General features: G+C 59.5%; 1 protein-coding gene across 1 annotated transcript; it reads right to left on the bottom strand.

Moving 5' to 3' along the window:
• Positions 1 to 14858: 14858 nt before the first annotated feature.
• TACC1 (transforming acidic coiled-coil containing protein 1) lies at positions 14859 to 37883 on the bottom strand. Its single transcript, XM_059831565.1, has 14 exons — positions 37738 to 37883; positions 36943 to 37058; positions 28036 to 29116; positions 26381 to 26416; positions 23495 to 23555; positions 22790 to 22910; positions 20718 to 20773; positions 18194 to 18328; positions 17909 to 17985; positions 17418 to 17461; positions 17148 to 17308; positions 16410 to 16516; positions 15671 to 15791; positions 14859 to 15070 (listed from the first exon to the last, which is right to left on the bottom strand). Exons 1-14 carry the CDS (start codon positions 37881 to 37883, stop codon positions 15002 to 15004), a joined length of 2331 nt encoding a protein of 776 aa, XP_059687548.1. The 3' UTR covers positions 14859 to 15001.
• Between the last annotated feature and the right edge of the window lie 23065 nt (positions 37884 to 60948).

Genomic DNA, 60948 nt, shown 5'->3' with positions numbered 1-60948 from the left:
TGGGGCGCAAGGCAACCGCCCCCATTTCACAAGGGCTCCAAGCTGCGATGCCCGCTGCCCCCACGCAGCTCCGCGACAGCCCCGGCCGCGCGGGGCGATGGCTGCGAGCCACAGCGGTTGCAGCACTACTTCCTTTTACCTGGCCTTGCAAAGGAGTTTCCAGAGTTTGCCTTGCCGACGTCTATCCGGCGGCCGACACACGAGACAGACGGTGTAGGCAGAGCCCAGCAGCCAACTCCTGCTAATTCCAGACGTTTGCCTTAATGAAATAATTAACCTGTTGAAAGGCAGGCTGGGAGCAGCGAGGATACCTTTCTTCATCTCAGCACAGAAAACCAGCCAGGGGAACACACTCTGAATAGCTGCGGACCCCAATTCATCCCCGCACGCTGCTACCGAGCCCGCAGACCCGGCGAGCAAAGCGCGCAGCCCCCCAAACCCGCCGCGGGGTCGCCGGTCCCCAGTCCGCGGGCCGTCCCGGCAGGAGCAGCCCTCGCCACCTCCAGCCCCCTCCGTCCCCACGCTGCCGCTCGCGGCAAGCGAGAAGGTGCAGAAGCCTCTCGCACCGCTGCGCAGCCCGGGCGGCAGGGAGGCCTCCCCCCCTCCAGCCGCTGGCCCAGGAGCTTCTGCCGCAGCCCCGCACCGGCGGACCGGCCCCCCGACGGCTGCTCCCCCTCGGGGCCGCGCCGCCGCGGGCGGCTGCCCGCGGGCACCGCCGCCCCCCAGCCCGCTCCCGGCGCCGGGGAGGGGGGGGGGGGGGCTACCGACGCCTCCGGCCGCCCGGCCCCGCGGCGGGGGCAGAGTCCTGCCGGGCAGCCCCCGCGGGCGGGCGCGGAGGGAGGACGGGGCAGCGAGGGGTCCCCGGCCCGCCCCGCGGGGTCCTCGAAGGAGCGCCCGAGGGGCAGCGCCGCCCGCGGGCGGGACGGCGGCCCCGCGGACACGCGTGGCCCCCGCGACCCCGGCACTCACCCCGCGGCGTCCCTGGGCTGCGCGCCCCGCGCATGGCCGGCGGAGCGGGCTGGGGGCTGCGGGCGCGGCGCGCACGCCGAGCGGCGGAGGCGGGCCGGGCGGAGGGGGTGTGCCGCTGGCGCCGCCGTCGCTTTTTTCCGGGTTAATTACGTCTCCCATCAGCGAAGGCGGCCCCGGATGTGAGTGCGGGGCGCCGGGCGGCTCCGCGGGGCCGGGGGTGTCCCCCCCCGCCCCGCGCACCGGCGGCGGCACCGGGCCCGGCGCGGGCCGCGCCCCCGGGGGGGGCCCCCGCGGCGGAGCGGGGCCGGGGCCCGCCCTCAGCCTGGCGGCCTCGCCGCGGGCTGGGAGAGCCCCTCCGAGAGCCGCCGGCCCGCGCTGGGCTGGGGTCTTCCCGGCACAGCCCCCCCCGCCCCGAGCGAAAACCGCGCAGCACAGCGGCAGCCGCCAGCCAGCCCCTGCGCGGTCCCCGCGGCGGAGAGCCCCGGGCCCGCGGGGACGGCTGCAGCCCCCCAGGGGCGACGGGCTCCCCTGGGACCAGCGACCCTGCCCGGGGCAGGAGCCCGGCCGCGGCCAGCAGCGCCTGCGGCGCTGGCTGAGGTGCCCGGAGTAGCAAGTGGGTTCTGATGCGAGAGACGGCTCCGAGGGCAGGCACGCCTCAGCGCTCCCGCTGGCAGCTGGTCCTCGCGTTGACACGAAGTCCCAGGGCTCCCGAACCGCGTGGGGCACCGCTGCTGCTCTGCCAAACCTTTCCCCACTCCCATGGCCTTCTTGCGGTGCGTCACGTCATCTACAGCAGCACCTGAGCGAACGCAAGCAAGCGGGCGAGAGCAACATGCATCTCGGGTGAAGTGCCCCGGCTTCTGCATCGGCCTCGGAGGGATCCCCACCATTCCGGATGGTGGTTCAGATCCAGGCCCTGTCAGCCCAGCTACGCCTGCCAGTCTTCCCCGAGTGGCAGTTTGTGAGCGCTTACACGTTTTCACAGCAGCCTGAGGATGCACCCGGATCTCTGCCTGGGCACGCGCACAGAGTTGCGGAGCTCAGAGCCAGCACTGCAGGCAGGCTGGAGGGGATGAGCTCCAGTCCGGACCCTACAAAAGCACCGCGGCACTAACAGCGGCGCTGCTGGGAAGGGACAAGCACCTGGTGGCCTTGGCACTCCAGCCTTGCAGGGCGAGAGGGGTAAACCCTGCCGTGTAACACAGCTGTTACCTTGGTGTCCAAATCCTGGGGCACCGCTCCCCAAAATACTGCAGACACCCTCACCGCAGGTGAGGTCTCTGGTGAGCCAGCAGTGAAATCTGTAAGCAGCTCTTCATGTGCCACAGCACCCATGCTCGCACAGCCCTGCGGGTCCTCCTCGCCCGAGAAAGGTGCAGAAAAGAAGCCTGGAGTTAGTAATGGAAGTTCTGAGTGGGCAGTGCAAGTCACTGTCCCCCTTTGTGGTACGGTCTCAGGGTCCTTGTCACCTTCCTGAACCTCCCGCATGGTGCCCAGAGGGAAGCTGCTCCTCATTTTAAAGCCAAGGGCAATCAGGCATGTACAGGGCTTACAGGCGCTGCCTGGTCACCCAAAAAACCTCACGGTTGCATCGATCAGTCATTTGTTAGTCAATCGGCTGAGCCTGCCACCCACACCCGAAAGGTCCCTGCCTGGCTCGGCCCGTTTCGCCACAGAGGGTCAGTGGTGCCCCCAGCGCCCCTTGGGGACCCGCTCTGCAGAGTCCCTGTCTAGAGACTGTCACCAGCTTTGCTCGCATCCGGACAGTGCAAATGCCCCCAACCTCCAGCCCCGTGCCCCTCGCTGCTGGTGTATCGGGGGGCTCTTTCCTTTTCTCATTTTAAGGCAAGACTCCGGTTCCAAGGATCCAGTGCTATGCCTTTGAAGATTTATTTTTTTCCCCGAGCAACTGCACACCATTCAGCGCCTGCTGTACGACGTGTTGTGAAGTAAACACATTGCCTCAACCCCCAGCATTTCCTATGGCCTGGGTCGTTTTTAGAAATAAGGTTTTTTTCCCCTTCCATGTTGCAGAAGATTGCCCAAACGCTGTTACTGAAACCATGTGTGTTCATTTCTGTGTGACTCTGCCCCGGGCCTGTGTCACCGCCCCAGGAGCAGCCGAAACCACAGTCTGTCACAGCAGAGAGTGGCCTCCAGCCCATTGCAGCTACAGCACGCTGGAGCACGGCGGGCGAGGGGAGGGCCCGCTCTCAGCAGGCTTTTAAGCATGTGCTGGAGCGTGGCCTTGAATGGAGATGGGCTGCCCAGTTTGGGTCACAGTTCCTGCAGGAGCATCGCTTGCGAAAGCTGCTGCCAAAGCTCAGGGTGGGTTTGGGGAGTAGGAAACACTCGCTCCCCTCCCACCATGCTGCACAGGACAGCGTGGGCTCCCTGCGGCTGCACCCTCGGAAAGTCCCTGCTTTCTCGCTGGAGCTGCATCTGGCCCCAAAGCACTTTCTCCCAGCGCGGGTGAAACCGATCCTGGCGCTGCCGGCAGCTCCGAGGGTGCACGGGGAGCCTTGATCTCACAGACACCGTGCAAGTGGTGCTTTCCCAGCATTTTGCACAAGAGGGTTTTTCTTTCCCAGAAGTTTCCTGTTGGACCCTGACAGGGCTGTTCCCCCCCCTCTCCTCACTGAAAGCACAGCGTTCAATGCCATTAAATAAATGCACCACCCAGCTTTGCAGTTGCGGCCGCTCCCCTCGCTGCTGCTAGCCCACCATGGCCATGTGTCAGAGGAGCAGCTTCCCTCCCTGCTCTCATCCCTCCACGGTTTCCCTGTTTGGGGGACAGTCCAGCCACACGCCCTGCCAGAAGCTGCAGCCCAAAACACATCATTTAATAATTACATCAGGAGAAAAGAAGCGATGACCTCCCTCCAGATCTCCTGCCAATGCTCCCGGAGAGCCCTGACAGGACCCTGTATAATTGCAAGCCGTAGACCCAGGATGACTCTAGCCTGGAGGCCTGTTTTGCTGTGCACGACTGAGAGCAGGAATTTGGCATTGCCCCTCATGTACCTTTTAAGGGAAGGGTCATCCCTCAGTGCAGCTGGTGCGTTATTCCTTGCACTGCCCACCTCCCCACGCACACAGGCGGCCACGGACCCTAAAGCCCATCCTCGCCCAGCTGCAAGCACGGATGGAGCTGGAGTCTGAAAGTGCCAAGCACTGACTGTAGAGCTTTTGAAGGTGCTTAAGGGAACCAAAACCTGAAGCATGAAAAACCACCAGTTATGGAAATGCAGGCCACAGCAACTGGGTTGTACTTAGAATAATAAATAAAAAGCAAACAAAGAGGAAACGAGGAGGTTGGAAAAGCAACTTTCCTGCCTCAAAGCAGGGCTGGCCGCTCCATTGGGTGAGGACAGGGCCATGTCCAGGCAAGCTCTGCAAGTCTCGGCGGTGGATACCCGCCAGCCTGCTGCAGCGCTTGCCCACTTAAACCCGCGTTTGCGCCTGTGCTGAACAGGCTCCGTGTTAACCACACACACGCTGAGATGTGGGTGTAACAGCAGAGGTGAGATGCAGAGCTTCAGTGCTGGGATTTCAGCACTGCCCCACCCACACCCACCCGCAACCCTCGTCCGTCCCGCGCGTGTCCTCCGTGTCCCACTGCTCGCTGCACCGCCTGCCTCCCGGCATTTCTCGCTGGAGCTCTCTCTAGCCTTGCCCTGCAAACCGCTGTCTTTCCCCCCCCCTCCCCATCCCTGCCTGCTTTGCAAAGACTAAACTGTTCCGTAGAGTATTTTTATACTGGGGCATCTCTTGCAGACCTTGTGACTTGCACCAGAGCCTGGATCTGAAGCAGCTCTGTTTTCTACAGGCACAGTCACACGGCAGCTAGTCACACTGCTGCTCTTCCTTTATTTGGAGAGCCTTTCAGTTCTCCTCCGATATTTTTCAATGCATTTTGCTGCTGTAGCCTGGCTGGGGGTGTGAGCAGCCCCTTGAACTCACAGAGACACCCCATTAGCAGATGTAGGGCTGCGAGGGGATTCCCAGGGATGGGGCACGTCTCTGCCCCAGGGCCTTTGGAGGTCCCACCGGCATCCAGGGTCCCCCACAGGAAAACATCCTTCCTGTACCCCAGGGAAGGAGCAGGGCCCACAGCAGACACAGAATAACCTGCTTTTCGGACATCTCCCCTGTAGTGGCAGCAGCCAAGCATCCCTCTTGGTTGGTGTTAACCCTCACAAGACTCGATATCCATGTTCTCCAGGACTTTTGACCCTCTTATCCTCCAGCATGCACCGAGGTCTCTGTTCCAGTAGCATCCTGCAGCAGGGAGTTCCACGGCTGGATCCGAGCATGCCAAATTATTTCTTCTGTTCACACTGGTTCTTTTCGGTTTCGGTACCTGTTCCCTTTTTTCTTGCATTATGACTAAGGGAAACTCCCAGCAGATTGCTTTGCTGGAGGAGCAGCGGCTGGGCTGTCAGTCAGCAGTTTGCTGGCTTGCCCTGCATGACGTTTCTTGCAGTCAAATTCCCACTCTCCTTTCCACACTCCCGGCCATCCTTCTCCCTCCTCCCTTCAGCATTCCCCTTTCTTTTCTCCTCATTCTTGTTCACTCGTTTTTACCATTCTCCCTCACAAAACAAAGCAGCACCGAGCACTCCTGGGGGGTGTTTCTAGCAGAGCTTTAAGCTGTGCAGACATCAGCCGCCCCAGACCACAGAGCAAGCCCCAAGTCAACGCTCCCCTCTGCAACCCACAGGACTGGCAGGATCCACCCGGGACCTCGCTGCCCCGAGGAGCCCCCGTGCACAGGACAGGCTCAAACCGCTGCTGGGCAGTGAGTGCTGAGCTGCGCGGGGGGAGAGGAGCCCCCCCACGCCTGGCCGATCGCTCCTTGGACGACTTTCCCCCAGATGCTATCGGCCACTGCAGTGAGCAGAGCACTGGTGTTTGCCTGGCTCCGTGCGGACGCTTTCACATTTGTTGAGCATCGTGTATTGAAAATAACTGGGAAAGCGGTTTGCTCGCCTGCTGCCTGGCCCTGGATGCCGCAGTGCCACCAGAGTGCCGTCCGCTCTCCGCAAGCCTCGGGAGCTTTGTCCTTATCCCAACATGCAGCTGAGTTTCCCACGGGGCAGCTCAGCAGCTCCGCCGGAGTCCCCGGCGTCCTGCAGCCTCCCCAGCCACCCCACACATTTCATCTCCTCCTTACGCCAACCAGGATGGCTTTTCTTGTCCTTAGCCTACAAAACCTCCTGGGCCGGGCCCCATCCCTGCACTAGACCAGCCCCAGGGGGTCTCTGGGCTGCAGGAGGACGTCTACATCTAATCACACTTTAGCAGGTAGTAACCATGGGCACCTGCAGGACACACCCCGTCATGAGGGGTTCAAAGGGAAAGCCTGGTGCAAAGAGGAAAAGTGAGATCTCCCGGAGGTGGCAGCGACAGCCAGAGGATGAATTAGTCACCCGAAAGTTTGACCTCTCTGCGATTCATACATGCAGCGCTGCTCGTCTGTGGGCAAACCCACCCCACCGTGCAGCGTGTCTGGGGCTCGCTGCAGAGGCGAGGGGGTCCCGATGGATGGTTTCCTCCAGCCGAGCAGCGCAAAGAGCTGCACTGAACAGGCTCAGCCGGTATTTCACACCAAATAGTCCGTCCAGGCCCATATCTTTGCAGCCACAGGAGGAGAGAAACCACTCCCCACAGCCGCGAATATCAAGCACAAAGCAGCCCAAAAACATCTCTGTTGGGGCAGCGTGCTGGGAGGGGGGCTCTGCCCCAGGCCCCCCGGACTCTGCCTGGCAAAGCCTCCCAGAGTGGCTGTGCTCAGATGAGCGCACATTCCCATAGGGAGCACCGGGAAGCCAAATCAGTCTGGTTCGGGCCATTCTCTCGCGAGGTTATGGTTTTCCTCTAAATGAGAAGCAGTGGCTGGGAACGCGGTTTTCAACTGCAGCGTTTATTTGACTGATGGCAGCTCGGCCGCTCGCGCGCTTTAAGCAAGAGCAAACCCGCCGGCCGCCGACCTGCGCGCGTCCCTAGGCTATTGCAGCAAGCAGCTACGCCGGGCCGGCCGCCCCTCGCCCGGGACCCTCACAGCCAGCTCAGCAGCAGCTTCCCCGCCAGCGCGGCGGCCAGCAGGCTGGGGAGGTGCAGCGGCGTGGCCCCCCCGCCGTTCCTGGAGCCCCGCGGCGGCCCGTTGCAGTCGTCGCTGAAGCAGCATTGCAGGGTGGCCCCGCCGGAGCCGCCGCGTCGCGCCTGGTCGCAGAAGGACTTGTAGGAGCAAGACTTAATGACGCTGTCTGCAAGGAAAGGCACACGCAACATGGGGGGGTCAGGCACTCCTGGGCATCAGGGGCTTCACTCCTCCCCTGCTAAGCTGGGGGAGGAAAGAGAGAAAGCAGAGCCATGTCCCAGCACGTTGCATTACAGATGTGGAATACAAGGGTGTCCCTCCTGCACATGGGACTGCCGGGAGAGCCGAGCAGCAGTCCAGTGGCCAAGGGATGTCCCCGTGGTCACACCACTCCAAGTCACCACAGAGCACATCGCACAGCCCCGCTGTGAACTAGTGACCACATATTTATAGCTACATGTGAAAATACGTCTGGCCCAGGCGATGGAGTGAACCTGGTGGGGGGCGGTTGGTTTCGGGCACTCTCTCTGCCTTGCCGGCCGTGCTGCTGCCCTGCAGCCGCGCGGTTGCGCTGAGGGTGGCGAAGCATTTCTGGAGGATGGGAGTAGCATGCCTCAAAGAAGGACTTTCCTTATGCCAGGAAAGGGCTGTGAGTTTTCTCAGACCAAAAGCATGTTTCTGAGGACTGAAAACTTGGAAATAAACCAGGTGGCTCATCCCTGCTTCACGGGGACAAGAGGAAGCCACCTCCTGGTCTGCCCCACCAGGTCCTCTGCTTCTCCTCGCCCTCTGGTCCCTCCAGCCCCTCCGGTCCCCACCCCAGCACCCCCGGTCCCTCCAGCCAAGGAACTTACTTGGCGCAGTGATCGTGGAGCAGGCGTCGGCGTACTGGGGGCAGCTGTGGGAGCCCTGCTTGTTGCAGTCGTTCTCATTGGACGCAACGCATTTGTGGCATTTCAGCGCTTTACCTGCGCAAAGATGGGGAGGAGGGGGAGTGAGCACAGTGGCAACACGCTGTCCCGGAGCCCCACGCGCCGTTTGCAGTCTATGGGTCTCCACGGCCGCTGGTGACCCCCAGCACAGAGGCAGGGAGTCACGGGCGAGGGTTAGCACCGGTCAGAGCCGAGCAGCTTTGCCAGCTGGGAATCGGCAAGGCCTCGGCACGCAGCAGGCTTCGGGATGGGGGTCTCTCCTGTCCATGAAATCCATGCAAAACTCTTCCAAGTGTGACTCAAAACGAGGAGAGCTAAACTGGCTCTTCCAAGTCCTTGCTCTGCAAAAACTTCCTGCAACTGAGATCCTGAAATTCCCTTTACAGTAAAAATAGGTAGACATAATATTTAAAAAAGCACCCTAGATCTTTGTCTTCTTTTGCCAAATTTCATTTTAATGAGCATTTTGGGGGAGAAGGGAGGATTCATCTAACCTGTGGCAGCAGGTTTTGTGCATTTGTGTGTCTTTAAACCACAGCAGCTCCCCGTGCAACATTTTGCACAGAAAGCGTACCCCAAAGGCACTGCCCAGGGGGCCACTGCAGTGACAGGCAGCAAAGTGCAGGGCAGGCATGTGTGTCAAGAGGGACGAGTCATCTCCAAATTGCCCTCAAAGGATGCCACAGGCACGTCAAATAATAACCAGCCCCTCGCCTCCACCAGTACCCCGTGCGTCAAAGCTGATAATAGGTGTAAGAGCTGTTTGACCCTTTAGGAGAGGAAAATGTGCAACTGCCAGAGGTTCCTGCTCAGTTTAGGAACCAGCTGAGCAAATGTGAAAGCGTTGGTATCATTTTATGACAGTAAGAGACTTTAAATAACAGCGCTGTTTTAAATATCTGCAGACGAAGCACCCCCCCAAAAAATACCCCCAAACCTGAAGATCCTGCTCCTGCCTGAAATGACGAATATGTGATTTGATGGTGATGGTTAAGTTACCACTGATGTTGGGACTAAAATTTCTATCTGCTTTGCTGGCTGAGCAGAGCCCTCTCGTGGCAAGCGGGGCCCAGCTCCTGGTCAGCAGGGTGGGTCTTGCAGGAGGCCAGAGCTCCCACCTTCATCTCATGGGAAGGGAGAAAACCGACATCTCGGCGAAACTGGGATTTCATGGGGCCAAATGCCAGTAAACGCCTGCCATTAACCCACACTGAGCCCAGCTTCCACAGCGGGATTGCTTGTCTCGTGCTTCGCCTTGGTGGTTCTTTGCAGCACGGTACAACCTTTCATTTACCATCAGCTAAAAACAGTTTGTGGTTCATTTTCTCCTTGTGCAAAGATCCTGAAACCGTCCCGACCTGACCACGCTTCATGGCATCGCTCGGAGCACCACGACCACCTTCCTGCCTTTTAAGACTGCTTTTTGTGATTCTGCCTTTGAGGAACCAAGTTTTAGTTGGGAAACACCACTCTAGTGACGAGAAACTGCTTTTTTTTGGCTGAGGTTACCTCCTCGGCTCCATCAGAGACAGGGACCGGGAGGCTCAGCGGTCCCTCTTGGGCACCGCACGCCTGTGCTTTGTGCAAGCAGCAGAGGAGAGGGCAAGGGGCAGGGTGCTCCTAGGAGGAGAAAGCCACTGTCCCCCCAAAACACCATTTTCCTGCAGGGAGGGGAGCAGCGTCGGGCAGGGGCACAACGGGCACACGCAAGCCTGCGGGCAGGGGGCTGGGAGAGGGGCAGCCAGCAAGCAGAAAAGCAGCTACAGCGATTTATCCTGCCTAGCACTGCCTTGAGCTACGGGACACTTACTTTCTCCAGCCAGGGATGTGACGATGGCCAGGGCCAGGAGGGTCTTCAGGGTGGACATTTTCAGCAGTGTGCAGCACGGGGCGCGTAGCCGCTGTTTTGTCTTAAGGTCTTACAGCTAATCTGCTTGGGTGATTGGATCACTGGGCTGGGGATAACACACTTACTGCAGCCCCGGACTAATGCCATCTCAGCAGGGGAGGACAGGACGCAGCTCCCCAAGGGCACGGGCCAGTCCGGGGCAAGTGAGCAGGGCAGGGCACTGGCCCAGTGCCGCTGGAGGCGGCCAGACCTGCCCACGCTCACCAGGCTGGGCTCTGCTCCATGTCCCGCCGGTGCCTGCTTTGGGAACCCTCACCATCTCCAGACACGTTACCGTGGTTGGCCTTCAAAAATCTTGTCCAAGCCCATCTCCTCCATCCAGAGAATAACCCCTTTCTTGCCATTTGCAGCAGTCAAGTTGGGGAAGAACCCTCCAAAGTTTCCAACCCACCAAAAGAGAAGTGCAGGAGAACAACCGAAAACCCGTACTGGGCTGGGAGCCCAGCGGAGCCGTCCCTGAGCTCACCTACTCCCCAACCCTCAGCTGGGCAGGGCGGTCTCCATCCTTACAGAGGGATTTACCCAAGGCCACAAAAGGTATCAGGGTCAGTGCGGGGATTAAGCCAAGTCCCACTGCCCAACGTCCCCCCGCTGCCCTCGGCTCTTCCTGGCCGAGCTCACCGGCGGCTGCACCACGGTTCAGCAGAATCTGCCGGGAACATCACTGCAGCGTGGTAGGAGTCAACAGGGCATCAAAGTCAGGTCCGAATTTCATAGTTTATGAACATGGATTGCAGGAACAGATGATAACCATGCTTATTTGAAACCAATCACATTATCAACCACATTAATAAAACCGTGGCAGAACATGGCCCTTCCTGGAAGATAAAGCCAGCTTCTCCAAAAACCCTTCACCAACCTTACAAACACCAAGAAAGTTTTCAAGAGTGATAAACACAATTTTTATTCAGGCAATGAAACATGGAAAAAAAATATATTAGTAATCATTATAATAATCTCATTTGTGTGAGTATAACTCTTACAAATATTTACCTGACATATAAAAGGGAAATTATTGTACATATAAAATTGGCGGTGATGGCAGTTACATACATGGTACGAAGCGATCGGGGTAGTAGTCAATGCAGAGAAAGTTCCTGCCTCTGGTGGGGGGCACGCTGGAGGGATGGGGGGGAGCGATTTGCAGGCAGGGTGGTCGCTCATTGGCACTTCATTGTAGACAGAGATCTGCTGGCAAATGCACACTTGCAAACAGCAACACTAGCGGCTTACGGGCAGGCACCCGCCACCGTCAGAAAGGGATATTTAAATTCTACTGCAAGAAAAAGATGACAAACACAACCGGGCTGTGACCCCGACGCACAGGTATCTGCAGAATTTCCCTGCGCTGGTGACACACCTTGGCTGGAACAGCGGGGCGGCGTTTGAATGCCCGTCTCTTCGCAAGACGCGTGAGGGGAGTCGCTGTGCAGCCCTCCTGCCACCGGCTCCCACTCTGCCCCCGTGCCATCGGTTAGCAAGCACCGGCGTCGCACCTCTGCAGCCTTGCCAAGTGGGAGCTCCGGGGCTGAGCCAGCCCTGGCCACAGCATTGCTGCCAGCTCTGCACGTCGGAAAGCGGCACGCGAGATGCAACAGTCCTGCCGGTTTACAAAGACACGCCTTCTATTATATATAACCATTATATATATATTTTTTTATATATGTCACTATAACCATATTATAGTTAATCAATCATTCCTTAGGAATCTTCTTTGCCCAGACTGGAAGTGCATGCTGACAGGCACAGGAATGCAACAGCACTGGGGTGAGAGAGGCAGCGAAAGTGGGACCGGGAGACGCCAGGAGCAGAGCCAGGGAGGATACTGCCAGAGCGGATTATTGCCATGGGAGCCGCTCTCCGCAGGCAGCCTGGCCTTCCAGGCAGCTCCTCTCTGCCGAAGAGGGAAGGCTGCAGCACTGACTGCGGTGTATGCAGGCTGGGACTCTGGGTCAGTGCTGAGCGCAATGAAATGAAAACTTCTGCAATTATCTGCCACCTCCGGGGCCAGCACAACGCCCCTGAAGAGAGACCAAGCTCAGACAGGCTCAGGTCGGGCTCCCAGCGAGCCCAACACCCCAAGCCAGTCGCTGTGCTCGGAGCTGAGCCCCTGAACGAGCAAACCTGGCCCAGGCTGGCCGCAGCAAAGACAGAAACCGAATTTCATCCCTTCAGGTAGAGCGGGAAGTGAACGATTGCACAGACGGACTGGGGCATTTATACCTCCTGTAAAGGCAGCACTCTGGGCACTGTGCCCCCCTGCACAGCACGAGGCTGAGGGCTGCTGTGACCTGCGGTCCCTCCCGGGGACCTGCCTCCTGCGCTTCGGCTCCATCAGCCTCGTGCCAGCACCTCGACCACTGCTACCAATGTGACAGCGAGCCTGTGTGCCAAACCAGAAACTAGCCCCAAATCAACTGTTCAGCTCTGAGAGCTCGTGCCACGCTGCTCTTTGAACTCTGAACCCCTTCGATTTCTGAAGAGTTGCAAAGGGAAAAACCCAACTCGCTAAGAAATCCCTCCGTCTCAAGGGTTTTAATTTACCGGTACAGACCCCCAGAAGGTCCGAAGGGGCAGCACCTTCCCGGGGTCACTCCCTGCTGTCACCACCACCCTGCCGAAGCCCAGCTAACCGCAGCCTAGAAAGGGTCACTCGCATCCAGGCATGAAAGCTCTTTTGGAGCTGGACACAGATGAGGGGAGCGGTGCCAGTCTGCAAACCCCAACCGCTGATGAAATGGAGGGGAGTCACGCTCCAGTGGGCTGGGGCTGGCATTTTGACTCCCCAAAAAGAAATAGTCCTCGTAGATCATCTGACAGAGGCTTTTCTACCAGCCCATTAGAGGGACGTGGGGGGAGGACGAAGGAAAAATAAAAAAAGAGGGAAAAAAATGTTTTTTCTTTTCTGGCAGCTGTGCAAAGGGGTGAATATTCAGTATACAGCCGCAGGTGCACAGCTCCAAGTGGTATCAGCCGTCGGCTTCCCCACCACACAGCTACCAGCCCGTTCACTGGTCTAACTGGGGGCACGGTGAGCAGGCCTGGGCTCTGCGTGCTAGGACAGGCTGTCGGCATCTTTGTCTCTTAAATGTACAATAAATTCTCTCTATACATAATATAACTAATAAAATATATATCAAGTGTATGGCTCTGATTTAAACAGATGTTTGCACTGCACGCTCAACACAGGGAATTAGAAAATAGAAGGAAAACAGCTCGATTCTTTTACAAAACGGTAGCAGCAAAAAGGTTTGCGAAAGTCTTAGATAGGCTGGGTAGGAAACAGTCCAAACAGCAAGTATTTCCCTTATTTGACGCTTTACGACTATCGTTAAAGGTGATAGTAAAGAATCTTCCAGCTGTTGCCTGATCCCATCGATCTGCTTCCTGCAGGACGGGATGGTTCTGCACTGACCCCGGCGGGCAGCGCCCACGGCTCGCCCCTGCCCACGGCACAGGCACCCACCGGTTACCGCTGGCGGATGCCGAGCAGGACACCGCAGCCAGGAAAACGCGGAGCTGCACAGCGGCAAAACTCACTGGGCAAGGCTGGCTTGTGCAATGGCGCTCACCAGGAGGGCACGCACGGGACCTACACACAGATTTAAACACATCGCATCACCCCAGAGCCTCCCGGTTCCCAGCACGGTGCAAAGGCAACCTCAGCAATTCTGCTGGAGCTTGGCATGTCCAGAAAAGTAAACACCTCTGAAATAGAGCAGGCAGCCTGCCTGCATGGAAAGTCAGATTTTGGGCTGCATCCAGACAAATTTCAAAGCGTATTTTACTGCTGTCTGGATCTGCCTTTGCCCATAAAGGCTGGCTTTTGTTTGGTTCTCTTAATATTCAGTGCTGTAAGGGCATTTTTGACAGCAGCACAAGACCCAGGGCAGTACTGCACTCCTCCTTGCCTTTCTGTACTGACTGGGGAAAAGAGCCTTAAGTCAGCAGAATCTTGAAGCAGTTGAGGGTTTGGATGTTGCAGGAGGAAGGAAGCAAAGTGGGGAACTAATCTCACTACGGCGTGGGGAGTCAACAGCAAGGGGCTTGGCTTTGTGTATTTTAAAGCAGACTAGAAAGCCCATGTTAACGAGCCTCAGGAGATGCCAGGGCTGAGGGCAGGGTGGCCCCAGGGAGGACAGATGGTCCCAGCTCTGCAGAACCATCTCCCCCATTTCTCAAACACCTCTTCGTGCAGAAGCCTCCTGCACTCCCCTGGGCTGGGCTCTCCTTTGAGAGGACTTAGGTTACCACTGCTAAGTGGCTGTATCCATGCTCCTGGGGGAACGAGACGTGTAGCAGAACTGTGCCCAACGGGAAGAAGTGAGCAGAGAGCCCGAGTGCTCATAAATGCTAATAAAGTGCACAAATGCAGAGATGTCAGCTTCCTCCCTCCGAGGCTGGCATGGCCAGAGACGAGGATGTGCTATGCTGTGCATCACCCATGTACCAGAGACCGGGACCAGCCCCTTGAATACCACCTCCCCCAAAAATCGATCTATTGGGAGGCTGCTTCAGCCAGGGCATCCATGCTGGTGGCCACAAACCACCTGCAGCGGGTGCCCGGGGTCCCCGAGCCCCTGCGCTGCCTCCCCACCCATGCACCCACGTGCCAGGTCCCCTTCCCCAGTGCAAGAGCTGGCGGCTCCAACCTTGGCATCACCCACGTCCCGGGGCAGGACCTGCCACGCGGCTGGACCTGTGCCACCGAGCACACGAGGACAGTAAGTGACAGAGCACGTAGGGGCACGACTAGACCCAGCCCAGCCAAGGGGGACAGAGCCCAGGGTGTCACCTCCCATCCGTGCAGACAGACGGCGTGACGGCCACTTGCTGCTGACCCCAGGAGGGACAAGCACGCCCAGCCTGACCACAGGGAACCCAGCCCCAGAGCCTTGGGAAAGAGAGACACGGACAGTGTGGGGACTGGCTCTGCAGAGGGGACCGTGGGGTCCGGCAGCCAAGTGGAGCAGGCAGCTGGACGCGTGTGCTTCTCTGCTGGGGGGTTTTCCTGGGTGATAAGGCAAGGTGCTTGACGTTACGAGAAAAGCGGCCAAGTGCAGAGTGCTGGACGAGGGGCAGTGAGACTCAGTTTGTCTTTCCCAGCTTCGCTATCAGCTCGTCGCAGATCTTGGTCAGCTCCTCAATCTCCTGGTTCTGGAAGAAAAGCAGACCTTGAGGACCCCCGCGGCAGCACAGATGGGGATAAGGCCTGGTCCCATCTGCCACCGAGCCAGCGCAGGAAGGGGCAGCGAGCTCCTACGCTTGCCCCTGCAGAAGCTACTCTGTGCATCATCCAGGTGCTGTGGGGAACCCCGGGCTCACCCCTCCTCATCCTCGACAGATCCCAGTGCTGCACAGAGACCCGCAGCTGCTCAGCTGCAGCCCACCACGCTCTGCTCAGCCCACATGTCTGCTAGTGGGCACACATGAGCAAGCTCTGCCCGTGCTCCACGACAGCCGAACGCATGGCAGCCCTGAACCGGCAGCCCATGACTGCACGCAGCCATGCCTGTGCCTGGGCAGAGCTTGCATCTCCTTCCTTACGAGAGGACACAGCTGTACATTTAAACAAACAAAAAAAATCACAAGCAAAAAAGCAAACAAAAAAAATACCGAAAAACAAACCACAAAACACCTTCTAGGCCAAAAATCTGAAAGTCGCCTCCAACACCAACAGGACGCTCAGGGCAGCAAAATGGAAATCCAGAGCAAAGCGAGCACAGCCCACAGAGAGGAGGCAGGTGGGCACGTTACCTTCTGCTGGAGGGCTCTCTCCAGGGACTCCACCTTCATCTGCTCCTTGCGCAGCCCGGCGTGCAGCGCCGCGCTCTCCGCTTTGGCCTTCGTGCGCACCTGGGCGATCTCCTCGTTGGCTCTGCGGTGGGGTTTGGGGAGAAGGGGACACTGGTCACCTCTGGGTGCAGGCAGGAGGAGCACCGCGGCACAACGTTAGATCACGCGGCATTGGCAGAGCCCGGCTCCTGCTTGCCTGGATGCGTCAGAGGTGGTTTTCCCATATGGAAAACCTGCATGAAACTAGATTAATTCACCTCTTACAAACTCCTCTATGGAAACTCTGCTTTCTCAGAGTGAAGCTAAACCAGTTCCTCACCCACTTCACTCGGGGCCACCGTGTGTTGGTGAGCTACTGCTCATCAGCTGAGCCTCGGTAGCTGCGCGACCCCTTCGCACAACACAAACACGAGCTCTCTGAAACGTGGGAACTTGTTAAGTGACTGTAAATAGACAGTGAACCCCAGTTTCTCCGTTTAAAAAAAACTAAGCAGAGATCAGAGAATCCATTCAGGGATTTGTGCTGGCTTGCTTAACAGCGGTTTTAAGTCACTTGAGCCTGAGGTTGTAAAAGGCAGCTTTTCATATCAATAAGCTCCTGGCTTCCAACCTCAGGAAAGCCGAACGGAGACACTGCCCTACAAGGTCTTCAAGCACCCAGAAAGCAACTCAGCACACCCAATCTTGTGCACGACCTTACTTGTCTAATTTTTCTTCTGCATGGACTTTCAGGGCCTGATACCGCTGCTCTTCTTGCTTGACCCGGGTTAAATAATCTTGAGCACACTTCTTCAGAGCTTCTTCATTCTGGGAAAAAAAAAAAAAATACATCCATCTGCATTGGGACTGAGCACAGAGACGTTGCTCTCATGGGATGATATATCCTGTCTGAGTGTAAAAGAAAAAGGCATTAAATAGAATCAGCTTCTCCCTTATGTTGGAGCCCCTTATCCAGCTCGGCAGCATGGAAAAAAAGGTGTGTAGATAGAGACAAGCTTTCTTGGGGTACGCTGCCCTGGCACCTGCTCTCCCTTGGCTGCAGCCCTGCCCAGGGCACGGTGCTCCGCTGCCGGCAGCTCAGGAGAGCGCCAGGGAGGAGTGCGGATAAGAGCCGGAGAACCAGGCTCCCCGCACTGGCTTCCCCGGCATTGGAAAGACTCTCTGCTTCTTTATCAGAAAGCGGGCAGAGGAAAGCAAGCGAGCAGTCCTCTGAGCAAGGGCCGGGGCATTTGAAGCAGCACTGCGTGGGACAGGAGAGCCACGGTGCTGCAGCATGGGACAAGGTGGGGGCAATGCTGCATGGGACAAGGTGGGGGCAATGCTGCATGGGACAAGGTGGGGGCAATGCTGCATGGGACAAGGTGGGGGCAATGCTGCATGGGAACTCTGTGCCTGGGGACCAGGGCTGCAAGGAGAAAGAGGAAACCACGGTAAGGACCTTCTTAAAGCCTTCTAGGACGCCCTTCAGGTTTTCATATCTCCTGAAGAGATCTGACAGGGACCTCTCCACTGAGTTCAGGTCTGCCAGAGCCTGGTCCTTTTCCATCGTCAGCTGCTGCAGGTTCTTCTGAGATGTCATGTTTGTCCTCTGCTCATCCTCTGTGACAGAGAATAAACAGCGGGGACACAGTGACTGAGCTGTGTCACAGCGATGGCTGCAGCAGCCAGCTCCCTGCCCCGCGTGCTTGGCCAGGCAACGGCACCTTACCTATCATCTGGGCAATGGTCTTCTCATACTCAGCCACAATTTTCCTAAAAGGAAAGGGGGAAAAAAATCAGGTAAGAGGCAGCAGGTTTTTGTAGGCATGCACCTACAGCTCTGCAGCCAGCAAACTGCCCCAGGGCTGCCCCTTCCCCACGCCACAAAGGCAGCCCAAGGAGCAGCCTGTCTGCAGACCCCCAACTGTTGATGCTGCAACTCCCACCATTGCTCCCCTATGCTCAGACCTCCCTCCAGCCGCTGCTGCTGGGGCTAGCGCAGCTAATGGGATTTTATTCCTGCAACAAAGGAACCGGCAGGCTCAAGACAGCACTAGCACAAAGAGTACATGTCTCCTAACATGTCCCACCCTGAGGACACCAAGCTTTATCATCCCATTACGGCCCCGCTAACCCACCTCCCAACGGGGGACACACGGAGCACAGCACCGCGCTGTGCAGGGGAGCAGGCAGGTGAATGCGCAAGGGGAAGGCTTTTACCTCATCTCTAAGACTTCCTGGCGGCTCTCTTCATATTTCTTCTTCCACTCGTTTGCTTCAATCTCCTTTGTGATTATCTAGGTTGCAGCAGACACAGGACCCTTGGGACGTGCTCCGGGTGGTTTCCCTTGCTGCCCCATGCCTGCGATGCCCAGGGGACCAGATCCTCCCCAGGCAGAGCCTCCCCCACGGAGCACCAGCTGGGACGCGGTCCAGTGAGGGGCAACCCCAGGGTGGCTGCCGTGCTGGGGTGCGCCCGGGGAGGACGGGGTCCCCAGCCATTACCTCCTCTCTGATGAGCGTGAGCACGGCTGTCTTCTCGGATTCACTGAGGCAGATGCCGTCCAGGGGACTCTCGCTCCTGCTCACGCTGGTGACAGCCGCAGGGGCCTTGTCCATGGAGCACAGCCCGGGATTGCCCTGGGGGGAATTACCCAGCTGGGATGCTGCGTGGGTTTTCTTTTCACCCCACCTCCCCTGTTTGGGGTGTTCTCCCCCATTTTATCAGCCTCTCTTCAGGCACTGAACCTCCCTACCTGCACACACTGACAGCTCAGAGCCCGGTATCTGAGACACCCCGCAGAGCCCGTATGGGGATTTTAGTGCACTTTCTGCCCAGTCCCTTGCTGGGAGCGGGGGCTGCACCGCAGGACACCCACGGGCTGCCCCGGGGCTTGGCATCCCAAAGGGGAGGCAGAGTAGGGGCCCATTTCAGAAGGAGGAGACCCAGCTCTGAGCAGAGGTGTGCTCAGACCCGACATCCCTTCGCTTTCCCCGTGGTTGGTTTTAAACTATCTCCATCCTGGAGGATCTTTGCTGATGGTGAGCCACATGCAAGGCTGCGAGGGTCTGGGTCGCCTGTCCCCACCACCTCCCGGTCAGGTGGAGATGTCGGTGCAGCCGACGCATCCAAATTGCTGCCAGCAGCCGCAGGGACATTTGCTGGGCCTTGCTGATCGCCCCGAATGCAGAAGGGAGCTGGCGCGTGAAGCAGGCTTCACCTCCCTGCAGAGCAGGCTCCAGCTGACCCAGCTCTGAGGCTGCTCCCGCTCCCCTCCCCAAGGGAATGCCCCGCTCTTCCCATGGTGCCCCAGCTGTCCAGGAGAGCTCCGAAACCGGAGACTCTCATGGAGCACTCCTGGCACCCTCCTGTTTCCATTACAGGTGCTCCTACGAGGAGCGAGGTGGCGGTACCCCCATCGCTCACTGCTTTCTCCCCCCAGAGCCCAGCTCGCTTCCACCACAGCTGCAGGGACCAAGCTGGGGGGAGAGCTCAGCCCCATGGCCCAGGCGCTGAGTCCTGCCTGGATATGGGCCCCATCCCTTCCCACGGGGGGTCCTGCAGCCTCCAGAAAAGCATTCCTTCAAACCGAGGCTTACACCACCGCCTGTGCCTCCTTTTATCATCCCAGCCGAAGTGACAGCCCCAAGCAGCCATCTCCTTGGGAACCGGCTGCCAGGCCATAAATAGAGAAGTGCTTCGGAGGAGGCAGTCTGCCTTTGCCGTGTTTTGGAAACGAGAGCACTAAAGCACTTCTCTCCCCCTCCTCCTCCTCCCCTGCGCTTCGACTGCTGCCCAGGTTCAAGCAGGACGGAGCCCTTCATGGGCTCTCACAGCTCTGCTGCCCGTCGCAGCGGGCGAGCGGTGGCCGGTGGCAGGAGCCACCCCCGGGTGCACGTTGGGTCCGGCAGCCTAACACTGGGGAGGTTCAGCCCCGTGTGGTTTCGGCAGCAGCCTCTCACAGCATCCCCCAAAAGCAGGCGCGCACCTGAACACCTGCAAGTACCTCTGCCCGCTGCCCCACGGCAAATCCCCCCACACTGTCATTTTAGGACACCCTGGCTCATCTGCAGGAGCAGAGTCTGCCCACGCTCTCCCCAGCAGCAAAAAAAGGTTCACTTTGCCTAATGTCCTTGTGGGGCTTAGCACAGTTAAATCTCTCTCAGATAAGCCAATTTTGCTGATGTTGCTAATCCCATTGTCATCTGTTTGCCACCTCGAGCAGCTTTGGCCAGGGGCAGCTAAGCTGGCATGGGGTCCCTGCTGCAGCGGAGGGGTCTCAGGGCCGCTCCGATGGCTCCTCGGGGCACACTGGGGGTACTCCCGTGCAGATGTGCCACTGCCGGGGTGCCAGGGTCACTGGTGGCTGCAGAGCCAGGGCTGTTTTCATTAATCCCCCCCCGCCTCTGCTGTCAGCCGCCTTCCTGAAAGCAGAGTTTGAGGATCCCTTGTAGAAGGCACAGGTACCAACCCATCATCAGAGCCAGCCCTGGACTCCTCCACGTGAGACACAGCCCCTGTCCTGTGGTTTGTCCCTTCCCCGTGATCTCCTCTGCCCTTTCACTGTCATTCAGCCACTTCCAAACGCAGCATTTGCTCTCTTTGCCCTCCCACAGCCGCAGCCCTGGCTCCTCACCAGCCCTGCTCCATCCTCAGCACCTCTCCCTCCCACCCACGAGCAGCAGCCCCCACCCGGGAGGGAGCCGTCCTCTGCCCGGCTCCTCCTGGCCTGCTGGGAAATCACCGCTATTTTTGTCAAGTCCCTGCATGGGCTTTTCAAGAATTTTAGCTCCCAAACAAACTCATGTCAGAGAGGTTTTGGTAGCACTTCTGGGATTAGCAGCAACGTTTGCTGCGGCTTCCCCCCACCCCTCCACACGGCGGGGCAGGCAGTGGCTGTGGGGCAGGGGGATCAGCCCTCCTGCAGCCCCACCGCCCTGCCGAGCCGCACGCCAGCACCGGCACAGCACCGCACAGCCACCCTGAGCCTCCCTGAAGGTGAGGGAGGAGGAAGCAAGAGGCACTCACGGGGAAGATGCCAGGCCCATCCTTTTCCATCTGCTTGGAGATCTCCTTTTCAAAGCCTAAAGACAAGGGAACACAACCTTTTAGCTACCTGGAAACAAGGCCTTGGTGGCACATACAGATTTGCTGGGATGCAGAGGGGTACCCCTGAGTCTCTACATCCCCTGAGCTTCCCCTCCCAAAAGGCTTCTTTGCCCCCAGCTCCTGCCCTTGCATGCAGGGAGGACGCATCCTGCATCCTTGCCCCGGCTCCTGCCCTTGCAGGGAGGACGCATCCTGCATCCCTGCCCTGGCTCCTGCCCTTGCATGCAGGGAGGACGCATCCTGCATCCCTGCCCCGGCTCCTGCCCTTGCATGCAGGGAGGACGCATCCTGCATCCCTGCCCCGGCTCCTGCCCTTGCATGCAGGGAGGACGCATCCTGCATCCCTGCCCCGGCTCCTGCCCTTGCATGCAGGGAGGACGCATCCTGCATCCCTGCCCCGGCTCCTGCCCTTGCATGCAGGGAGGACGCATCCTGCATCCCTGCCAGCCTCTCCTGCACTCCCTGCAGTGGACACCAACACTCCCCTCTGGTGGCAGTTCAGCCCTTGCGCCCGTGTCCCCGCAGCTGCCACCCACACCAGCCATTCCCCAGGACCGCAGGAATGAAGATGCACGGGTCACTTCGCACTTTGCTGGCCAGCCTGGGCAGGATGCATCCCTGGGGTGAAGCCCAGCTGCTCGGGCCACTCCAAATAGCACAAGCCTCAGCCCGCGCCAACTGGGCTCAACACCCTCCAAAGGAGCTGCCACATGGCCCCTGCTATTCTTAACAGCAGTGGAGAGAGGATAAAAGCCGTCTCCTCCCGTCTGCAGCACACGGGACACCCTGCCATCTCACATAGCATGGGAGATAATTTATGAACCTCACTCAAACAACTGCAGACATGACTGGCTAGTGTTAACTGGGCAAAGAAAAAAAAGTATTGCTAGAGCCCAGCTAGGAAAGGAAGGAGGCAACGTAACGCTTGTGACTGCAGATTTCCTAGTGTTTCCCCCCATTTATCCCTGCGCCCTGGTCAGCGGCTGCTTGCCACAGCTCACAGCACCGTCCCCGCAGCCCGCACCGAGCCTGTGCACCCCTGCCTGGCCCTCTGAGACAAGCAGCAATAAATAAAACCTCCCAGCCTCTCCGCTGACTATCACATTTTTCCTCCCTTTAGACAAAGGACTGTTTTCCTCTCCCGAGAGCCTGCAGCTCTGCACAGCATTCAGGAGAAATGATTAACGGGTACCCACACAGGGGAGAGCTGCAAACCTTCCGTGCGGCGATTTCTCCTGCTTGCACCTATAACTTTGCTATTGATTAAATGACATGTTGCCTGGCTTTTAATTATTTTTTAATGGATTGGTCAGAGAGGCTAATTACATAGGAGACTGACAGCAAAATGCCACCAGGAGCATTAGCAAAGGTCTTCTGCAGCGACATGGAGATCTCCATCAACCACAGCCCTTGTGCTGGGACATCGAGTGCTGGCAGCTCTGCTACTGGTGCAGGCTTTGAGCCGGGCACCCTGCAACCCGGGAGGCGGACACGCATGGGGAGCATCCCGGCTGAACGGCGTGCAATTGCTTGGCTCAGCCCTCGGCTCAGCTCGCCAGTGAAAGCTGGTTTCAGGAGGGCACTCGCAGCACGGCCGCAGGGCAGTGTGTGCCGCGGGCGGGGAGCCTCGCTGGTCCGAGCCACGTCCTCCCACAGCGCCATGGGGGCCGCGGGGAGAGTGCTCCATACCAAGAGAGTCTAAAGACAACCAGTACTGTGATTTTTCCATAATGGAAATAGTGCAGATAAGCAATGGGAGGTTTCGTTATAACTTGTGGCAGCCTTTAGCCCTGTCAGTGTAAATAAACTGTGACGAAGCGGCCAGCACCGATTCATTGCCAGATGCCGTAGAGATTGCCTGGATGCATGCACGGCGCATCTCCAGCGCCAGAGGCAGCGGGGACGCTCCTTACCTGCCTCCATGCCATGCTTCGTCGCCGGCACGGGAACATTCGAGCACTCAAAGTACTCCAGGTCATCTTCTGGCTCGCCCTTCTTCTCCAGCCCGGCTGGTTTCTGCGCAGAGGTGGTGGAAGCCAGCTTCTCCTCATCAGTGGCACGTCCATCCCGATTTGCAATATCTGGGATTTCTGAGACCAACACTCCTTCATCCTGCAGGATCAAGGCATGTGGTTAAGCGGGACTGAGCTCATCTATGGGGATCAAGCAGCCAGGTTGCTGGACAGCCTGTGGAAAGCACGGGAGGCTTAGCATCCACCAACAAGCTGCTCCCCACCAGCTCCTCGGCAGGTTTTGGCAGAAGGAAACACATGGTGACATGGTGCCGGGGACAGAAGCAATTAATGAGCAAAATCTATTAACCTGACCGCAGAGCTCGGTGCTTTGCTCTGGCCCACGCTGGGGACAGGGCTAAGATACTGCACGCACACGGTCCCTAACGAACCACATGGAAAACAGAGAGCGTTGACTGGCCAGGAAACCCCCCCAAGGGACAGGCTCACGCCGGGGGTGAGCACCAAGCACAGCTCTCCTCCCTCCCTTCCCACCAGAAACTGCCCACGGGGAAGATGTTCTCCCCATGGCTGGGAGCTGCTGCTTTTGGGGAACTGGCCCTTTGGTCAGGCGTGGCTGCAGGCACACGCCAGCCCGAAACTCAGCCAGCACAGCTCTCCCCAAGCTGCCGTCCGGATCATCCTGCGCCTAGCCAGCAGCTCCCGGGGTCGGATCCCACATACCTGAGCGCAAACATCCAGGACCAGGGACTGCGTCTCGTATTGCTTCACCTTGCAGCCGCTCCTGCAGGGGAGAGAGAAGCGTCCGGCTGAGACATGGGCTCAGGTGGGCTGCGTGGGGAGGGGGCAGGGGCACGTGCGAGACAGCCCAAGCAAGGGGAGGCAGCCCCAGCGCTAGCATTGCACCCCGCCGCGTGCCAGCAACCCCACTCACCAGTGAAATATCGAGGCAGAGCGAGTTCTGGAACGAACAGAAGGAACAAGCAAACAAAACACACGGCTACAAAGCAATTGGGTTTGTTTTTGAGGTGTTTATTCCTGGTGAAGGTAAGGATCGGAGAAAGGACCCCGAGGTGCGGACGGCGAGAGAGGCAATTGCCAAGGAGCTGGCAAAGAAAGATTTCCCTTGCTGCACCCTCGCACTGTGCGTCCAGCACGACGGCATCCCCAGGTCTGAGTGCCCATTGATTTTCTGCAGTAAGGAACCATTTCCAGGCCGTCTCGTGCCCTGTCCCTGCAGCTGGAGGTTTGTCTGGGACATCTCCGCAGCGTCCACCTGCCTCTCACGTGAGTCAGACCCGTTAGAGAGCTCTGCTTTGCCTGCAGGAGAGCACCAGGGCAATCCGCTGTGCCTTGAACGCTCCCTCTGCCAGATGCAAACGCTGTCCCAAGGAGAAGGGCCTTGCGGGTGGGAGAAGGTTTAGCTCAGGTTGCTCTTGCAGGTGGTCCCGTGGCTGAACGCCCTCCAGCGAGGCAGCTCTCCCCGGGAGTTTGTCCCATGTTCCTTGAAATGCCCCATCCTGAAGCTTGGCTGCGCAGAACTGCAGGCACAGCCGCATCCTGACACACCGGGCATCAGCGTCTTGAATCAGCTCGAGGCAGCGGACGGACAGTTGTGGACCAGCCCCAGCAGCGCTGGGTCCATGTCACCAAAGCCCGCAGGGGCTGAAGGAGTCAGCAACGAGATGACATGCGTCACGGCACTCGCCCCTGGCACGCAAAGGAGAGCACGAGCTCTCCTCCCGCGTCTCACCACCCTCTCACTCCCCGTTTAGCCATCTCCTCGGCTCGCTGCCATGCCCCAACCCCCCAGAAGACAGATATCCACTAAGCTGGAGTGTGACAGCCCACCACGGGGACGTGGGGAGGGATCTCCACCTCCAGACTCGGTGCTCCCCGCTGCGGGGACGCAGGCAGGGGCTCAAGCAGTTTGCAGTGAGCCCTACCAAGGTCTAAAGAATCACACCCCCCGCTTCGCTCCAGCCTCCCCGTCCCATCGCACACGTGCGCCAGCAGAGCACAACGAGCAACGTGGCACGGCACACGGAAATTTTATTTGCACGCTAACATGCACACCTGGGTCAGACTGAAAAATCGCTCGACTGTTTTCCTGCATCGCACCCTAAAGTGACCAGCTGAACTGCAGCTCACCGTGTCCTTATCCACCCCTCTGCCCTGCACCATCTCCTGGGGCCGGTTCTCACCCCGTCTGGTGGCTGGTTTGATCCCCCCCACCAACACGAAGGCAACAGCTCTGTAACTCAAGGGGATGGGGAAACGGGGAGAAGACAGCCAAGGCAGACGGCCCCAGCTCTGCCCCGACACACACACAGCCGCCCGTGCCCGGGTTACCAGTACTCACAGCTGCCCGAACGCGGGCAGCGCTGCCTGCATGCCTCCTGATGCACGGGCAGAGCCGTGGGGCTGCAGGTCCCGCACTAAGAGACAGACATCCACTGTTCAACATCGCGCTGTAAAAAGGCAGATCAGTTCTCGGCCGAGACACAGATGTCAGCGCTTGAGCCCAGCTCTAATTCTGTCCGTGCATATGGCAGGCGGCACTGAGCGGACAAGGAGGGCATTGGGACGGATGACATAAGATCAGGAACCAAGCCCAGCACGCTCCTTCCTCTGACTCCCCTTGCATGAGAGCAGAGCCCAGACGAGCCCAGAGGGTCTGGAGGGGCTGGCAAGCTGCAAGAGACACCAAGCATCACCAAGAGACTAAATGGGGGTAACCCGGGTCCCTCCTGCGTGCCCTCCCCGCAGGATGGAAGCGCAGGGCAGCAGCAACCCGCAGGGGCACAGCACGGGGCACTTGATATTTCACTGGTGTCCCACCGTGGGGCTGCTCATGCCGGGGGTACAGCACGGCCCCATTGCAGCAGCGCAGGTCGCAGGGCAGCGAACGAAGGCTGCTTTACTCGAGCCGTGCTTTCTAACCAGTCCAGGATCTCGCAGACCAGCTCCACTGCCTCGGCTTTGGGCACGGGAGGGATGCTTCAGGGGAGAGGCAGGAGCAAATCAGCTCTGGCAGCCACCAAAGGTCTAAAGAGAGCCCTGTTTGGAGCCGGCTGTGGGGGCAAAGCTCCCCTGAGACTGCCACATCCCAGAGCCGGAGGAGATAGCCCCCTGACTCCCTCACCTCCCAGCTGATGCTTTCCACCCTACCCCTCTACAGCAGCTGCCTCCCTGGTGGTTTTGCATGGGAGGGGGTAAAAGACAGCCTCATCTTCAGGACTAAAATCTACCCATCTTTGCAGGGACCTGGATGGCACAGAAACCTGCTCCCCCTCCGTTAGCCGACGCACTGGTTTCGAGGACTTGTACATCATCAAAAGCGAGTTGGCATGCTGCGAGAGCAAGCACAGGCGCACGCCTCCGGTGCAGCTCTCCTCCTCCCTCACCCCCAGGCACTCGCCAGGCTAAGCTGCCCCCGGGATCCAGCCTGAGAGGTGCGGGACACAAATCAGACAGCGGAGAGCACGAGTCAAAGGGCAGGAAGGAGCCTGCATGCCATGGAGGCGAGTGGGGCCAGCACACACCCAGAGAGAGAGGACAAAAACCAGCAAAGGAAAAGAAGAAAGAAATACAGGAGAGAGTACTTACAACAGAAAACAGAGAAATTTCACTTGTTCAGTAGTCCTGATGCACCAAAGCATGGACAGGGAGAGAGACAGACAGATGGAGAGAAGAAGAGCGTGTGAAAAGACCTGGATATTAACTCTCATCTGGAGAAGCACAGCGAGTTGCCCAGCTCTGCCTTTGCGGAAGGAACACACAGATAAAGGACGCTCTGATTCTGCATTTGCTATTTGTGGCGGCAGGGTGAGATTCAACCACAAATCCCGCTGCTGGGGAAGGCGAGCACCCGGAGCAGCCCCTGCCGCTCCGAGGTGAAGGAGAGGGTGCCTGAAAATTCCCTGCTGCTTCCCCACACCCCCAGCTCCTGCTCGCCCGCCGTCACACACGGGAACGCCGACTCTTAAAAAAATCTGTACCGACACTCTGCGAAGTATTTCCAAGAGAAAAACATCCAACACACCCTTCTTTTTGCCTGCTGGGTTTTATCTGCTCTCTCTATAAAAACCTACTCTCCAGTTTTCCCACCAGAGAATTCATTAGCAGAGTGACGGCTTGTTCTGGTTTTACTGTCAAACCAGCCACAAACTCAGTGCTCCTAAAATTTCCCCTTTTAAGCCCATTTCCTGCTTAACCCTGCAATGGGTTCCAATTACCTGTGTTAAGTGCAATCACAAATTATAGTGGAAGGACGCAACCTTGGCTGGGCAATTATTCCCTCATGCAATATCCCCTCCGCTTCCCTCGCCTGCTCAGAGACCCCGTGGAGGGAGGGCAGGTGGAGCCAAGCCTGGCTCAGCAGCGGCTACCTTAAACCTCAGGCTGAGACTTCAGCACTGCCCAGGCAGAGGCTGGAGGACATCTGTGACACAACAGGTGAGATACCAAGAAAATAGCAAGGCTTAGGCATTAAACCCGTTCCCAGAGGAGAGTAACGCTGTCTGCATTCCTAGGAGGCACTATGAAGCGTCACCGTTTACGCGGGCTTTTTAAATAGCACGGTTCGGGAACTAAATATGCACTTAAATAGTTCAGCAAGGGACAAGCAGCTCCCTACCGTCTTTGCAGATGTGATAAAGGCAACAAACAATCTGCCTGTTTAACCTCTATTCTCTTCCCCTGTTATAAAAAAAGGAGATGCAGTGGCAGCTCACAAAATGTCCCAGCAGCATCTGATTAACCAGACCTGCATCCACAAGCTCCAGAAGACCTACAAACCCTCGTGCGTGCTTGGCAAACCCTGCAGGCTCAAGCCTCCATGACAGGTTTGCTCTGACTCCACGACCCCACAGCGCCTGCACCTCGACCCCGTGAACTGGAGCCCCCAGGGGTTTTCCAAAGAGGTGATCCTGCAAAGTGGGTCCTGATCCAGCCCTCTCCGCTCTGTCTGGGACCCACGGCACCGACACCACTCTGGGACACCCATCCCTCTCCTCCTATCCACTCCTGGGCGACTGGGGTGCCGGCAGGAAGAGGGGAGCTGCCCCTCCGCTGGGACAAGGGGCGGATAAAACCAGGGCGGCAGCAGAACCCGAGGTGCACGCCGGTATTTCAGACTCGCTCAGAAGGCACGGGGAGGAGCACCGTCACCACCGCCACCACCGCTGCTCTGCCCGCGCGGGGGAACGGAGGGGGCTGCCAGACCCCAGCCGGCCGCCCGCTCCGCGTGCACCGGCACTCACGTTATCAGGCGCGACTTGGGCTTCTTTGGGGAGTCTCTGCCTTTCACGAGATCGTCCTGCACCTCCAGCGTCTGAGACTCGAGGATTTCGTTGAGGCTGTTATCGTCAGTGGGGCAGGAATCGGCAGCGGTGCTGGCGAGGGTCTTGGTGGGCTTAAACGGATCCACGGAGTCAAAGTTATTGGGGTCGAACTGGTAAGAGCCCTTGGGGAGAGTTGGCGAGTTTTGCAGTGCTGAGCTGGCAGCGAAGGGGTTGAGACCTGGGCTGTCCCAGAGCACAGGACCCCGCCGCGGGGAGCCCCGGGGAGGTGGTGGCTCCGTGGGACACCTCTCCGCATCCTCGGCTGGTTTCTTGGGGGCTTCTCGGTGTCTCTTTGGCGTCAGCTTGCTGGCTGGGATCCTGCTGCCCTTCCTGGGCGCAGCTCTCCTGGCCTCCGCGCTCTCTCCCCACTCCGTACAATCGACCTCGGGTTTCGGGACCTGTTCTTTGGGCTCCGGGGCTGGGTCACCAGGGCTGCTGCCGGCATGGGGGAGGCGGCGTGGGGCTGCTGGAGGGGAGCTCTGCAGCCGGCAGCCCCCTGTCACAAAGGGGTTTACACTCTCGTCGTACTGCTCGGGGTCGAACTGGTAGGATGCTTGGGGCACGGGGGTCTCTTCTGTGGTTTCTTCTGTTTTCCTCCCCAGAGAAGGTGTTTTCCCTTTCCCGAGCTGGTCCCGGCTGGGCGAGCGCTCCCGGGCCAGGGCATCAGCCTTTGGCTCCACCAGCCCTGTGCCGGTGTCCGCCGCGTCCTCTCCCGACATGACCCGCTCCTGGGCGGCTCTGCCCGCATGGGGCACCGAGGCCGGCTCTGCGGCAGGCACGGCAGCACAGCCAGCGTCAGCCCTGCTTCCCAGCGCAGCTGGAGGCTGGGCTTCAGCCGTCGGCTGCGTCAGGGACGAGTCTTCGGGGTCGGTTTCCCCTTTAGTATCTGAGCTGGCTTTAGGGGCTCCGATCTCTGGTTGAGCCTCATCTTTGGGGTGCTTCCCAGGCGAGCTGTCCCGGTGGGCTTCCCCTACCAGCAGGTCACCATGGCCACTTGGCTCTGAAAAGATAAAAGGAGCCGGTTAGACCCCTGCCTGCCGTGCACCCCCTTCCAGAGGGGTTTCTCTCCCCTCCTCACAGCTGCTCCAGGGTCAGATTTCACAGGGGATGCACTGACCCAAAGCTCAGCTGCCCCACCTGCCAGAATGACTGCATAACCCCGGCTTCAAGCACTTTCTGTAAAATTTGAAGCCTGTGAACACAGTGGAGAAAACATACATAAATTGCACACCCGCGAGTCCCCGCAGGGACGCGTTGCCTGCACCATGCCAGCAGACCGACCAACGTCTGCGTTTATGCCTCTCCTCTCCCCACCACTTGCTCCCACCCAGGGTGGCGGCAGCACCAGAGGGGCTTTGCAACGCCCAGCGAGGCTCCCGAGGGCCAGACACCAGTCGGGACCGACCGCGGGGCGGCTGCTCCCAGGGCAGAAACACTTGCATCCGAGTGGGAATGGCAGCGACAGGGAGTCACTGCTCACCTCGGCGGAGAGTTAAAAATTACCAAGAGGAATTCAGGGAAGCACGACATGAGAAAACACCATGAAACGTGATTAAGCAAGCCCCGGGGCAAATGGGAACGGGATGCTGTGCTTAATGAATAAGCATGTAACAGGCTGCAGAGGGGATTTGGGGGTCAGCCGCCCGCGGGTGGCCGGTGCCAGGGCTGCGGAGCTGGATGTGCACCAGGTAGAGGGAAGCTGCCCAATGCAAACTGCTCCCCAGAGCTCGTCCGCCGCACCCCGAGTGTGGGAGTGGGTTTGACAGCACTTCTGCTCTCCCCTGGCACCCCAGCCCTCACTCTGCTACAGAGCCTCAGCAGTCCCGACGGGTGCCCCACGCAGGGCTGCTGCGCGGTACGGACGGTCCTTGCCCGCACCAGGGCACCGCTCCACCACTGCCGGAGACACGCAGCCATCGGGAGGGTCCCCTGTAAACCGTGAGCTCCAGATATAGCAGCCGCGCGTGGTCGATGCTCTTGCTCACAAACTGTCACTGCAATGCATAAACGCGAGGAGCCAAAGCGCTGGGACAGCAGAAACCCTGCGTGCATTTGGCAATGGGGCGGGAGGGAAGGGGGGCACAGAGAGCAATGAGAGCCCCAAAGAGCAGCGAGCCCACGGGAAAGGGCCTGCCGGCAGCAGGGCGCAGGTGCTTGGAGCCGCTCTGCTCAGTGCTGCGCCTGCCCGCCGTTTCCGTCCCGCCTGCCGGAACTCGGCCACACACTGCCTGCACCTCTGTCTATGCATTTATACCAGGCTCACCACACTGCTGTCAGAGTTTCTTAATCACAAATCCTGATCCATGACTTAATCACTATTACTCCAATCCATTCCCCTAAATCCTTTTACTGTTTAATCTTTTCTTTGCTGTCAGGGGATGGGGAAGCTCCTTATCTACCGGGGCATCCTGAAAGCTACACTCACCAAGCACCTGGAGCCAGGACCTCAGCACAGACATGCAAAAGCACCAGAGGAAAACACCCAGCGTCACCTCCGCCCAGCTCATCTGCATCTCTTCTCCCGCATCTCAACCAGGGACCACTGCACAGACTCCCGGAATAAGGCAGAACGGGATGCTGGGGTGCTCAGCACCCATCAGGGAGTGCACAGGACCCACAGCTCTTACTGGCACCTTTCTGGGGAGATGCAGCCCAGCCAGGTCCTCCAAGGGCAGGACAAAACCAGCCCTTGCCCAAGGACCGAACTGGTTTGAAGAGCTGGCTGGGAGCAGTGGCACGGGCGATGCAGAGCTTGTGCCAGGGAAATCTGCCTGTTCCCCTCCACTGCTGCAACCTGCCCCGGCACACTGGTGACAGCCGTGGAGTGGAGTCACGTCGAGCGTGCCCTCGTTTTGCAGGGAGGAGGTTTGGCCGGGAGGCAGACGAGGAGCTCCCGCAGACCCACACGCACCGGCAGCCCCGATCACGTCTCCCTGGAAAGGCTGTTCCTATCGCGGGGCATTTGCAACCAGTTCACGTTTGCTGGTGACCGAGCGAGTCACAGGCTGGCAGGAGAAAAGCGAATCAGGCAAGTATCTGGTCCCTGGGCTAATCCAGGACACCGAGCCAGCAACCCTGACTCAGCTGATGGCTCGTGGTTTGCATAACTGATCTCCAGGATGCTAAAAGCCATGGAAATGAATCATGAGGGGCCGTGTGCTCCCTGAGACTGCAAAAAAGCTCCTTCCGACTGCAGAAAAGCTCCCTCCAAATCGATGTTGTCTTGCTGCCCCAGAAAACGCATCAGTAAACACAAATCCAGTGGAAACGTACTTGGAATGCAGCCAGACAACACTCCGAGGCAGCGCCTGCCAGGCCTTTCCGTCACTAGGAACCAGGAAAACCTCCTTAACAGACCCCAAAGAAAACTTTATTACACTTGCTGTGTTGCTCAGATGTTTTAAACCTCAGCGAGACAGCCCTGAATAGAAGAACAGACTTCAAAGTCAGGGCAAAAGGCACCTTTTAAATGCATTTTACATTCCCTCCAGAAGGTTTTGCAGCCGCCTTTCTCACAGACATGAGCCCATCCTGGTTTCTAACCCAAGCAATGAGTAATTACCTCTTGAATAACAAGCAGTCGGCACGCAAACCACCTCTCCTCCTTGCTGTGGATGCCTGCGAGGCGGGGAGAGAAGGGATGGTGCATGTGACCACCACTCCAAACAACCATTTCTTCACAGAAATTACAAGAACTACCCTCCCAGGTCTTCCAATTTTGTGATTCACTCGTTTTCTGCTCAGCTGCTCCGCTACCCCCTGCCTGCAGCACAGCCTGCCTGCTCAGCCAGTCCGAGAGGCTGAGGAACTGGAACATACTGGGAGACGGAAGGCGCGGGTGAAGGACTGCTCAGGAGCTCGCCAGCGATTCTGGCAGTCTTCTGAAGTAGGACCATCCCTCCTGCAAGCTCAGTGGGTTTTTTCCCCTTCTCTGGAGAGGCCCTGGGTACGAGACAGGTATTAATCACTGGTGCAAGTTAATAGCCACGCTCAGCACTGCGTCTGAGCAACAGCCCAAGGGGAGCGAGAGGAAGGAATGAGAGCTGAAGGGGTGGCAAGGAGCCTGCCTACCTCCACTGCAAAACCCCATCCCTGCCCTCCCCGAACGCCCATGCAATGACCCAGAGGCCCAATTTTCAAGCCCTGCTTGGGCTGAGCTATTCACCTCCCCGGAGGACCACAGCCACCCCGGGACGGGCTCGCATTGGCACCGAGATCGCTCCATACAGAGGACAAAGGCAGGCAAAGCTACAAGGTCAATTAGTTCTCCGGAGAGCGCTGCCAGGATGAAGAGCACGATGGTTTGTGGGACAGAGTCCTCGCCACGGGGACCTGTGGGGACCAGGGGTGCTCGCAGGGATGGAGAGCCAGCCCCTGCCCCTCCTGCCTGCTGATGAGAGCAGGACAAAAACCCCTCCTGTAAAGCAGTCCCAAAGGCGGTGGCATCCCAGGCAAACCCGCCCCACCCGGGTCCTCCTGCCCGGCAAGGGCTGGGGCAGCAGCCTGGCCCCAAGCCCCCCCAGCCCCAGCCAGGCAGCTGCGGTTCCTCCCCCTGCGCATTTCCTCTGCCTCCAACGCAGCCTCCCATCAGCTGCCAAAGGACCGGAGCCCGTTCCTGCAGGAACAATTACACAGGATGCAGAAACCAGTGACCTGCAGGGCCTCGGGAAGAGCCAAGGTCTGCACCCCAGCCCCCCCAGCTGCCCGGCTCTGCAGGGTACGAGCACCGCGATAACCTGGGTGCAGCACTGCCTATTCCCCAGGGAGCCCTTCCCAACCCAGAGATGCGTGCGGCTCTCCCTGTTCCTCCACAGCCTCTGCATGCATTTACATCCCGAAGCGAGCCCAGCTCCCCACCACCCCTGTGCAGTCATGTTGGAGAGCCGCCGCGCCGGCTCAGCACACACTCCCTCTGCTCACGTCTCCTGCCAGGGAAACCAGCCTGCAGAAACAGCCAGCGCCTCCCCAGCCCAGCTGCCTCGCCAGCCACCTCGCTGCCCTAACCCTCCTTCGGGGCCGGAGCCGTGCTGAACGCCCCACAGGACCGCAGGAGAAGGCAGTCTGGCAGCCAGGCTGGCCCACCACACGCAGCTATCCCCCTCGGACCCGCTCTTCTCGCAGGCATCCCAGCAGACGCTTTTCAGCAGCATCCCGAAAAGGTGACCCTGAGCTCTCCCGTTTCACCTCTGGCGCTGTGCCCTGCATGTGGGGACATTTTAGCCCCGGCATGAAACTGCCAGCAGCAAGGCATGCTCAGTGACTCCAGGATCCATCCCAGAGACCCAATAAAAGGCACTGTGGATCCCCAAGCAGCAGCTGTACCGGCTGTGCATGCAGCGCAAACCTGCTTCTGGTCCGGCCAGTGTACGTGGAGGGGATATTACAAAGTGGAAATAGAGATTTTATACGCTCTAAAGAAAAATGTACAGACAGGACAGTCTGGCACCACAGTAATAGGCACTTGGTGCGTGTGCATTATAATCGTTACGCTTGTCTTCCTTAGGCTGAAATTAAACACAAACACCGACTAACTAAACAGCTTTCCTACATGCCATCCCTCCCTCCCTTAAATGAATCAGAAAAACTTGGCAGCAGCATCGCTGCAATGCAAAGGCTCCGCGCCCTTTTCATCCCACATACAGCAACCAAGTGAAGCAGCAATGATCCTCTGCACAGCCCTGAATGCCAAACGCCGGCGAGAACAACCCCTCCGCTATCTGCAGCCTTTGCTTCAGCTCATGCTTTGTGCACGGCGTGAGTCACACATTTCTCCCTTTCCCCGCTCACTCGCACACGCAGGCTGAGCACAGGATATCTGGCCGGTACATTCAGCTTAGGCTTACGCAGCTAACGACTTTTTTCCTCTTTTGGCTTTCCGCTTTTGTTTAACAGACGTTGATCTATTTTTAAATCTATTCTGTTAAGAATTAGCATACCGGCGAACGATGCTGCCACTAACGCACCGGAAAACACGTGCCCTGCATCAGGGTAACAGAAGTAAAAGCCGATGAGCCTGCTCCCATCACTGACGGTTCCATATTTGTTGCTCCTGCTCATTTCCTTGCACAGAATATCTCCTTCTGGCAGATGACTGAAGATAACTTTAGCAAGAATGGGACAGAATGACAGCCTCCACCGTCCGAGACAGCAAGAGGAAAACTGTTTGAGTGATCCCGAATGGGCATAAAGCCTCGCGGCAGCCCCTTCCCCGGGGCAACGGGACCAGCTGAATTTTTGCCCCCAAGAACAGGGTTTAATGCATCCAGGCCACCTCTCAGCTGCGCGCAGAGCAGCCGGCCCCCCGAGTCACAGCTTCTGTCTTACGGGTTTCCTAACCCTATTTATTCCCAAGTAAGGGTGAGACTGCAGCTGTAAGACAGAGGAGTATCTGTTCCCCCGCGCCCCGGAGAGGCTGTGCCTGCCCCGGTGCCCGCCCGCAGGTCTGGGCTCCTGCGGCTGCCCCCGCCGCGCTGGCCCAGGTGCACGCAGGCATTGGCAGCAGCTATTCCCCAACAGCAGCGATTCTCACTGCACACGACAGCTCGGCTGTTTCAGTACTGACAAGCAGCCATTACGCTGGATTGCCTCCTGATCGCAGCGTTTACCGCCGCTCCCGAGCTGCAGCCAGACGGAAGGGCACATGCTGCTGCAAAACAGCACTGCGAAGGTGAGGGTTTAACATACAGATTACCCAAGGTAGGGTGAGTTAACACCCCAGGATGGCTGCTGCACACCGCAGACTCTCAGTTGCGCCCAGGTAATCCCTTCCCTCCGCCGTTTCAGAGACAGTGAAGAGATGCACCCGAAGCCCCGGGCGGGGAAGGGATGGAGCTGGGAGCAGTCACACAGCGGGTTTGGCCCTGATGTCTCCAACATCCCGCTCTCCACCAGCCAGCACGGAAAAACAGCTTTTGCCGGAGATCATCCCCTCAGCCCCACAACACTGCGACCTTTGTGCGCGGGGCTCCGGGAGCAGCCGGCTCCCTCGCTGCTGTGCCGGGCTGGCCCCGAGGAACTGCTCGTCCCAGGACGCAGGGGCACAGGCACACTTTGGGGACGGTGACTCTCCGGAGCATGAGGCAACACACTTCCCTGGGCAGAAGCTTTGGCAGAAATGATGCTCATGCCTGCTAGGAAAGCCTTTATCTCCCCTCTCCCCCTCCCCAGACATTATCCCCCAAAGCAAAGATGCCTCTATCATCCCTTCCTAAAAGGGAAGGATTATTCCAAGAGCTGCGATTATCGGAAGCATGAACCAAGCGCTCTCTCCATCATGGCAAACAAACATGTTTTCCACGGGGATGGATGGGCACCCAGATCCACCCCAGCAGCGAAACCACACCACAGGAGACGGAGAGCCACAGCAGCACCCTGTTACTGCCAAGGTCACGCAGTACTTGGGCTCCTGCGTGGGGAGGACCCAGGGTCCGGTTCAAGCTAGCACGCTCTGAAACCCAGCTGAGCAGTGAGCTACCAGCCTGGGGTTATGAGCATTCAAGAAAAGCACAGTATTGCAAGTCCCATACCAGGGGCCCTGCAGCAGCGAGAGGCAGTCAAGCAAGAAAGGGAAGAGGATGCTCAGGATGGCCCGTCCGGGCCCTCCCGGCTCCCCATGTGCTGCCCCACGCCCTGGGGAGGCTGCCCTCCTGCACACAGCCCCGCGGGCTCACAGACGTCCTGACACTGCCCAGTCACCCTGCTCTGCTGAGAGAGCAGATGAAAGGGGACGTCTCCTCCCTGCCCCTGCCCCGATAACCTCCAGCGGTTGTTGCAGAGATGCTGGAGCTTCAAAGCCTCCTCCTGGCAGCACAAGAAGAGACATAAACACCAAGCTCAGCCACAGACACCATCCGCAATTCCCCCTGGAGAGAAGGGTACAGGGGGGAGCTGGTCCCCAAAAGGCCAAGGGTTAATGGGGAGCCGTGCTCAGAGGAGCGGCAGCCGGTGTGAGACGCAAGGACAAGCCAGCAACAGCACGGGACCCCACCAGCAAGGGAAACCCCTGCGTTTTCAGCAGATCCCTTGCAATTTCTCCAGAAATGGGGTTTAGCAGTGTCGAGCTTTTGCGTCTTTAACAGCAGCTACACAGCAGAGACGCCTGGCCGCTAACTCCAGGGAAAAGAGACCCATGCAATGAAACGTCCACCACCAACCGGCCGGGGGAGGACACAAACCCAGCACCATGTCAGCTCCTGTGCAAGAGCCGGGGGGACGTGGCATGTGGGGCAGCTCCCACCAGCCAGCAGCCCGCTCTCCACAGCGGGCAGTGACGGGAGGCAGCCCCGAGCGCCGCACGGTGTGCGGGGCAAGTGGCAGAGGGCAGTTTAACTGACTAAATCTCAGTTCCTCTCGATCAATCCACCGCAGCCATCCCGGCTGCAGCCTCTGCATCCCTGGGCGCAGCCTCAGCCCGGCTCGGCAGCGCACGAAACCCGACGTGCAGAGCTCTGCCTCCTGCAGCCTCTCACACTCTCCCCGGCTCGGGGACGGCAGGAGGGTGCGACCGGTGGTTGCAAAACAGCGCAATGACAATTTTGCACTGCGTAGGCATGACCCAAGGGGGGGCAAATTGACTCTTCTGAGCCTGCAGTGCGGCCCGCTCCCTCCAAAGCGATTCAATAAAATCAACGTTTCACTCAAGTGAGAGAACAGGCCTTCGCAGAGCGCACAGCCCTGAGTACTGGCATTTGAACCATCCAGGCCATTAACCACAAAAAATGTGGCAGGCATTATTCAAAACAAGCGACTTCTCCCCTTGACCCCACCCTGCCTTTCCGCATCCGGAGCGGAGAGCCGAAAAGCAGAAGGTGCACGCCGGCTCTTTACCTTGGGTCCCGGCCTCGGGCTCCGGTGATCCCGGCGGTGGCTCGCAGAACTCCTTTAGTGGCGAGCGGGTCGGCGTTTCTGCTTCGGGGGTCTCAAAATTACCTTCGGAGTCCGAGCTGCCGAGGGGGGGAAAAGAGTGAGGCATTACCGCTTTCAGGGCTAGCTCTGCAATCCTCCGCACTGCCTACACACCCAGCCAGACCGGCTCCCGGCCGGCCGGCCGTGGGCATCCTGCGGCGGCCGCTCTCTCCTGTCCAGCGGGACACGCTAGCAAACGGAAAAGGGAGAGCAGATGAAACGGCATCACGAGCATCCCCCCGCGCGCCCCCAACCCCCCTCTCGGCCGAGCCTCCGGCGTCGCCTCCGTCAGGTCCTTCCCAGCGGGCCGAGCATCCGCCACGGGCCCCCTCGGCCGCGGCAGCCCCGCCGGCATCCTCCCCCGCCGCTGCGGAGGGCTGCGCCGGGGCGCGCGGTGCCCGGGCCGTCCGCCGCCAGCGCCGTCCCGGGAGAGCAGCGCCCGACTGCCCCGGGCGGCCCCCGCCAGCGCGGCGGCTCCGCCGCGGCCTCTGCCCCCCGCCCGCCCCACACCCGCTCCCGAGGCGCGGCGCAGGCTGCGGCCCCCCCGGGCAGCCAAGCTGATGCCAGGCAGCGAGCGGGCAGCGAGGGGCGGGGGGGGACGCGACCACCACCACCACGACGGGCGCGGCCAGGACGCGCCCGCGGCCCCGCATGCCACGCGTGGCCGGCCCCGCGCGGGCGGGCGCGGGGCAGGGGCCGGGGCCGCGGGCCACTTGCCTGAAGCCGAGGGCCGTGCCCTCCGCCGGCGAGTCCTCCTCCGCCCCGCCGTCCTCCCCCTCGGGGCTGCCCCCGCCCCGCACCGCCGACCAGGTCCACCGGGCCCACTGCACCGGCGAGAGGATCTGCCAGGCGCTGAACGCCATCGGCCCGCCCGAGCGCGCCCCGCGCCGCGCCGCTCCCCGCCGGGCTGACTGCGGCCGCGCCGCCCGCGCCAAGGGCCTCCCCCGGACTGTACTACTCGCCGGCGGGGAGAGCGCCCGCCCCCGCCGCCCCCCGGCGCCGCCCGGCCGGGAGGGACCGGCCCCGCCGCCCGCCGCTGGACGCGCCCGCCGACGGGGGGGGGGTGCGGGGCGGGACGCGGGGCAGCGCCCCCGAGCCCCCGCCCCGGCGGTGACAGGCGGCCGCCGCCGCGCCCCTCCCTCGCCCTCCTCCTCCCTCCCCACGCAAGCCCGCAAATCCACCTATTTCTGCCCAAACGCGGGGCCGGCGCGGGCTCAGCCGCGTCGTGTCCCCCCCCCGCGCCCGGCCGGCCGCCAGCCCCGCATCCGCCACCGCCCCCGGGGTGCTGCGCCGCGCCCTGCCCACCCCCCCGCGCCGACGGACCCCCACGCGAGAGCGCAGGGGCTGTGAAACCGCCTCCCCCCGCCCTTCTCGGGCCGCACCTGTGCGGTGACGCAGCCGGCGGGACGGCGCATTCCCTCCGCTCCCCAGGAGCGAGAGGCCCCGCGCTCGCGGGGTGCAGGGCCAGCGGCCCCCCAGAAGCCTTGCTGCCGGGGCGGGGGGCTGCCCAGCGCCAGGCCGAGCGGATCGCTCCGGGGAGTCAGACGCGGAGGGAGAGGGGCAGAGGGCAGGGAAGCACCTGCCCCTTCCATTTTCCACGGCAATTCCGACTTCAGCGGCCCCGGCTGATGCCATACCCCTCGGTGGCAGCAACTCTATTTATTTATTAAACTATTCTTGCTTAAAAATAACAGCCAACAGTCCCCGCAGAAATCAACACTGCCAGGCTGGCCTCCCTCGGGCATCTTCCCCCTAACGAGGGCTCCCGCTCCCAAATTCATTTCCTCCCACACGCTTGCTAGAGAGAGGAGCATAATGTTACCGATGCTGTGCAGCGCCCGAAGCGCTGCAAGGAATGTCCGGGGCTTGGGCAGCAGATCTGTCACAGGCAGCAGCATTACCGGCTCCAGACAGTTGCTGCCACAGAGCCCGCAGCTCCCCAGAGCCCGGGGCTGGCTCACCCCGCTCCCGGCAGCAGGTCCCAGGGATGACCTGGGAAGGGGCAGACGACTGTCCTGCCGCAAAACCAGCCTGGCCCGCTGCGAAGAAGCGCTATTGGCCCTCAGTAACCACACGCAGTGCTCACACGGCAGGCCGAGACCACAGCCCGATGCTTTCCTGTGAATCATCAGCCAGCTCCGAGCGCAAGGAATGCCTTCGCATGGGCAGAGAGGCCTCTGGGTCAGACCGGACCCGTCCATCTGGTCTGGCTACCTCTAACACCAGCCTCTCTCAGATGCTTCAAAGGGCTCATTCCTCGCTGCAGAGCATCTCAAATAACCTCCCTACAGGGATCCTTTCCATCTGTCGGTGTCCTTATTAAATATATGCGTCATTGCTGCATGCTTTTATTGTCTGGCCTCTGTCAAGGAAAATCTCTTACCCCCTTACACAACGCTTCCAAAGTTCTCCAAAGATGCCTCTGGTTCAGCCAAAGCTGCCAGTTCCCACCGCGGGTGGGTGGCAGAAACAACTCATGTGTCCGGACCCCGGGATAACACCCCGGCCGCAGCACAGTGCTGCCCTCCGCACCGCCGGGGTCCGGGGGACAAGAAGCCCTGCAAACCTCCCTGCTGCCACGTAGAGGACACCGAGCAAGAGGGGACCAAGTGACACTTATCAAAGCTTAGCCAAAACCCAAGAGGCTAAAGCAAAAGCAGAACCTCAACATCCTGTCGCCCACGTCTGCTGTGAGCAGAAACGAGCAGCCTACTTCCCACCACGTGAAGTGGCAGAGCTGATTTCTGCAGATGAATTTTACATAAGGAGATCTTCGGCATGTGCTGCGGCATAAGCCGTGCTGCAGCACCACTCGCTGCAGCCTGAATGCCTCCTCCCTCTCCCGCTTCCCGCCAGTCGCTGCCCGAACCCCCGCCGACCCAAAAGACCAGCCAGAGCGACGGCATCACCGCGTTTGAAACAGCTGCCGGCTGCCTGGGTCCTGCCAGGGACCGCACAGAGGAAACAGAAATGCGAATGATGCAGGAGCAGCAGCTGGCGTGGTTGCCAGCGGTGGGAGCGAGCTGCCGCTGCTGCAGAGGGGAAGGAGCTGCACCAGGCAAAGAACAACGTATAGACTGACTTCTATAGCCCCCCCACTTGTTGGGCGAGGGAACTGGGGCGCATGAGCGGCGAAAATCATCAGCATCCTTCCATTGTGAAGGCTGCACGCACACACAGTGCGCCCAGCGAGGACCCCCCCGCTCCCACCCACCGCCCAGAGGAAGGAGAGCAGCAGGCAGGAACGGCTGCAGCAGGACTCAACCGTGCCGGCACCAGCACCAGCTGCAAAGCTCCTGACCTGCAGGGCCCTGGGGCAGGAAGATACCAGAGCACTGCAAGAGCAGAGCCTGCTTCCACTTGCTGTTTATGATGAACAATTAAGAAAATGCCTCGAGTGGCATTTTCCAGCCTGGCACCCGACCCAGCTTGGCAGCACCACTGCCTGCAAATCAAACGCTGAGGAGATAACCTGACTTTGTCAGTCACACCGGTGGCTCTGGCTGCCAAATAGTGCTTGGCACAGTCAGCGGACACATTTCTGCAGAGCAGAGAGGACGCTGACCTGTTCAAAAAAAAACCTGCCAGCAGCTTCCATCCGCGCAATGAGCTGCAGCCTGCACACGCGGCAGCTGGACGGGCTGTCCTCTGCACGGCTGTCACCCCCCGCCCGGCCTTCGCTGGGCTGAGCGCTGCAGAAACGCAGCGGCTCAGGGACAGGCAGCGATGCACAGCCTATGTGTCGATGCACAGCTGAGCACCACGCTGCCCAAGAGCCTCTCCCGGTTGCGGTCTGTAAAAGGGCCGATCCGTGGGCGCAGGAGGAGAGGTTGATGTGGCAGCATGGTGGTCCCCAGCCCCAGGAAGTCGGCCTGACTTAGTAACTATTTTTCCTGGGTTTGGCTCTTTTTAAATAAACACCGCGAGTTACGTAAGTAACATCCTCCATCAGCTCTGCAAGCACGCAGGAGGCAGATACCCCGAGAAGGGATCGTTCGGGCTCTTGCAGCCCCTTCCCTGCGGATCACCGGTCCGGGTGGCTCTGGCCAAAGGCCGTCCCACTTGCTCCAGAAAGGAGAGCTGGGAGCAGGCAGAGAGCGCAGCGTCTCCGGCAGCAGCAGCACTGAATGACCTAGAAACCACCCACAGCTCGCACGCTGCTTTGGCTTCCCAGGCGAGGGGGAGAGCAGCAGTGCTCCGCTTCAGAGCAAACAGGTGGAGCCCCAGAGATTTTGGAGCTGGAAGAGCCCTAGCATCACAGAGGCTGCAAAAAGATGCAAAACCTTGCTCACACGGCTGATGCTGATCCTTGCAGGAAGCCAGCTGCATCCAGGGATAACAGCTCTGCGTCCAGATGGACTCTCCCTTCTTTTATACCAGGACGAACTTCCTCCTGTCCGGCTGGCAGCAGTGCCTCCTCCCGGCCTCGTGCCCCAGAAACACACTGTGCCCAAGCCTTCTCGCTGTTACCACACCTCAGTCCCTGGGAAGGGAGCAGGAAATACACGCTGCAGAACGGGTACCACGCAGCCACGTTTGTCATCTTTGACGCTGCAGTGGCCCGCGTTAGAGGAAGGCGTGCACCTGGAGTTTCCATTCTTGGCCCCTTCATTAGGCAGGAGAACATCTATTTCTGGCTGCCGAGCTTTTCTGGGCATGGCGCAGCAAGCCAGTGCTTCCACTTCTAGCTCAGAAATGGAGCTTTTGTGGGTTTTCATTTTCCTTCTCTACTCCTGCCTCCACTCCAACGTTCTTCTATTGTTGTCTTTTATGCCACCCTATTCTATTTATCATGTTCTTCTCCATTTAAAGTGGGGCTACGCATCAGTAAAAAGGTAAATTATTCTCTGCTGTTGCATTGTGAAAAATGCAAACTTTGAGAATTAAAGAGAAGGATTCACACAAAGGCTTACGTGTGCCAGTGACAAAGTGCAGCAAACGCTGGGGGGAGAGAGATGGTTTCATAATATGTTTCCTGACCTTTGCTGTGACACTGAAAAGATTAACACTGGTACCTCCCATCTGCCACTCACCTGCTCGGGCCGCAGAGCACATGGGAGGAGAGGCTTTCCCTCTCTCTTCCCCAGTAGCCCAAGCTAGAAAGGGAACCGGGCCCAAGGAAAGGGCAAGCAGCGGGCGAGCAGAAACCCAAGGTCATGGGAAGAACAGCAGCCCGGGCCGAGGGCCACGGGGTCTGTCCCTGCCAGGGGCGGCAGCGGCGGCAAGCCCTGGGCGCGGCAGCATCCCGGAGCATCCCCGAGCATCCCCTGGGCACGGCAGCATCCCAGAGCGTCCTGGAGCATCTCAGAGCATCCCCCAGGCGTGGCAGCATCCCAGAGCATCCCAGAGCATCCTGGAGCATCCCCCAGGCACAGCAGCATCCCAAAGCATCCCTCTGGCACGGCAGCATCCCAAAGCATCCCTCGGGCGTGGCAGCGTCCTGGAGCATCCACCGGGCGCGGCAGCATCCCAGAGAGTCCTGGAGCATCCTGGAGCATCCCAGAGTATCCTGGAGCGTCCCCTGTGCACGGCAGCATCCCAAGGCATCCCCCGGGCGTGGCAGCGTCCCGGAGCGTCCCAAAGCATCCCCTGGGCACAGCAGCATCCCAGAGCGTCCCGGAACATCCCCTGGGCGCAGCAACATCCCAGAGCATCCCCTGGGCGCAGCAACATCCCAGAGCATCCCCATGGCATGGCAGCATCCCAAAGCATCCCAAAGCATCCCCCGGGTGCGACAGCACCCCAAAGCATCCCCCGGGTGCGACAGCGTCCCGGAGCGTCCCAAAGCATCCCCTGGGCACAGCAGCATCCCAGAGCGTCCCAAAGCATCCCCTGGGCACAGCAGCATCCCAGAGCGTCCCGGAACATCCCCCAGGCACGGCAGCATCCCAAAGCATCCCCATGGCACGGCAGCATCCCAAAGCATCCCAAAGCATCCCCCGGGTGCGACAGCACCCCAAAGCATCCCCCGGGTGCAGCAGCGTCCCGGAGCGTCCCAAAGCATCCCCTGGGCACAGCAGCATCCCAGAGCGTCCCGGAGCATCCCCCAGGCACGGCAGCATCCCAAAGCATCCCCATGGCACGGCAGCATCCCAAAGCATCCCGGAGCATCCCCCAGGTGCGACAGCATCCCAAAGCATCCCCCGGGCGCGGCAGCGTCCCGGAGCGTCCCAAAGCATTCCCTGGGCACAGCAGCATCCCAGAGCGTCCCAGAACATCCCCTGGGCACGGCAGCATCCCAAAGCATCCCGGAGCATCCCCCAGGCACGGCAGCATCCCAAAGCATCCCGGAGCACCCCCCGGGAGCTCGGCGGGGCCGGGCGGGCGCTGCCCTCGCTAGAGGGCACTCCAGGATGGGATTTCCAAGGGCTGCGGAGCCGCTCCGGGCCCTCGGGAGGCCGAGGGTCAGGGCTGGGGCTCTGCGGCTTCCCTCGGGCCCGCGTCGCCCCGCAGGACCCAGGAGCGGAGGGGGCTCCTCAGCCCCACCTCTGCCCTGCCCCCGGGGTGAAGACGGGAGCGGGGTGGGCAGCCTGCGGGGGAGACCCCAGAGCCCGGGGCCGAGCCGGTGCCCACGCAGCAGCCCAGAGGATCCTCCGGCATCGCCAGCCCAGGCGGGTGCGCGGCAGAGACCCCGAGCCCCTTCCCGCGCTGCCCTGCCCTCTCCTGCCTCGCAGCTCCTCACCCCAAACCTCCTCCCGCAGCACTCGCGACTGCCAACGGGCCCGCGGCCGAGCACGGCCTCACGCGCGGGGTTTTGCAGCAACCGCAGCCACGTAACGCTTCGCAGTCGCTGCGGCTGCGGGTTGGAAAGCGGCAGCGGGACCGACCCAATCCCGCTGGCATTTTGGGGCACGTTCCCACCATCACGAGGAGGCCCCTGCCAAGGGACGAGGCAGGAGCACAGGAGGGCAAATCCACTACAGCAAAGCTCCCACGTTCCTTTTGCTTCTTCTGACCTTGGCGGAGCTGCAGTCTAGATACAGATCATGGGACCGAGAAGCACAATACCAAATGCCCTGGAATTCAAGGCAGACAAAACACGATTTCCTCCCATCCCGGACTCTGCCGCTGCCATCTGCTCCCCAGGGCGCAGCGGGAACCTGGGTGGCAGTGCCCCGGAGCACCAGAGCGATGCTCACCGTGGGACAGCGCTGCTGAGCGGCTCAGCTCCCCTGGGACCCTTCACAGCCCTGGAATGTGACAGTTCCCATCGCTACACATTCCATCAAAATAGCTCTATAAAAATAGAAGTAAAGGACACAACAGTCACGTGCAAGCCCCAGACACCACCAACCAGCCCTCGGGCTCCAGCTGTCTTTCCCCACCATACTGCCATCAAATTAATAAATACACACATTTGTGACTGCATTAAAAAGGACCGATGCGAAAATTAATGTACTGCTATTCCTGCATTTTGAAAACGACAGCCACAGCTTTATCTCGCTGATGCTACCTGCGCGGATGTGAACTCATACAAAGCAATTCAATAGAAACAGGCTCAAGATACGCGAGTTCCAGCCTGATTTTCACACTGATGCTTTGTGAACACAAGCATCTGCCTTCATCTTGCTGCTTCTTTACTCCCCTATCAACTCCTTTGCTCTGCTCGCTAAAAATACCAGTGCTACGCGGCAGGAATGCTCTTATCAGGTGTTTGTCAGGCCTTGGCTCCCTGATTTTAGTCGGGACTCGGTGCTATTGGGAAATGCGGGCAGCACCTCAGCCCCATCACCTGGGGTGCCAGCAGGGATGGGGGGGCAGCCGAGGAGCAAGGACAGCAGCCGGCACAGGGAGCGGGGTGAGGGAAGTGATAAGAGCAGGGGGAATGAAACGAAGTTTGCTCAAGGTGGAGCGAACAGGTGGGAAGGAGAAGCAGCTGAGTCTGACGGGGCAGAAAGGAGTGGCTCTGACACAGAGTGAACGATGGGATGGTTTTTCCGCTCGGGAATACCTCTAGTTTACACTCAGGAGACCACTGCGGGAAAACAACGGCAGGGCTGAGCGGCTCCACGGGGCAGAAAGCGCTTGGTTTTCCTGCCCGAACCCAGCGTCTGCGAACAGAGGGATGTTTGCAAACGTCGAGAAGAGCAGCGGCCTGGCTGCGGGCCCCCCGCTCGGCGAAGCCCGGCAGGGAACGCGCAGCCGGTCCCCCGGTCCCCCGGTCCGGGCAGCGGCCGGTTTAGGAAAGCGGCGGCTGCCCCGGAGGAGTGTTTCCACGTCCCAGAAAGCGTTCGGGCTGAGCTGCCCGCAGCGAGCGGGGACCGCCGCGAGCTCCCCCCCCCGCTTCCAGCGCCCGCGGCGAGGGGCGAGAAGCGGCTCTCCCGGCCCCGGCCCCGGCCCCGCCGCCGCACCGGCTTTCCGCGCGCGAGGCCGAGCCGAGCCGCGCCCCGCGGGTTCCCCGCACCGAGACCGACGGTGCGAACCGCCGCGCGGCCCCCGCGGTCACGCGCGACGCGGTCTGAGCTGCAGCCCGGGAAATCCCGCCGAACGGGGAGGGGACGGGGCGCGGGGACGGCGGCGGCGGGTGGCCCAAGGGGGAGCGGAGCGGAACTTGCCCCCCGGTTTCACCTCGTCACGCTCCGATTGCCGCCCCCTCCACCGCTGTGAGCCCCGCACCGGCCCCGCGCGCGGGGAAGGAGCCGGCGCCGGGGGCAGCGGGGCTGCAGGGCGGGCCCAGAGCCCGGGGCCGCCCCCCCCCCGCACTCACCGGCGCTGCGGGCCCCCGCGCTCCCGCGGCTTCTGGCTCTGGGCCGCCCCCATGGCGGGACCGCGCCGCCGCCGCGCTCCAGCGGCCCCGGCGGCGTCTCCGCCTCCGCGGGAGGTGGGCGGCTCGGCCCGGCCCCGGGCGGCCGCTTCCCCCCCGCGGGGCCGGGCCCGGGACGCCGGGTGCCTGGTGCGCCCGCTCACCGCCCCACGCACCACACCCAGACCACACCCAGACCACACCCACCGCCCCACCCCTGCCGCACACATCCCTGCTGCGGGCGGGGCCCCCTCACAGCAGGGCAGGACGGTGCCCGGCGCTGCCAGGCAGGACGCAGGCGGCTGCGCCTCACGCAGCCCAGCGATGCTGCCTGCAGAGCAGGGCCCCTGGGGGCCTCGGGTCGGGGCTGGCATGGGGCGGGTGTCTGATACGGCGCCGTCGGGAAACGGACCCTCGTAACCTCTTGTTCGCCCCAGGAACGCGTGACTTGCTCCTCTCGGCGTGCGCTGCTGGGCAGCCATCCACCAAACCTCAGCGCTACCCTCTTCCCTTTACATCAGCTGTGATAAATGACAATCTGGACATGCCTTTGAGGTTAAAAGAGCATCCACACACGCACGTAGTGGTAGCTGTCTCCTCGTGTATTGACCTTAGCTCTACTACACAAAGCTGCAGACACACTTTTTTACTTGTTTTGTGGTCACAACCCGCACACGGCTTTTATGATCTGTCCTCAGCTCTCGGCGGCTTCTGCCGCCCTGGGCCACACTCCAGGCTGGCAAAAATCAGCCGTGACCTCAGGGCTGAAATCTCCAGCTACCAGCATCTCTGGGTTACACTGTGTGCCCATCACCGTAGCATCTGACCATCTATTCACCAGGCCTCCCAGTTACGCTCCCCCCCCACTCCACATAGGGCAATGCTGAGGCTGTGGCTTCGGCAGCGAGGATGCCAGAACCGTGTCCCGACGCAGGGACGGAGTGGACGGGATGTAACTTTGCTGCCAGGTTATTAATGACAGGTCAGCGCACAGCCTGGCATCAAGGAACCAGCATCCTATGCATGTTCACACCAGCTCTGTTGGACTCACTCTGTCTCTTTCCCTCCCTTCTTTAACCCAGCGAATTTGACATTATGAAGATTTTAAGGATGCAAATTTGCTCTAGTCCTGAGACTAGAGTGCTTCATGCTGCACCCCAGAACTGCTTGCAGGGGCTGAACTTCCTCACCTAACAGGGCTCCCACCAGACCCCAGGCACCAGCACAGCCTCTCATACTGCATGTTCAATGAGAAAAGGGGGTCTGAGCCCCTTATCTGGGGCACACAACCTCAGTCAAGAAGCCCTGATAAAGCGCCGATGCCGTCTCTCCCCTTAGAACAGCCTCTCCTCAAATCATCCCTTGAAGGGGAAGCCAGACAAACAGCAAGCCCCAACGTCAGGCAGCAGCCAGACCCCTTCACGGGGGAAAGATTTAACACAGCAGTTTAAAAGCACAGAGGTGACCCTGCTAAGGAAACGTCCTGGTTGGATTTATTTTAATTAAAGTGTCTGAGAGAACACATCCATTTCTGACACCATTCGGGGCTTTTTACTTCTGAGAAACTGAAAACTCAAGTATTAATCTTTTTTTTGTCGGTCAGGATGTTCTGGCTTGGGTTGCATTATTTTTTGGCAAGAAAAGTGTTGACACCCTTGAAAGCTTTCACCTTCTGAAAAATAAGAAAAACAAAACCAAAACCTTCCTTGGACAAAAATAAAATGTCCTGACAGGCTCAACTGCCCTCCTGCCTCTAAGTGCCCGGCATGCCCGCAGCCGCGCACACCGACACGGGTCCCAAGAGGGAACCCCGCATCCGCTTGCATGGGGGCTCCCGCAGCAGCCGCAGTCGTCCCATGGCCCCGACCGCCCCGAGCTCCCCGGAGCCCATCAAATGCATCTGATAGAAGGGAGTGTTACCTCTGCCACTGGCGCACCGGGAGAGTGGCTGGAGGCTGCTGCGGTCGGTCACCGCGGCCGAGTCAGGTGTTAACCATGTGGGACGCGGCGTGGGGCCCCTGCCTGCTGCATGTGGCTGCATAATCCCTGGCGGTGGTGCAGGCAGGCAGCACCCTGTGCACGGCCGCGCAGCCTGGGCACTCCGGAGTCCTCCGGGAGGTGCTGGCAGCTGCCTGTACCACTGGCGATACCTCCCCTGGGGTGCCCACAGCCGCCTGGCACTGGCCCCATGGGCGAAGGAAAACCCAGCAGCAAACAGGTCCGAGCGTGGCCTGGGAAAAGGTCTGCTCCAAAAGCTTCCCCCGCAGCTTGGCAGCTCCCCAGGGGAGCATGGGTCCTGCTCTGGCCTCTCTGCTTTCCCCCACCGACCGCTGCTGGGGGAACCTGGCCGTGCCGGGAGGGGAGCACATGGGGGCTCTCAGGCTGGAGCACAGAAGCCCAGAGCCCTGACTCAGCTCATGGCAGGTATGGGAAGGAGGGGAAAAGAGGATTTTTTGCATTCCCAGGCCCAAGATGCGGAGGTCAGAGCGGTCCTTTGACTGCTCAGATGTTCTGCATGCATTTGAAAGACCGAACACCACATACATGATGTGCTGTATCTTGCGTGCTGCCCATCGTCTCCACCTTGCAGCAGAGGACAAGCCCTGCCTCTGCACAGCCCTGCCAGTCGAACGGGGCGGGAGCAACCTCCATGCAAGGCTGTGCGGCAGCCGAGCGCTGCGGTCCCCTGCGCAGCATCCATGTGTGGAGGCAGTGTGCCCAAGGGCCGGGCTTTGGCATGGGCAGCTTTCCCTAGGGCTCGGCCCTTTTGTTTCTGTGCCTTTGGTTTCAAAAGAATTTCCTGCAGCCATTTTCAAGTGGTGCATTTAGAAATGCTGCCCTTCCCAGCCTAGGCAAAAATCCCAGTGTGCCTGCAGATGCTGAAACGCTGCGGTTTATAGACACACTTCAAGTCAGACCTCCAGAAGCAGACTGGGGGCTGCCTGGCACCTGCACACGCTGCAAAGCTGGGATGCTGCATCCAGGCTTCAGCGATTTATCTCAGAAATACGTTCTCATGAGGCCTCGCTGAGCCAAGGACCTCTGCCAAGCGGCAGGAATTCAGTATTTCCTAAGAAGACCGTCATCAGAACAGGGATCCGAACTGAAGGGGTGAACCCAAACCTAACACCCCCCCCATCAGCGGCTCTCTCCTCACCAGGCTGCCCCGGCACCGGGCGAGGGAGCCAAGGCTCCAGCAACACGCATGTGTTAGCAAACAAGTATTAAAAACACTGGGCAGGGCTGACGTATGCTGCGTCCGACGCTGAGCAAGCCAGGGGATGCGCAGCAGGTAACGTGCCAATGCTGCTGCTCTGCACTCGGCTCTTGCTGGAGCGCGGCTATTTCGTCTGCATCTGCAGCCCCAGCGCTCCTTGGCAAGGGGCCCCACCCGGCCAGCAATAAACACAGACAGACCTCTGGGAAACGGCAGGCTTTCCGGTCAGACACTGCGAGGGAAAATCAGGAGGGGGAAGGCACCAAAATTACACGATAATTACGTAGCACCCTCGGAGAGAAAACTAGTTTCCAAACACTGAGAACCTCAGGGGCGCAGAGTGCCGTCCCACACCACCCTCCCCAGAGCTCCCTCAGCCCGACAAACACTGGCAAAAACCTAATTAACCTTTCCCAGCCCCTTGGGACAACAGCGACAGTCAGCGTCGCCGTCTGCAAGCCACAACCTCAACCTCAGAGCAGTGACGGGTCTTGTTCAAGACCCCCAGGAGCCCCAGTCCAGCCCCCAGCTGCGGCATGGCCCCACTCCAACAGTCCGGAGGCGAGCACGGCTGCGTGAGAGATGGCTTCGCTTCCCAGCTGTGCAAAGTGTCACAAGACCTTTCATAATCACACACAGCCAATGCCAGGAAACTGCCTGGAAAGCCGTTCCCCTGAGGGCAGGGGCTGGCAATGCCCACGGGACAGACGCACAGCGGGCATGCTGCAGAGAGAGGCAGGCAGAGATCAGGCAGGGCTGCAGAGCAGCCAGATGTGCCCCAGCTGTGGGGTCCTACTCACTCCCAGGGCACCAGCCAGAGCTCCAGGGCCGTCCTGCTGCTTCGCTGGCGGAGCTTGGCTCAGGTGGGGCTCCCGCCCCCCCTGCCCGTCCAGCACCCTGAAAAGCACCAGAGCCAGCAGGCAAAGTGACTGGTGTCTGCAAGGAGGCAGATGGTAATAATTACCCATAGGCTAATTCCATGGAAATTTCCATGTGCCTGGGAAAGAGGCACACCAAGCCCTCGCTGCTGCCCGGGGCAGAGGTTCACTGTTGTTTCCGGGGACTGTGACTAAGAGCCGGGTCTGTCACACGGATGGTGTTTAAATGCCTCCTTGGAGCCTCCCATCTAAATGCCACTGGCTCCAAACCTGCTTGGAGCCAGCACCGCTGGGCTGCAAGGTGATGGTGGGGAGCGCCCGGAGCACCTCGCCTCTGCGGTGGGCTCCCCCGGCACCCCAACCCATTCCGCCTGCACCAGCAGAGCAGCAGCAAACCGCCTCGGAGGGAGGACGCTGTGCCTGAGCCCTTCTCCACCTGCAGCTTACTCAAAGCGCTGATGGCATCTCCCCTTTCAGTTTCCTGAGAGGGTCCCAAAGGAGGGCAGCCCCCGGCCCGGCTGGGCAGGCAGAGTGGAGCTGCATGCCGGCACACAGCATCGCATCGCACTCTGGCAGCTCCTCCTTAGCAACACAAACAGAGCCACAACACGGACCTCGGAGGCAGATAGCATCGCAGCCCGGCGCGAAGGCTCTGGCGGGGAGCCCGGCGTGCCCACGCAGCCCCGGCCGGCTGGCAGGTGGCGGTGCCCTGCTCTGCCTTGGGAAAACCCCATGAGATCGAGCTCTCCGGCAGGGCAAAGCAGGGAGGAGGTTGTGCTATTCAAAGGTGTCTTCCAAGGTCTGCCATCGCAGGGGGGCTGGTGGGAGCTGGAGACCAGCTCTGCACGCTGGGGTGCAGAGGCAGCCCTCGCTCCGTGCTCTCCTCCTCCCTCCAGCCTGATGCAGGCAAGCGCTTGGTGAGCGTCCCGGCCCTCAGCTCCCTTCTCCTTCCTACCTTTGCAGCCGCAGACTTGTCCCAGGCTCTGTCACTCTCTGCTACCTGTCCCGGGGCTCCTTCGAAAGCCGCTTGCCTGAGCAGCTGCCTGGAAAAGGAGCAGGGAGGAAGGAAGGGGATGGACAGCGTGGGGAGGGCCCGGCAGCGGCAGGGTGTCTCAGTGCACCCTGCAGCCTGGGGGAAAGGAAAGAGGATGTTTTGTAATATTTGGCGAGCACTTCCACGGGCAGGGAGAGGAAACTGGTGGGGCAGACGGTGCTGGGTGAGCCGTCCATGCACGCCGCTGCCACGCCGGTACCGGAGCCTCTCAGCCCAACGCCTGGATCTCGTGCTGTCTCCTGCTGGGGCCCCACTGGTGTCATGCCGTAAAAATGTGCTCTTGGCTGGAATTTGGCAGCCTGGCCTCTGGCGGGGAGGGAACCTCTCCGCTTACAGAAGGAGCGGGATCTGCGGCCTCGGGGCTGCGGGGAGAGGAGAAGGGTTGCTGTCAGGCATCCTGAGCTCCGAGAGATCCCGCAATGCTGGGGAAGGTGGGCTGGGAGCGGCAGATAGACCTGCGGATTGACGCCCGGGGAGGCTGCTTTCCCCTAGTCGTCCCACGCAAGGGCGAGACATGAGGACAGAGATGGACGGAGCCACTGAGCTCCCCAGGGAGGCTGAACGGGAGGTGGCGTCAGCCAGTGCACCAGAGCCAGGGCAGTGGTGGGACAGCCAGGAGTGTTACCTGAATAGCAGGGGAAGCGTTTTGGGACAGAGGAGACTTTTTCCTTTGAGGTTCGGTTGGGGCTCCAGCCCGGCAAAGGGTTTTCACAGCTGGGGTGCAGAGGCAGCTGCTCTGGGGAACATCCCCGCATCCGCAGCCTCTCCTCTCCAGCCAGCTCCTGCTCTCCCCTCTGGGGCAGACCCCACCTCTGCCCCATTTCCCGGAGCCCTGAGGGCACTGCAGCCCCCAGTCTGCCCAAGCCCCAACTGCAGTCTGGTCCCCGAACGTCACACTGGACGGGACTCAGTCAGCCACACACGTACGGAAATTAGCTCGAGCCTATTCAATTAAACAACCCCCTGGCCTCAGCCCAAGGGGCTCCTGCGAGAAGTGCCAGCCTGACCTTGGCTGCAAACCCGTGGGCTGGATGCGGCCCCTGCCTCCCCCCCGCCGGCCCTCGCTCCTGCAGAGGGAGCGCAAGGAGCGGGAATGAGCGGCCTGTGCCGCAGCCATTTCATCCTCGGGAAAGCGTCTGGCAGCGGTGTTGCTTCCCAAAGGGAGGGGAGAACTCTGCTCAGACAGGGAACTTCCCCCCGCAAACAAACTCCGCAGTCTGCGCCCGAAGCCCCGGGCCGGGCTCTGGTCCCTGCCCTGTGCCCTGTGCCCTGGCCAGACCTCCCTTCCCGAACACCCCAGGACCAGCAGCAGCTGTGCCGAGGGAATAAAACCAGCTCTCTGCATCCCCACCTCCTGCAAAAAGCAGGAGGACAGTGAGTGGGAGGGACACGGCTGTGCCACGCGTGGAGAGGGGACACATCTGGGGAGAGGGGGGTGGCAGGTGACGGCCCAGGAGCCCCCACCGCTTCTGCCCTCTCTGAGGAGCTCCCTCTCTGTGCACCCCCGGAGGCTTGAGCACCCTTCCCGGCCACCCATCGCTCCCTCCAGCCAGAGGAGTGGAGCACAGGTACCTCGGGCTCCGCTCCTTCATCTTTCGTGGCTGGCCATAGTGTCCTACCTGCACCAGCACCCGTGCTGCGCCAGGCTTGGCTCTGTGAGCTGCCAGCCCCCCGCCCGCAGCCCGTGCCGGTGCCCAGGCCGTGCTAGCCCCCGGACCCCGCCGTCTCCCCGGGGTTTGGGGCAGGAAGGTGCTCCCCGGGCTGCGGGATCTCCCCGGAGCTCGCTTCGGCAGAGGGCAGTGGCGCTCGCCTGGTTGTCTCATCGCTGGCCCGAGTCCAGCCTCAAACTCCCATCTCCCAACTTGCTCTTTCTTTCCAGCTGAAACTTCCTGTTAGTTATCATTTTAATTCTTCGCCTCTTCAGCAGTGCAGAAAATTGGCACTTAATTCGCCCTGCGAGGCTGCGTGGTGGCAGCTTAATTGACCTTCGTTGCGTCACCCTGGCCACATCTCGGTCAGCGAGCTCAGCCTTGTGCCACATTAATTTCCCGGCCAGTCTTTGTTTATCTGCCCCTTTCAAGGACACTGCCAGTGTTCAGCTCCAGGCGAGATTCCTGGAGAAAAACCCACTGCACGGGGCAGGGGTGGCCCACGCTGCCCGGCAAGCTGCAGTGGTCCCTCCTGGGTCTGCACTCAGAGTAATCTGGTTTTCTGCAGCTCTCCATCTTCCTTTCTTTCCCCAGGCCTCTGCCTTCCTCAGCTGTTTAGCAGGTTGCTCCAAACCCAGCACATTTCAGCGTCCCACCTTTGATACCATCGGTTGCAGAACGGTGTTGCAACTCTGGGAGGTTCCCCAAGCCTTGAAAATCGGTCAGAAACCTGAGCCTCCAGTTGCAGCCCTGACTTTCCCAGTTGTTTTCCGAGAGCTGGTCCCAAGCATTTGGCCTTGCATGAGCTGGAAGGATCGCAGAGCATGTCAGTCAAAACCAGAGCAGCGAGGACCAAGTGGCACACTGACCAGAAAGCTTATAATAAAAACAGATTTATAGCAATCACCCAAACATATTCTCAGCTTAGCTCCAATTCCCTCATTGCATCATTTGGGGCAGAGATTGCTGCATGAGTACCTGAAATAATTGGTATTCAGAGCATAATAAAACTCCACGTGTGGTTCACGATCCAGGCAGGACTGCATTATGGCAGATGTCTAGCAGGGGAATAAGATTTTCCAGGTGAATGAAGAAAATGCGTGTAACTCTTGTTTGGGATATTTCTGAACACTGCTGAAGAGAAGTGAGCCGCTTGTTTGCTCCTCCGTCGTGCAGCAGCAGCGAGAGCAGGAGACCACTGCGGCCAAGGCTGCGCCCAGCTGCCTGCTGTGGCATGGAGCCGGCCGAGCGCCCACCAGGCTCCCAGGGACGTCAGGATCACACCGGCAGGAGCACGTCCCAGCGGATCTCCCTGGAGCACGGAGGGATGGGCTTGGATGCAGGTTCCCAGGGCAGGGCTAGAGGCAGCACCTTCAGCACTGTGCACCCTGGACGCGCTGTTAAGGAGGAGGGCTTTCTTCCTATTTAATATATCACCACTCAGTTTGCGTTGGACCATGGAGTCCTTCCAGCACTCAGAATACAATGAGTTAGTATCTGCTGCTCTGGAGTTTGTATCCAGGCTGAAAACCCGGCCAGCTGGGAGCACGCTGGGACCAGGCTCAAGCACAAAGAACAATGGAAAGGCACGGCGAGGGGCGGGTGGAGAGGCAGGATCCAGCCCTCGGTGACAGCGCTGCATCTGGGGCTGCTCAAAGCCCTCTGATTCTCCGCCTAGAGAGGATCACAGCTTCCAGACCCTCCTTTTAACTCTGCGTCTTGTCCCCTCGCTCCCCTTCATTGCGCTTTCAGGCGGTGGGTTCTGCGTGCCAAATGGGATGCTGGAGAAGGCGCTGCTGCCTGGATGGGCTCCAGATGCAATGCAGCTAATCCATTTTTATAGCCGGGAGCAGGTGCCTCGTGCATCACAAGCAGCTACTTTAAAGACCACTCTTTTCATTTGGCCACAAGCACCGGAGAAGTCTGGAGGAGTCGGCCACGACTTGATGCCCGCCAGCTCCAGAAATGCCCTTCAGGTGCCCCGTGGGGCCGTGGTCGAACATGTTGTGCCTCTGCACAGCTGCATTGCCCAATTCTCACCTGCGCAGCAGGGACCAGAGCAGGGAGGGCTCCGGGTGCAGCCGCAGCATCGGCTGTCCCCCCCCAGCCAGGGACACGGGGCTGTAGGTGTGCCTGCACCTCGCACGAGTGCTTCAGAGCTGCTGGCTTCGGTACTGGAGCAACCAATTCTGCAGGGCGTGCAGCCTCCCGTAGGCTTTATGGCCTGACCTGCATGTGCATAAAATGAAGAACAGAGCAGCGGGGCTGTGGAGAAACTCCTTTTTGCCTGTTCTTCCCTCCAATTCCTGTGCCCATGCTCACCTTCACTGCACAAACAAGGATGTGCACAAGCACGTGCCCACGTGTCTGGCGGCTGCGAGATCTGCAGCAAGCTGGGGAGAGTTGGTACCTGTGGGGAGGAAAAGAAAAAACCTCTTTTGTTGGAGCCGGAGATAGGAAAGGCCAAAGGGTTTGTTTTCCATCCCCAGACCACAGCAATGTGGTGAGTGGAACCCTGTCAAGAAACCCCATCCAAACCCACAGTCCTGAGGTTGCTCCGGGCAAACAGCACCTCAAAAGGGACCTCTGTTCCTGCCTGCCCCGTTTCCTGCTCCGGCAGGGAGAGGGGACCCGCTGCCAGGCTCCGGCGCTGCCTCCCCGCACCCGCGCAGCCCTGGCCCTGCCGTGCAGCAGCACCTGGCCGTGGCAGGACAGACGCGCAGCCCCGCTGCTCGCCAAGGGTGACAACTCCATCCCCAAAGCAGCCAGAAGCGCCTGGCTCTCTGGAGGAGCCGCAGCCACAGGTCCTCCAGCTTTGCTGAAGGCAGCAGGTTCTGGGGGGCTCGGGGAGACCCCGGGAAAGGGCCCACGGCTGCGTGGGGCCACAGCAGTAGGGAGCAGCCCTGGCCAGGGAGCTGCACTGCAGCCAGCTACCGGCACGCCTGGATGCGATAGCCCTGCTGAGACAAAGAGCCATTGCTGGATTCAGCTGCCCTGGGTATTTTTTTCCCTCTTCGATGAATCACCTGCTAAAAATATTATAAATTGAGTTGCTGGCCAGACCTTTCACTTCTCTGGAAGCAAAAATATTTATTTTACTCAGGCTGTGCCTGTGTTTTAACAGAACTTTATGATCAATTTCTGAGGAATGTGCCATGCTGTATATTCAAATTACAACTTTTTTTGGCTTGCAGTGTAAATTTAAAATGTCTTGTTTAAGACCCAACTGTTGTGCTGCCAGAAAAATGCAGTTTCAGCTGTTTTTTTTTTCCCAAAGCACCAGTTTTGCCCAGTGCATGGTTATTTTCCCCCCAGGTGTGCGCCTGTCCCCTCGGTCTGTCCCAGGGGATGGTGGCACCAGCAGCTATCGAGGGGCGCAGGCTGGGAGCTTTCATTTCCATGGGAAAACAGCACTTAATTAACAGCATCGGGATGAAGACAGCATACAGGAGGCTGCAGAGCTGCACGGCTGGTTGGACTAACTGCTCTCCCCATTGCACAGGGCTGCGTTGTTGGGAGCTAAAGTGGGACCTCCCCGTGCACGAGCTCCAGGCTGCTGCGAACATAATGCAAATTGTTAGACAGGTGCCGGTGCCATGAGATCCTTGAGCTGCCCGTGCAGGCAGGGTATAATCACAGAAATGCCTGGAGCCAAAGGAGTTTGTCCTGGTAACACTTTCCTCCTCCCGAGGAGTGCAGTGAGTCACATCGCGGTGCCGGGGCACTGGGGCTGGGGTCCGTGCTGCCAGCCCGCCCGAGGTTGTGCATCGCTGGTTCCTCCTGGCTCCAGTGCTGGCTGCTGTTGCCCTTGTTCCCGTGCCAGGCGTGCCTTCCCTACAAGTCTCTCCCACACTCATTTGAATTTAGGAAGGAAACGAGAGAAATTTCTTTTTCTTGCTTCAGGGCAGAGAGAATAATGGGATCTTTATTCCCCAATAATTAAGTTGATTTTTACATGGGTTTAATTTACGCTCCCTTCCAGCCTTCCCTGCAAAACGACGCCTCTTGCAGGAGCATGGCCTTTGGGTGGGCAGGCAGGGAGCAGGAGCAGAGCTGGGCACTGGTGCTTGCCAGGGAGGGCGCAGGGGACTGGCAGGGCTGTCCCGCATGCAACAGCTGCAATGCTGCGTGAGGGCTGTAGAAAGGCTTCAGCGTGCAAAGCCCAGTCGCTACTTCTGCGGCAGCAGAAAGGCAAGTCAGGTTCACTGCAATGGAAGAAGTAAAGAGCAGGAGCTCACAGCCGGCCCCGGCAAGCACCAGGGCTGCCAGGCACGGTCAGCCCCAACTGCCGAACACCACTTGCTGCTCCAGCCTCTCCGCGCCAACTCGGAGCGGCTCTCCCGGGCAGGTCGCACTGGCATGCCTGGGCTGTGCAGCGCTCCGGGGAGCAGCACTGGCATCTGCCTGGTGCTGAATGCACTGCCTGGCCCCGCTCCATCCTTCCCGAGAGGCGCCAGGGAGACAAACATGCCGTTGCAGTTGGACATGTTATTGGCGGTTTCTGCAGAGATGCCAAGTATGTCCCTAAAGCCGGTGTTTAGGAAGGAGTGAAGACATGGCGCAGCCGCAGGACTGCAGTTACCCGCAGGAACCCTCTGCAGGGGGCTGGAGACGGAGCTGGCCACGGCCAGGAGGGTGCCTTGGCCCACGTCTCTCCTCTTCCCAAAGAAAAGGCAGTTGGCCTGCGTGGGGGGAGCTCCAAAAAGCAGCCTGGTGAGGAAGCACCCCCATTTCCCAATGGGGGGTTGGTCCAGGGGGGTGGTGGCAGCTTTGTCATGATGGCAGAGCTGGGCTGTTTTTCCCATCGCAGCCAAACAGCTGGAGATGCTTCACCGGAGAGTGAATTACCAGGGACCACGTGCCAGGGAAAAGGGGCTGCCCTGCTCGTTGTCCTCCCCAGCGGGGAGCCAAGCAGAGGCACTGGGGGCTTTGCTGCCAGCAGCTGGGATCCTCTTCACGCTGGTGTCCCGATCCCCCGATGGGAGCTTTCCCCACCGCTGCTTCGAGGTCCATCAGCCCCAGCACTGCTGCTGCGGCCTCAGCTCCGCCACCAACGTTGGGGAAACACATCCCGGCTTTTCCCTGCAGCTGGCCGGGCACTTGCCCTGGCAGACGGCATTTCGAAGCTCTGCAGCCCCCAGCAGAGAGCTCTGGGGATGGGATTTGGCTCATTCCTTCTGCTGCCACGTGAAGAGCAGCCCGCAGCTGGCTCCCCCAGGATCGGGATGGGGAGACGAAGTGAAGCCCCAGGAAGAGCATCTGGCCTCACGGCGGTTTTGCCGGCACCGGATATCGCAGCCGTGTTGCAGAGCAAATGCGGCACATCTGGGACAGCGCTCCAGCCTACCTGACAAGTCCTCCCTGAATTAGCTGGGCTGAACTGAAGCAGCAGCAGCGGCACCGAGGCTCAAGGGATCGGCTGCTGATGCGACGTGGCAGCTCCTACCTCCAAGGCGGGGAAGAGGATCAGGGTACAGGAGCATCCCGCGGCCCTGACGCCAGCAGAGCCAGGACAGCCATGCTGTCAGCCTGCCTGCAAAAGCAAGAAGCACATACAGATTTACACACCCACACAAAATTCCCAGCAAGCAGAGAAAGAGAGAAAACAGTGTTTTGATCACAGATTTTTAATAACATAAATACACGCAGCCAAAAGCTGACGCTGCTGCAGAGGATGGCCCTTAGCGGGTGTTGGGAGACACGAGGGGTCCCCTCACTGCAGGCACGATCTCCCCAGCCCTTCCCTTGCTGCGGGGCAGACGGCAGAGGAAAGCAACGCGTGCACAAATGAGAAACTGCTGTGTTTGCACAGCACTCCCGCGGGTCACAGAGGGGGAGCGACGCCCGCTGCACCCAGAGACGTGGCCCTGTCATCAGGGATGCAAAACCCATGACAGCACTTGCTGAATTCCCCAGCCAGAGCTGCTCTGCATCCCCACACAAGTGTTCATCGGATGCAGCATGAAGAGCCTCGTCCCCACCGCCCTGCAGAACAGGCTCAGGAAGTTTCTGTCCTCAGCTGAAACCCCTTTGGTGTGGGAGAGCCTGGAACTTATTACAAATCGCTTAAGTAACTTTGGCTCACTTGAGCTAATTAAATTGGTTTCCCTGGCTATTCTACAGGCTTGAAACCACCAGTCAGCTCCCAGGCTCACTGCACAAAATTAAAGCAAATGATAACTTGGCAAGGACAAAAAAAAAGCAAGCCTCTGTAGTAAGGAACAAACCCAGTGAGGGGGGTGTTAGCTGAAGCACGTGTCTGTGTGTGCTATAAGATGTTTCAGATACACCCTCATGCAGGGATGGGCTTCAGCTCACACGTAACGCTATGTTCAGACTTAAACACTTTGCCAAATCTGGGCATAAAAATAAACTTGGAACTTCAGTGCAGAAACACAGAGTAAAGGCAGGGACCTCTTGGTTTCCATAGGAAGCAGAATTAATAGTTTGGCAGAAGGGGCGCATTTCCATTTTTATACAAGAATTTCCTCCTCCTCCTGCAGAAAAAAGGGCTTGTAAGAAACACAAATTCGGACAGTTCTCCAGAACCTGGCAGCAAGTGCTGAAGCATCCCACAAGGCGTATGCAGGCCAGCGGAACTTCCAGGTTTCCAACGAAAATCAAGTGGACCGGCACACCGCTTTTCCGTTCCTCAAAAGCGCCGGCACCGGTGGGGACAGCGAGTGCCGTGGCTGCCCAGGGCCTTTCTGCTCCTCGGGCACAGCCATCTCACACCATGTCCCAAGCGGACAGGCCAGCACCTTCCTCCTGGAACACAACCACGAGCTGCAGAAGAGGAGATGGGCTTCGGAGCGTCTTCCCGTGGGAGAAAGCGGGGTCACCAGCCCGCGGGCAGCGCCTGCAGCAGGAGCGCTGTAGAGTGCATGCAGGGCACGGAGCAGAGCACCCGCAGGATGCCCGGCGGTGGGGGACGAGGCCGACTGCAGCCACCTTGCTCCCACCACCATGGAAGCGTTCACCCGAAAGAGGGGCACGCTCCGAGGTCAGCGGGTTTCTGCACTCCCGCGCACCGAGCGCTCGCCGGGCCCCTGCTCCGCAGAGCTGCTCAGCCGGGGGAGTTCCCTTACAGCCCCCTGCAAGGGGGTGAGAGGAGGGCTCAGTGGCGCGTGTGCCTCGCATTAACCAACAGCCCTGGCAGCAGAGCCGCACCGATAGGACAGAGACTGCGCCCGACCTTCTCCCCCTTCCCCAGCGCTATCCGAAACCGTAACCTTGACTGGCTGCAGTTTTCATCCATCTGCAAAAGCACATTAAGGAGGGAGAGAAAGGTTGGCAGCCGACCACAAACCTACTCCCCAGAGAGGTCCTTACCTGACTCTAACCAGATGCTGTTTATCAGCCCAAGCATATACTACATGCCCAATGTGACGGAGACAGAAAAAAATATAAGAAATGCTTGTTCTGCTCAGGGCTTCGGGGGTTTTCATCCTCAGGCCGGATATACAAGTTCCAGGAGAGGAATATGTGTCCCTGGAGTCCCAGGCTGAATCTGGAATTCATATACTCTGTAAATGTACTTTATTTAACACAGGAATCAAGAAAGGTTTTGGAATTATTGCACTGGAGAGCTTGATTGCATAGTTACAGCTCAGAATTAAGGAATAACTGCAAATCTGTAACACAACGCGTCAGCCCCATGGAAAGGGCAGGATGGTGCATTTTGGCTGCATAGTTTTGTCTCAGTTCTACAACCGCTGCCCTGAAGTGTGCTGAAGCCCGAGGGAAGACTCCAGCAGTTTGGCCTGGCCCTGCCCTTGTCCTTCAGCAGATCTCCCCTCGGATTAAGCCAACAAAACCCAGCAGACCAGGGAAGAGGCACCTGGGCAGCAGCACAGGGTCCCAGAGCTCGGTCCCTGCCAGCGGTGCAGCGAAGCCAAGGGGATGCCATGTTCAACAGAAGTTGGCACAAGTTGGCATAGTCAATGCATGGGGGACGAGGATGAACCACCAATGTCCCCGTTAGGCTCACTGCTGGAGCCATGAAGTTAGAAAACCAGGAGACAAGTTTTTGCCCTTGCCACTATGCAAAGACAAAGGAGGAGCTGCCTAGGCAGGGATGCAGCATGCCCCCGGCACATCACGGTGCTGGGAAGCCGAGCTCAGGGTGCAGAGGTGGATGGCCAGGTCTGAGTGCTTGCAAAGCCCCAGGAAGCTGCTCAGAGCAGCACAAGAGCCAGGGCCGGGCTGGGAGAGGACATGCTGCAAAAAATCAGGGCAGGAGTAATGTGGAACATGGTATCGATCCAGTCCAGGCAAAGACAGATGTCTTCACTGAGGAAAGGATGATAGGACTCTGTCTTTAACAGATACGTATGCATATATATCTATGCAAGCACATTTCTGTATGTTTATATAAATGTACACAT

The sequence above is a fragment of the Gavia stellata genome, chromosome 31, assembly GCF_030936135.1.
Source record: "Gavia stellata isolate bGavSte3 chromosome 31, bGavSte3.hap2, whole genome shotgun sequence".
Lineage (NCBI taxonomy): Eukaryota > Metazoa > Chordata > Aves > Gaviiformes > Gaviidae > Gavia > Gavia stellata.
Note: the sequence above shows the minus strand (reverse complement) of the source record. Positions and strands in the feature narration are given on the sequence as shown.

What these genes read in the sequence shown, in the direction of transcription:
- TACC1 (XM_059831565.1), bottom strand. Translation starts at nt 37,883, where the DNA reads ATGGCGTTCAGCGCCTGGCAGATCCTCTCGCCGGTGCAGTGGGCCCGG. An exon ending in TCCTAGAAGGCTTTAAGAAG is followed by an intron (nt 16,517 to 17,147) that starts GTCCTTACCGTG and finishes TTTTTTTCCCAG; the next exon opens with AATGAAGAAGCTCTGAAGAA. An exon ending in AGAGAGCCCTCCAGCAGAAG is followed by an intron (nt 15,071 to 15,670) that starts GTAACGTGCCCA and finishes CTTTTCTTCCAG; the next exon opens with AACCAGGAGATTGAGGAGCT.